At 36.7% G+C, this 60,948-nt stretch overlaps 1 protein-coding gene across 1 annotated transcript; it reads left to right on the plus strand.

Moving 5' to 3' along the window:
* The first annotated feature begins 5,178 nt into the window (after positions 1 to 5,178).
* Positions 5,179 to 52,430, plus strand: LOC104222618 (horcolin-like). Its single transcript, XM_070167312.1, has 6 exons — positions 5,179 to 5,283; positions 5,747 to 5,853; positions 30,731 to 30,949; positions 31,452 to 31,751; positions 32,663 to 32,728; positions 52,281 to 52,430. The coding sequence occupies exons 2-6, from the start codon at positions 5,809 to 5,811 to the stop codon at positions 52,428 to 52,430; spliced, it is 780 nt and encodes a 259-aa protein (XP_070023413.1). The 5' UTR covers positions 5,179 to 5,283; positions 5,747 to 5,808.
* Positions 52,431 to 60,948: the final 8,518 nt, after the last annotated feature.

Consider the following 60,948-nt stretch of genomic DNA (forward strand, 5'->3'; position numbering starts at 1 on the left):
AAAGTTAGTTTTCTCCCTTTACCAAATTGGTAAGAGAAGAACTGTAGCTCGAAAATATAGCTGGGAATTTCCTTGTGGTGGAAAACAATTTTCTTACCATGGAAATCATCTGTTCAGCTGAGGAACTGTGGAATTCAACAAAAACTGAATTAAATGGCTGCACCAAAAGTGTTGTGATTCTTGCAGCGGCAATTTGTAATGTTAATTAAACAATGGCCACAATCTGTTTGATAGATGTCTTAACTGAACTATTTGTGAATATTAAGTAGAAATGAGTTAATGAATGGTCCTGTTTCATCACATTAACTTATGGTAATTTGGTCAAACAAATTAAAATGGCAAGCATTTGTTGTTGTGTTTTTGTTTTTTCCTCATGTTCACCATTTTACTTGTATAAAAATTGACTAGATATCATCCGATTGTTCTTCTTACTAAATAACTAGATTATTGGTGTAGTTCCGAAGACGAGTAGAGTCAAAGGTATATTAGATTACAGGTCGTCTGTCTGGACAAGAGATAATTTTACCAATTGCTAAGGGGAAAATGCATAATTACCCCTGATGTGTAGCCGGATTTCTACCTGTGCCGGGGTCCTATTATCTTCCTAAACTATATTTAAGTGAAATTATTTGCACTCTTAAAGCGTACATGGCAGAGTGTGTGTATTTTACTCTCCTTGAGAGAGTGAGAAGCAAGAAAAAATAATTTCCAAATTTTTCTTTTTGCTTTTTTACATTTTTTTCCTTTTCCTTTGTCTTTTTCTTTTAAATCTTTATTTGTTTCTTCTCCACTTGCAAAAGTCATTGTCACTATCCGGAATTCTCACCTTCGGGATCGTGATGACGCCTAACATTTCACTTGCTAGACAAGCCAACGTTAGAACGATTTATCATTTTTCAACAGTTCAAATTAAATGATAAGAAAGAAGCTGAAATAACTGCAATAATCTAAAGTAAACTGCGGAAACCATATCAACTAAAATTTCTAATACAACTATGGACATGGTGTTACAAGTGTACGAGCTACTAGAATAGTACAAATAAAGGTCTGAACAAAACATAGAGCTGTCTGAGAGAAATTACACAGTAAATTAAATTAAAGGGACTTGAGGCTACGGAAGCCGAGCAGTTGTACCTCAATTATCCACACTGATAGCCAACCCGAGCGCACTAATGACCGCCACTGAGACCGACTCCAAAATTTGCACAAGAAGTGCAGAGTATAGTGACGAGACTAATGCGGGTTACTTACACTATAACTTGTACGTAGTATAAAATAAAGATAGGAAAGGAAAATACTGAACAAAATAAAGTAGTTAACTGAAGAAAATGGCTCAATCCTGAAAGAAAAACCAGTGAAGGCCAGAATTATACCAATCGTTAGAGTCTCATATGAAAATATTGAAAAACAACACAACACAATAAGGAAATAGAAACACACAGATTATTGTGGCGCACAACTCGATCCCACCACACAGCAAAATCGCCCCTTATTTCACTGTAATAATATCAAAAATAGTGTGTGTGTGTGTGTGTATATATATATATATATATAATATACCAGTATCAAATAATTAATGAGTACAATTAAATCAATAACTCAACTCACAAGAACCTTTACGATTAACGAATATGGAGATGAATAAGAAAGGAAACCTTGTACCAAATTGAGAATTCACCATATGTAATATGAAACGGTAAGACAAGTCCAGTAAATGACAATCAAAGAGTGCAGGTAAGTCAATTAACGCAAATAGTAGTGAGTCATGAAAGCATGGGAAGATCTAATATTTTTAACACGAGCACAATGATTAACAAGTGGCAAATAATGGCATGGGAGCATTTTAAACACATAACAGTTAAGGCATGGAAGGAAATAATTAAGGAAATGCGAAAAATCAGGGAAACAAGCAATCAGGAGCGTATAAGCACTCGTCACCTCGCATATACGCCGGCACATGAATTTCACATAGCACATAGGTCAAGGATTCCTAATTCCCTCAAATCAAGGTTAAACCCAACACTTACCTCACTCTGCAGTTAACTCAAAGATCTACTAGGGCCTTTCCTCTAGATTCCGCCTCCAAACTGCTCGTATCTAACCACAATTGAATCGATAGTGTCAAATATTGCTAAGTGAATCAATTATAATGCATAAATTTAAGATTTCCATACTTTTCCCAAAAAGTTAAAAAAAGTCAACTTCGGGCTCGCTTGGTCAAAACCAGAGGTTCGGACCAAAACCTATTTACCCAGTTCACCTCCGAGTCCAATTATGTAATTAGTTTTGGAATTCGACCTTAAATTGAGGTATAAACCCTAATTTGCAAAAATCCTTAATTCTTCCTAAATCCCTAGTTTTCTACCATGGAAGAGCAAAGATTAGGGCTAAAAATTAATGGATGATGTTAGAAATGCTAGAGAATGAGTTAAAGTGTACAAACCTATGAATTGTTATTGAGTTTTCCCTTTAAAATCGCCTCTAGGTCGTGCCCTAATGGCAAGTTTATGAAAAGTGGGTGAAAATTCACTTGCCGGCGACTTGTCTAACCATTCTTCTTCCTCTTTGTATCCTTTTTACACACAAATTAAACTCTCAAAAAGCTATATTCATAAGCAAATCAATATACACTCAAACTTGGGAAAAAGATTCATCATCGAAAAAATCTTCCCACACGGGGAAAAATGGAGGTATTAAAATTATAACTGAAAAAAACTTTCTTCTAACCTAGAAGGCACACTTATATTCATATTAATATCATCACTCACCTCCTAATTATAACATCCATCATCTTTACGCCACCCACAATCAGCAATTATAGCCACCATCCAAACATCTTCTACTATAATAGCCAATTAAAGACCTCAAGCCTAGCATAGCAGCAGAAAAAGAATAAGGCAGATTAGAGGATAAATAAATATGAGTGAATATTTGTTATTCCGGTTTGTTGGTGATAACTAGAGTAATGAAGAAGTGAAAATAGAATGGAAAAGGAAAAAAAGATTTTATTTTTTTATTTTTTGTAATGTAATCTAATGTGTCCAGCGAGCGTGGTTCACCGCGCAATGAAAAATTGGTTATGGTACTTTAAGAGTGAATTTATTTGACTTTAACATAGTTTAGGAGGATAATAGGACCCCTGCAAAGGTAGAGTATGTAGTTGGGAATCCAATGGGGATACTAAGATGATAATGAGTATTGGTGACTTCAGAAGTCAATGGATTGTATTTTGATCTTGGAATTGTCAGTTTCAAGCTCTAGCTATTTGATTCTGCTATCTGTTGGCTTTTCAAGTACTTCTTCAGCAAATTACTTCAACTTCTCACACAAATTTTTCTGAATCCCATGGCTTACTCACCCCGTAGAGGTGGATTCAAGATTTAAATTTTATAGGTTCAAATTTATAATTTTACTATAGTACAACAATAACAATATACCTAGTATTATCCCACATCGTAGGGTATGAGGAGGGTAGTGTGTACACAGACCTTACCGCCAGGGGCGGATGCAGTAAGGATGAAGCGGTGTCACGTGACAGCGCTTCGTCATTAATTTTTGTTAAATATATATATAAATAATCTGCAAAATACCATATAACGTAGAAAATGAATAAGTGTGACAACACTTTTCATCACACCTTTCTTGGCCAGTTGGTGTAACTCCTGATTTCCTTAACCAAGTTCGCGGGATCGAATATGGTTTATGTGGTTTTATTCTTCAATTCTTTGTGGAGGATTTAGACTGGGAAAAAAAAGGCAAGAGAATGTATCTCTTGTTACTTTTTCATTGTTTCATTCTTACTCTTTTTTTTTTAGAATTTCTTAAAATAGTTTTACTTTATGAGTGTACTCTATAAAAATATTCGGAGGTTCTCAAATATATATTTTAATTTATAATTCAGCTTAAATTCAATAGATTATTCTAAAGCATCTTCCAAACTTTCAAATCAAGTTCAGAATCTCAAAATTCATCTAATTTGGAAGAAAAGGTCAATAGGAGCAACATCGACAAATTGAATGAGTTAATTTAAATTCCTTAAAGGTTGACCCTGAAAAAAATTATTGGCACCTCAAAATATTATTCAAATAACCCTGATAAAATAAGAAGAGCATATCTTCAAAAATGCCTTTTCCAACCTCGAAATCACAATTTTTCTTAAAGAAATTTATGATAAATTTGTCGCTTTGATCTTCAAAAGTTTGTTAAGTATAATAGGATGGAGTATAGTTTAACCCAATTATGTGACTTTTGCTTCTATTGTTACTTGATTCAGGATGAATGCATTAATCAAGGAGAGGAGATGTATTTTAAGTATAAGGTTTACACCCGGGCGGATGCACCAAGGTTGAAGCAGTGTCGAAAATGTCATTTCTTATTTTTTTAAATGTGACACCGCTTACGAAAAATCTTGCGTACACCACTGCTTACCGCTACCTTTGTGAAGGTAGAGAGACTGTTTTCAGTAGACTCTCAGCTCAAGAAAACATAAGCACCACATTAATTAAAAGATAAAAGAGGAGGGACAACAACAAAAAGTCATGTAAAAGCAACATAAAAACAACGCGATAATAAGATGATCAAAATGATAGAAAACGACAGTTAGTCAAAGAAACCTACTACCAACAGAATGCGAGAGCGTGTACTTATTATTTATTGGGTTTAAATCTTATTATTTATACATATTTAATAACGTTTTAGGTAAAAACACAAGGTATGGGCAAAAGTTATTGATTCAGATGAACTCGTATCGTCAACACTGGATACGCCCCTACCCCCCACAAAAACATTATTTTATATAAATCGCATGAGATAGGAATCAAAATATATATGTTGCTTATATGCATATATATATATATATATATATATATATATATATATATATATATATATATATATATATATATATATATATATATGCTTTCAGAACTCACATTCATTGACTTTGCTTCCTTGTTGGAATAAGCATCTGAAATTTTTTCCGAATTACTTCTTTGAATAGTCTTCTTTGATATCAAGAACCGAGAGACGTGCAGATAACTATCACAATTGGTTAAGAAGAGTAGGATGATAATGGTATTAAAAAAGTAGTTCAGTAGTCAATGACTTGTATTTTAAATAATGTAGGAATTGTCAATCTCTAGCTATTTGATTCTTCCTTCTGTCGCTGGCCATTATTACTTCAACTTTTCTCGCAAATCTTTATGAATCCCATAGTTTATTTCTCAAACAAGAGGTTCTAATAGCAGCTTAATCTTGGTTTGCTGAACTTTAAGCGGCCAAAAGGTAAGAGGCATAAATTAAATGTACACAGGATTTGAACAAGAGGATTCGAATTACGGAATCTGCCATATTCCATTTAATTTACTGGGTTCGAAATATATTATTTGTAATTTTTTAGTATAGATCTTTTATTGCATATACAAAACTATTGGATATGAATTAACCCATAAGTTATGATCTACATTCGTCCCTAACATTGGTAACTTAAAAGTAGCTAGTAATGGTAAATGAGAAGGATTTGGGAGGAATAATGCGGTGATAGGTTTGTTTTCTTGAATATTCAGGTCTTGTATTTTCTTCTTTATCATATGAACTCCCTTTTTCTTTGGTAAATCAACTTTGTTGGATCAATATCTTGAAAATGACTTTTTATAAATCTGCAAAATTGTTTCCTGCTATGACTTTTTATGCTTCTTTCTTATATTTATTTCTCCTGTTAAAGTCTTGTGTACTTTTTATACATTAGGTCTTTTGAACTTGAAAGAAAAAAAGTGATTACTTTGGCATTAACCAGTGAAAATTACAATCATGGAAAGAGGAGAAAGAGACAAAGGGGAAGCAAACAACTTATCGGTATGTCATACAATATAGTTATAGACGATATATAATTATTTTTGTGTTCAAATTTCATGTTACACGTCACACATATGTTTTAATAGTATATTTACATCGTTTAAAAAAAATAATACTCTAGAAAATAGTATTTATAAAAGATCCAAGAGAAATGCAGTAGATGCATCCAACATATATATGCTGCAAATTAAATGACATGCTTTCGTCAAATTTAAAGCAGCATATTGCTTATAGTATAACTTCCATTATTAGTATTCTCGTAGAGAGATTCATAGTACTGCTTTAATTTACTCATGTTAGACTAAATATGCGTGGAAGGATGAAGATGAACTATAAATAGCGTAACAAAATTGACATGCACTTATATACGATGTACCCAAATTATTAAGTGGCTTGGTACACAATAATTAATTCTCAAAGAGAATTACAACCAATGATTAAAATACATGACAAACTAATAATTAACTAAGACAATAAAAACTGCTACATAGTGATAAAAAAGACGGCAAATAAGACAAGAAAGTGTATAAAAACTGCTACATAGTTATTTTGAATTGTGACTTTTTATTTTGTAAGTCTTAATAGTATTCTTTCTACTTTGATCAAAAAATTTATTCAGTAAAGGTTGTGAACTACTTCATAACGAACTCCACTGACTTTGATAGCAAAAGCTAATTCATAAGGTGAAAAGTTGTCAAGTTTTTATAAGCTTATATTCCTGAATAGATTTGCTGCTTTATGTTTGCCAAAATTGAGCATATTTGGTCTCTGTCTAAATATTTAAGAAATTCGTTAGATTTAGCGAAACTTTGATAAAAGAATATTTAAGAAAAATACTCCCTCGGGGTAGGGGCAATATCTGCGTACACTATACCCTCCTCAGACCCCACTAGTAGAATTATACTGGGTTGTTTTTGTTGTTGTTGTAAACATATATGTAGAACAACTAGGTGGTACACTATGGACCACCGTGCTTCACCTCTAGTTACATTGTGGACGACTGATGCTTCATAAAATGTATACAATATATACACGCCTAATGTTGCGGAAGCCAAATGTATATAGTGTGAATAAGTCACAACTACTATACCAAAATTATGACAGCCACCAAATAATAAATAAGACAATAAAGCAACAATAAAGGGAACACCAGAATTTACGAGGTTCGGCTAATTTTGCCTACTCCTCGGACACAACCAATATTTTATTTCACTCCAAAAATACAAGTGAAATAATACTAAAGAGAGAAGATACAAATGCCTTAAACAGATGAGAAGGCAAATGAGAGGTGTGTTTCAATCCTAAACATTAGGCCTTCTTTTATAGGGGAAAAATCCCTTCCAAACTTAACTCCCAACCAATGTGGGACTTTGGCATTTTGCCAAACTTCAACAAATCTCCACCTTGGCAAAATTCCACATTTTCAATTCTCTCTCAATAACAAATTTTGGTTGTGTCTTCATCTTCAATCTTCAGTGTTCAACAATGTTGATCAAATCCAAACAATGTTGAAACTTGACCGCAGTCACCACCTTTGTCAGCATATCAGCAGGATTCTCTGTAGTATGAATTTTCTTCACCGTGACTCCACCTTCTTCTATGATTTCTCGTACGAAATGATACCGAACATCAATGTGCTTCGTCCTTGCATGATAAACTTGGTTCTTCGCTAATTGAATAGCACTTTGACTATCACAAAAAATTGTGATACCTTTTTGTTCAACACCAAGCTCCTTTAGCAATCCTTGAAGCCAAATTGCCTCTTTCACAGCATCTGTAATAGCCATGTACTCTGCCTCTGTTGTAGACAAAGCAACTGTTGACTGCAAAGTAGACTTCCAACTAACTGGTGCCTTTGCAAAAGTAAACACATAACCAGTAGTTGATCTTCGTTTGTCCATATCACCCGCAAAATCTGAGTCACAATATCCAACTACAGACTGATTGTCTTCCTGCTCAAAAACTAACCCGACATCTACAGTATTATGAATATACCGTAGAATCCACTTCACAGCTTGCCAATGCTCCTTCCCTGGATTGTGCATATATCTGCTAATAACTCCAACAGCTTGTGAAATGTCAGGCCTTGTGCAAACCATTGCATACATCAAGCTACCAACAACATTTGCGTATGGTACCTTTGACATATACTCTCGTTCAGCTTCATCCATTGGCGACATAGTAGTACTTAGCTTAAAATGGGAAGCAAGTGGAGTACTAACTGGCTTAGTCTTGTCATCTATGCCAAAACGTTGAAGTACTCTCTTCAAATATTCCTTTTGAGATAAACAGAGTTTCTTTGAACGTCTATCTCTAATTATCTCCATGCCAAGAATTTTCTTTGCCTCACCCAAATCCTTCATCTCGAACTCCTTCTTCAGTTGAATCTTCAACTTATCAATTTCTTCCAAATTCTTGGAAGCTATCAACATATCATCAACATATAGGAGAAGATATACAAAGGAACCATCTTTAAGCTTGTGCAAATACACACAATGATCGTATTTGCTTCTCTTGTACCCTTGCCGCAACATAAACTCGTCAAATCGCTTGTACCATTGTCTAGAAGATTGTTTCAATCCGTACAACGATTTTTCAAGTTTGCACACCATATTTTCTTTTCCAGCAACTTTGAATCCTTCTGGCTGAGTCATGTAGATTTCCTCCTCCAAGTTTCCATGTAAAAACGCAGTTTTTACATCCATCTGAACTAGTTCCAAATCCAATTGTGCTACCAAAGACAACATAATTCTAATGGAGGAATGTTTTACAACTGGAGAAAACACTTCATTGTAATCAATTCCCTCCTTTTGAGCATATCCTTTGGCCACCAATCTTGCTTTGTAGCGAACATCTAATTGGTTAGGAAATCCTTCTTTCTTTGCAAATACCCATTTGCACCCAATTGCTTTCTTTCCCTTCGGGAGATTGGCCAATCTCCATGTATGATTCTGATGAAGGGACTGTATTTCATCATTCATGGCAATCCTCCACTTATCTTCTTCTGAACTTTGGACAGCGTCTTTATAAGTAGTAGGAACATCATCAGCTACAATTGAGGTTGCACAAGCAACCGTCTCTATGAGACGAACAGGTTTCGTTATTGTTCTTTTTGGCCTGCTGGTTGCTATTGATTCAAGTTGTTGTTGAGATTCCTGAGTTGGAATCTCCTCTACTGGCTCTCCTTCCAGAGGGTAATCTTCATTTGTTTCCTCCTCTGCTTCTTGTGTAGGAAAAATAAATTTTCCCTCAAACTCCACCTGCTTAGAAGCACCTTCATTTTGTTTGGTATCTTCTGTTACCTTATTTACCATAGCAAATTCATCAAAGGTAACATCTCTGCTGAACATTACTTTCTTTGTCATAGGACACCATAAGCGATATCCTTTGACTCCAGAAGTAATTCCCATAAAAATAGCCTTCTTTGCCCTTGGATCCAATTTTGACTCCGTCACATGATAATATGCAGTTGAGCCAAACACGTGCAAAGAGTTATAATCTACAGCAGGTTTTCCGTACCATTTTTCAAATGGTGTTTTGCCATCAATAGCAGCAGATGGTAGACGATTAATGAGGTGGCATGCATATGTAATTGCCTCAGCCCAAAATTCTTTGCCCAAGCCAGCATTGGACAACATACACCGTACCTTCTCCAGCAAGGTCCGGTTCATACGTTCTGCCACTCCATTCTGTTGTGGTGTATGTCTAACAGTGAAGTGTCGGATGATGCCATCATTTTCACAGACCTTATTGAAATGATCATTTTTGTATTCACCTCCATTGTCTGTGCGAATACACTTGATTCTCCTGCCTGTCTGATTCTCCACCATCATCTTCCATTTGAGAAAAATTCCCAACACTTCATCTTTGCTCTTCATTGTATACACCCATACTCTTCGGGAAAAATCATCAACAAAGGTTACAAAATAGTGCTTCCCACCCAATGAAGGTGTTTTGGAAGGACCCCAAACATCAGAGTGTACATAATCCAAAATGCCTTTAGTATTATGGATCGCTGTACCAAATTTAACCCTTGTCTGTTTCCCTTTAACACAATGCTCACAAAACTCCAAGTTGCAAGCCTTTACTCCTTTTAACAATCCTTGATCTGATAGAGTTTTCAAGGATTTTCCTCCAGCATGTCCCAAGCGCATGTGCCATAGCTTGGTTGCTTCTGCCTCTTTGTCGTCACTGGATGTTACTGTCGCTGTCCCAATAACTGTACTGCCACGATAGCGGTACATATTATTATTCTTCCGATTAGCCTTCATTACCACTAGTGCACCGGAGCATACTCTCATCACTCCATTTTCTGCAATGATTTTGAACCCTTTTGATTCTAGGGCTCCCACAGAGATGAGATTCTTCTTCAAATCCGGTACATATCGAACATCTATCAATGTTCTGATCATTCCATCATGGTTCCTTAATCGTATTGAACCAATGCCATATGAGGTAAGAGGGCTGTTATCCGCTGTGTGGATGACTCCATATTCTCCTTCTTGAAATTCCACGAACCAGTCCCTGTTGGGACACATATGATAGCTACAAGCCGAGTCCATCAACCATATGTCTGATGATGTTGATGACTCTGTTGTAACTAATGAGAAGTCTGAATCATCACAATCAGCTACATTTGAATCCATAATAGCCTTTCCATTGTTATGTTTGGCCTTATTCTTCAACTTCGGACAGTCTTTCTTCCAGTGCCCTTTTTCTCGACAAAAGGCACATTCATCTTTGCTGGGTCTGGATCTTGACTTGGATCTTCCCTTCTTTGTCCTCGTTTGATTTTGAGGACGACCCCTCACAAACAGTGCTTCTCCTTCTCCGCCCTTCTGTTTTTCTCGCTTTCTTTGTTCATAGCTGTACAAAGCTGAACAAACTTCTCTGAGAGAAATTTCGTCATTTCCATGGAGTAGAGTAGTTTCAAGGTGCTCGTACTCATCAGGAAGTGACGCCAACAACATTAAGGCCAAGTCACCATCATCATAAGTTGTATCCATATTTTGCAAATCTGTGACCAACTTATTGAAACTGGTGATATGTTCATTCATCGTGGTACCAGGAACATAGGTGAAGTGAAACAGTCTCTTCTTCATGTACAATTTATTTTGACTGTTTTTCTTCAAAAATTTATCCTCCAGTGCTTTCCATAATTTACTTGCAGAAGTTTCCTTTGTGTATGGATATTTCTGCTCTCTAGCAAGGTAGGATCGAATGGTACCGCAAGCAACACGGTTGATAATTCTCCAATCTTCTTCTCCAATAACATCTGGTTTCTTTTCTTCAATGGCCAGATCTAGCCCTTGTTGAAAAAGGACATCTAGAACCTCGCCTTGCCACATCCCAAAATGTCCGGACCCGTCAAAAATTTCTACCGCAAATTTCGCATTTGACACAATTCTTGTCATAAGCGAAGATGCCAATGATGACGTATTGTTGACACTTGATGTAGATTCTTCTTGTTTATTGTCTCCCATATTTGACACAAATATTATTTAATAGCTGACGACACAAATCAAGATTATTTCCTTTCTGATGTAGAAGATCAGACTAAGCTGCAACTACAGAGCATACTCAGACAGAACCTTGACTCAGTTACCAAGATAAATCTTTTCTGATGTGGAAGATCAGACTATGCTGCAACCACAGAGCATACTTAGACAGTACCTTGGCTCTGATACCAATTGTTGCGGAAGCCAAATGTATATAGTGTGAATAAGTCACAACTACTATACCAAAATTATGACAGCCACCAAATAATAAATAAGACAATAAAGCAACAATAAAGGGAACACCAGAATTTACGAGGTTCGGCTAATTTTGCCTACTCCTCGGACACAACCAATATTTTATTTCACTCCAAAAATACAAGTGAAATAATACTAAAGAGAGAAGATACAAATGCCTTAAACAGATGAGAAGGCAAATGAGAGGTGTGTTTCAATCCTAAACATTAGGCCTTCTTTTATAGGGGAAAAATCCCTTCCAAACTTAACTCCCAACCAATGTGGGACTTTGGCATTTTGCCAAACTTCAACACCTAATACTCTCCCTCAAGTTGGCACATGTGGATTACAAATGCCCAACTTGAATAAGAGAGAAACATATTACTGCCTCTGTTCCAGTTTATTTGAACCTATTTCCTTTTTGGTCTGTTCCAAAAAGAATGAACCCTTTCTAAATTTGGTAACAATTTAGCTTAAAGTTACAACTCTACCCTTAATGAGAAACTTTTATAACCACACAAATACTTTGGGCCCCATTTGAACTTGTTTAGGGCCACAAATTCCAAAAGTCTTCATTTTTTTCTTAAACTTTGTGCTCAGTCAAACAGATTCACGTAAATTGAAACGAATGAAGTAAGATTTTCCCAATGCCTTCTTAAAGAATCCACCAACTGCTCATGTGAAGACACAAAGCTAATACGAATGCATTCCTTTACTATGCACTTCAATATGTTTGGTTCTTTCATGAAAGGCTGAATTCTTGGATGTGTGCAATGCTGCTTGACTGTCACAAAGAAGACGAATAGGAAAATTGCAAGTCACTCCTTGAATAGACGAAATTCCATTAGCCATTTCAGCTCACAAATCGTCATCGCCATAGAATGATATTTGAATTCTACTGATGATCGAGACATGTTTTGTTGCTTTTTAAACTTCCAAAATATACGTGAGTCATCTAAAGAGACAAACCAATCTGTCAGTAAGCAATGAGTTAAAGGACAACATGTCCAACCAGAGTCGCACCATCCATAGACACGCAAATCACATTTACTAAAGGAAATGCCTTGTCCTTGATTCCCCTTCAAATGGAGTACAACCCGCGATGCTGCTTGCCAATGCTTTTCTTTCGGTCGTTGCATGAAGTGGGTTTAAACGTAATGGCGATAGGACAAATCTACCTGTGTGAAACAAAGATAGATGTGTCGTTGGAGGATTCTTTATTAAGGCATATTTATGTTAGCTCAAGGCATTGGTTCAAACATCTGAAGTAATTTCCAAGGCATATTTATGTTAGCTCAAGAAAATTCCATAGTAGTTTCTGGAAAACCCAAAAAATATTTTGTTGAAGATGTCAAAGTCCCACATCAGGAATTTGGCAATTTGGTTGAGATTTTTTTCCTATAAAAGGAGGCCTATGTTTAGGATTTAAATACGCCTTTTATTTGTCTTCTCATCTTCTTAAGGCATTTCACTTATATTTTCAGAGTGGAATAAAATGTTAGTTGTGTGTGAGGAAGCAGGCAAAATTGGCCGAACCTCGTAAATTTTGGTATTTTTTTTAATTGTTGTCTTATTGTCTTGTTTATTATTTAGTGGCTACAATAATGTTGGCATAGTAGTTGTACTTATTCACACTATATATGTTTGGCTTGCACAACAATTGGTATCAGAGCCAAGGTACTGTCTAAGTATGCTCTGTGGTTGCAGCATAGTCTGATCTTCCACGCCAGAAAAGATTTACTTTGATAACTGAGCTAAGGTATTGTCTGAGTATGCTCTATGGGTGTAGCGTAGTCTAATCTTCCACACCAGAAAGGAAATAATCTTGATTTGTGTTGTCAGCTATTAAATAATATTTGTCTCAAAAATGGGAGACAATAACAATAAAAATCTATATCAAGTGTCAATAATATGTCATCGTTGGCATCTTTGCTTATGACAGGAATTGTGTCAAATGCTAAATTTGTGGTAGAAATTTTTGATGGGTTAGGATATTTTGGGATGTGGAATGGCGAGGTTCTAGATGTTTCTTTTTCAACAAGGGCTAGATCTTGCCATTGAAGAAAAGATATCAGATGTTGTTGGAGAAGAACGGAAAATTATCAACCGTGTTGCTTGCGATACCATTCGATCCTACCTTGCTAGAAAGCAGAAATATCCATACACAAAGGAAACTTCTGCAAGTAAATTATGGAAAGAAGAGGAGGATAAATATTTGAAGAAAAATAGTCAAAATAAAATGTACATAAAGAAGATATTGTTTTGTTTCACCTATGTTTATGGTACCACAATGAATGAACATATCATCAGTTTTAATAAGTTGGTCACAGATTTGCAAAATATGGATGCAACCTAATGATGCTGACTTGGCCTTGATGTTGTTGGGGACACTTCCTGATGAGTACGGGCACCTTGAAACTACTCTACTCCATGAAAATGATAAAGTTTCTCTTAGAGAAGCTTGTTCGGCTTTGTACAGGTATGAACAAAGAAATGGAGAAAAACAGAAGGGCGGAGAAGGAGAAGCATTGGATGTGAGGGGTTGTCCTCAAAATCAAACGAGGACAAATAAGGGAAGATCCAAGTCAAGATCTAGACCCATCAAAGATGAATGTGCCTTTTGTCGAGAAAATGGGCACTAGAAGAAAGAATGTCCGAAATTGAAGAATTAGACCAAACATAACAATGGAAAGGCTATTATGGATTCAAATGTAGCTGATTGAGATGATTCAGACTTCTAATTAGTTATAACAGAGTCATCAACATCATTAGACATATGGTTGATGGACTCGGCATGTAGCTATAATATGTGTCCCAACAAGGACTGGTTCGTGAATTTTCAAGAAGGAGAATATATAGTCATCCACACAGAGGATAACATCCCTCTTACCTCATATGGCATTGGTTCAATATGATTAAGGAACTATAATGTAATGATTAGACCATTAATAGATGTTCGATATGTACCGGGTTTGAAGAAGAATCCCATCTTTGTGGGATCCCTAGGATCAAAAGAGTTAAAAATAATTGCAGAAAATGGAGTGATGAGAATATGCTCTAGTGCACTAGTGGTAATGAAGGCCAATAAGAAGAACAATAACACGTACCACTATCATGGTAGTATAGTTATTGGGACATCAATAGTGACATCCAGTGTCGACAAAGAGGCAGATGTGTTTGGGACATGCTGGAGGAAAATACTTGAAAACTCTATTAAATCTAGGATTGTTAAAATGAGTAAAAAACTTGTAACTTGGAGTTTTGCGAGCATTATGTCAAAGGGAAATAGACAAGGGTTACATTTGGTATAGCGATCCATAATAGTGAAGGCATTTGGTATCCTACCACTTATAATAAAGCAGTTCAGAGTTCAGAAGAAGATAAGTAGAGGATTGTCATGAATGATGAAATGAAGTCCCTTCATCAGAATCATATATATGGAATCGGCCAATCTCTCGAAGGACAAGAAAGCAATTAGGTGCAAATGGGTTTATGCAAAGAAGGAAAGATTTCCTAACCAAGTAGATGTTCACTACAAAGCAAGATTGGTGTCCAAAGGATATGCTCAAAGCAGGAAATTGATTATAATAAAGTGTTTTCTCTAGTTGTAAAACTTACTCCATTAGAATTATGTCGATTTTGGCAGCATAGTTGGATTTGGAACTAGTTTAGATGGATGTAAAAACTGCATTTTTACATGGAAACTTAGAGGAGGAAATTTATATGACTCAGAAAGAAGGATTCAAAGTTGTAGGAAAAGAAAATATGGTATGCAAATTTGAAAAATCATTGTATGGATTGAAACAATCTTCTAGACAATGGTACAAGTGATTTGACAAGTTTATGTTGCGGCAAGGGTACAAGAGAAGCAAAGATCATTTTGTGTTTTTGCTCAAGCTTAAAGATGGTTCCTTGTTATATCTTCTGATGATATGTTGATAGTTCCAAGAATTCGAAAGAAATTGATAAGTGGAAGATTCAACTAAAGAAGGAGTTCAATATGATGGACCTAGGTAAGGCAAAGAGAATTCTTAGCATTGAGATAATAAGAGATAGATTTTCAAAGAAACTCTGCTTATATCAGAAAGAATATTTAAAAAGATTACTACAATGTTTTGGCATAAATGAGAAGACTAAGACAGTTAGTACTCCACTTGCTCCCCAATTTAAGCTAAGTACTACTATGTCGCCAAAAGATGAAGCTGAACAAGAGTATATGTCAAGGATCTCATACACAAATGTTGTTGGTAGCCTGATGTATGCAATGGTCTGTACAAGACCTGACATTTCACAAGTTGTTGGAGTTATTAGCAGATATATGCATAATCCAGGAAAGGAGCATTGGCTAGCTGTGAAATGAATTCTACGGTATATTAATAATACTGTAGATGTTGGGTTAGTTTTTGAGTAGGAAGGCAATCGGTCTGTAGTTGGATATTGTGACCCAAATTTTGCGGGTGATCTGGACAAATGAAGATCAACTACTGGTTATGTGTTTACTTTTACAAAGGCACCTGTTAGTTGGAAGTCTACTTTGCAGTCAATAGTTGCTTTGCCTACAATAGAGAGAGTACATGGCTATTACAAAGGCTGTAAAGAAGCAATTTGGCTTCAGGGCTTGCTAAAAGAGCTTGATATTGGACAAAAAAGTATCACAATTTTTGTGATAGTCAAAGTGCTATTCAACTAGTGAAGAACCAAGTTTATCATGCAAGGACGAAGCACATTGATATTCGGTATCATTTCGTACGAGAAATCATAGAAGAATGTGGAGTCACGGTGAAAAAAATTGATACTACAGAGAATCCTGCTGATATGCTGACAAAAGTGGTGATTGTGGTCAAGTTTCAACATTGTTTGGATTTGATCAACATTGTTGAACACTAAAGATTGAAGATGAAGACACAACCAAAATTTCTTATTAAGAAAAAATTGAAGATGTGGAATTTTTCCAACGTGGTGATTTGTTGAAGATGTCAAGGTCCCACATAGGGAATTTGGCAATTTGGTTGGGAATATTTTCCTATAAAAGGAGGCCTAATGTTTAACATTTAAACACACATCTCATTTGCTTTCTCATCTTCTTAAGACATTTGTATCTTCTCTCTTTAGTATTATTTCACTTGTATTTTTGGAGTGGAATTTATTGGTTATGTCTGAGGAAGTAGGGAAAATACCGAACCTTGTAAATTTTCTGGTGTTCTTTTTATTATTGTCTTGTTGCCTTATTTATTATTTAGTGACTGCCATAATTTTAATATAGTAGTTATGATTCATTCTCACTATATACATTTGGCTTTCGCAACATATTTCAATGTACCTAAATACTTCATGTGAAAACATTCACTAAGATATATCATAAAATTGCGGACAACCTCAAGTCTATTGCCAGAAATAATAAAATCGTCGACATACATAAGGTCATTTATTCGCATTTCACTCCTTTGCTGAGTAAAAAGGGAGTAATCAGAATATGATTGTTAAATGTTCTAATCCATAATCTCCTAAAGTCGTTGATAGCTTAACAAACAAACAAACAGATTGGTGCTTGTTTCAACCCATAAATCGATTTTTTAAGTTTGCATTACTTCCCTGGACACGCAACCTGAAACCTGTTGCGGAAGCTAAATGTATATAGTATAAATGAGTCATAACTACTACACCAAAAATTATGGCAGCCACCAAATAATAAATAAGACAATAAAACAACAATAAAAGGAATACCAGAATTTACGAGATTCGGCCAATTTCGCCTACTTCCACGGACACAACCAATATTTTATTTCACTCCAAAATACAAGTGAAATAATATTAAAGAGAGAAAATACAAATGCCTTAAAAGGATAAGAAGGCAAATGAGAGGTGTATTTATATCCTAAACATTAGGCCTCCTTTTATTGGGAGCAATTCTCCCCCAAATACAAGTTTCCCACCGATGTGGGATGAAGACATATTCAACAAATCTCCACCTTGGCAAAATTCCACATCTTCAATTTTCTCTCAGTAACAAATTTTGGTTGTGTCTTCATCTTCATTCTTTAGTGTTCAACAATGTTGATCAAATCCAAATAATGTTGAAACTTGACCGCAGTCACCACTTTTGTCAGCATATCAGCAGGATTATTTGTAGTATGAATTTTCTTCACCATGACTCCACCTTCTTCTATGATTTCTCGTATGAAATGACACTGAACATCAATGTTCTTCGTCCTTGTATGATAAACTTGGTTCTTCGCTAATTGAATAACATTTTGACTATCACAAAAAATTGTGATACTTTTTTGTCCAATACCAAGCTCTTTTAGCAACCCCTGAAGCCAAATTGTCTCCTTCATAGCCTTTGTAATAGCCATGTACTCCGCCTTTATTGTAGGCAAAGCAACTATTGACTGCAAAGTAGACTTCCAACTAACAGATGCCTTTGTAAAAGTAAACACATAACCAGTAGTTGATCTTTGTTTATCCAGATCACCCGCAAAATTTGGGTCACAATATCCAACTACAGACCGATTGCCTTCCTACTAAAAAAACTAACCCAACATCTACAGTATTATCAATATACCGTAGAATCCATTTCACAGCTAGCCAATGCTCCTTTCCTGGATTATGCATATATCTGCTAATAACTCCAACAACTTGTGAAATGCCAGGTCTTATACAGACCATTGCATACATCAAGCTACCAACAACATTTGTATATGGTACCCTTGACATATACTCCTGTTTAGCTTCATCTTTTGGCGACATAGTAGTACTTAGCTTAAAATGGGGAGCAAGAGGAGTACTATCTGGCTTAGTCTTCTCATTTATGCCAAAACATTGTAGTACTCCTTTTAAATATTCTTTCTGATATAAGCAGAGTTTCTTTGAAAATCTATCTCTTATTATCTCAATGCCAAGAATTCTCTTTGCCTCACCTAGATCCATCATATTGAACTCCTTCTTTAGTTGAATCTTCAACTTATCACTTTCTTCCGAATTTTTGGAAGCTATCAACATATCATCAAAAGATATACAAAGGAACCATCTTTATGCTTGCGCAAATACACAAAATGATCGTATTTGCTTCTCTTGTACCCTTGCCGCAACATAAACTTGTCAAATCGTTTGTACCATTATCTAGAAGATTGTTTCAATCCGTATAATGATTTTTTCAAGTTTGCACACCATATTTTCCTTTCCAGCGACTTTGAATCCTTCTGGCTGAGTAATGTAGATTTCCTCCTCCAAGTTTTCATGTAAAAATGCAGTTTTTACATCCATCTGAACTAGTTCCAAATCCAACTATGCTGCCAAAATCGACATAATTCTAATAGAGGAATGTTTTATAACTGGAGAAAACACTTCATTGTAATCAATTCTCTCCTTTTGAGCATATGTTTTGGCCACCAATCTTGCTTTGTAGTGAACATCTTCTTGGTTAGGAAATCCTTCTTTCTTTGCAAATGCCCATTTGCACCCAATTGCTTTCTTTCTCTTCGTGAGATTGGCCAATCTCCATGTATGATTCTGATGAAGGGACTGTATTTTATCATTCATGGAAATCCTCCACTTATCTTCTTCTAAATTTTGGACTGCGTCTTTATAAGTGGTAGGAACATCATCAGATACAATTGAGGCGGCACATGCAACCGTCTCTATAAGACGAACATGTTTTGTTATTATCCTTTCTGGTCTGCTAGTTGCTATTGATTCAAGTTGTTGTCAAGGTTCTTGAGTTGGAATCTTTCTCTGTGCTGGCTCTTCTTCCGAAGGGTAATCTTCATTTGTTTCCTCTTCTGCTGTTTGTATAGGAAAAATAAATTTTCCCTCAAACTCCACCTACTTAGAAGCACCCTCATTTTGTTTGGTATCTTCTGTTACCTTATTTACCATAGCAGATTCATCAAAGGTAACATCCTTGCTGAATATTACTTTTTTGTCATAGGACACCATAAGCGATATCCTTTAGCTCCAAAAGTAATCCCCATGAAAATAGCATTCTTTGCCCTTGGATCCAATTTTGACAAAATCATATGATAATATGTAGTTGAGATAAACACGTACAAAGAGTCATAAACTACAACAGGCTTTCCATACCATTTTTCAAATGGTGTCTTGCCATCAATAGCAGCAGATGGTAAGCGATTAATTATGTGGCATGCATATGTAACTGCCTCAGCCCAAAAATTTTTGCCCAAGCTAGCATTGGACAACATACACCGTACCTTCTCTAGCAAGGTCTGGTTCATACGTTCTGCCACTCCATTTTGTTGTGGTGTATGTCTGACAGTGAAGTGTCGGATGATGCCATCATTTTCACAGACCTTATTAAAATAATCATTTTTGTATTCACCTCCATTGTTTGTGCGATATACTTGATCCTCCTGCCTGTTTGATTTTTCACCATCATTCACCATTTGAGAAAATTTTTTAACACATCATCTTTGCTTTTTATTGTATACATCTACACTCTTAGGGAAAACTCATCAACAAAGGTTACAAAATAGTGCTAACATAATCCAAAATACCTTTAGTATCAATGCTCACAAAACTCCAAGTTGCAAGCCTTTACTCCTTTTAACAATCCTTGCTCTGATAAAGTTTTCAAGGATTTTCCTCCAGCATGTCCCAAGCGCATGTGCCATAGCCTAGTTGCTTCTGCCTCTTTTTCGTCACTGGATGTTACTGTTATTATCCCATTAACTTTACTACCGCGATAACGGTACATGTTATTGTTCTTCCGATTGGCCTTCATTACAACTAGTGCACTGGAGCATACTCTTATCACTCTATTTTCTGCAATGATTTTGAACCCTTTTGATTCTAAGGCTCCCACAGAGATGATATTTTTCTTCAAACCCGGTACATATCGAACATATGTTAATGTACTGATCATTCTATCATGGTTCCTTCATCATATTGAATCAATGCTATATGAGACAAGAGGGTTGTTATCCGTTGTGTGGACGACTCCATATTCACCTTCTTGAAAATCCACGACCTAGTCCCATTGGGACACATATGATAGCTACAAGCCGAGTCCATCAACCATATGTCTGATAATGTTGATGGATCTGTTGTAACTAATGAGAATTCTTAATTATCACGATCAGTTACATTTGAATCCATAATGGTCTTTTCATTCTTATGTTTGGCCTTATTCTTCAACTTCGGACAGCCTTTCTTCCAGTGCCCCTTTTCTCGACAAAAGGCACATTTATCTTTGCAGGGTCTAGATCTTGACTTGGATCTTGCTTTCTTTGTCCTCGTTTGATTTTGAGGACGACCCCTCATAACCAGTGTTTCTCCTTTTCCGCCCTTTTATTTTTTCCCTTTCTTTGTTCATAGTTATACAAAGCCGAACAAACTTCTCTGAAAGAAATTTTGTCATTCCCATGGAGTAGAGTAGTTTGAAGGTGCTCGTACTCATCAGGAAGTGACCCCAACAACATCAAGGCCAAGTCAACATCATCAAAAGTTGCATCCATATTTTGCAAATCTGTGACCAACTTATTGAAACTGGTGATATGTTCATTCATCGTGGTACCAGGAACATAGGGGAAGCGAAACAGTCTCTTCTTCATATACAATTTATTTTGACTGTTTTTCTTTAAAAATTTATCCTCCAGTCCTTTACATAATTTACTTGCAGAAGTTTTCTTTGTGTATGGATATTTCTGCTCTCTAGAAAGGTAGGATTGAATGGTACCGCAAGCAACACAGTTGATAATTCTCCAATCTTCTTCTCCAATAACATTTGGTCTTTTTTCTTCAATGGCAAGATCTAACCCTTGTTGAAAAAGGACATCTAGAACCTCACCTTGCCACATCCCAAACGGTCCCGACCCGTCAAAAATTTCTACTGCAAATTTCACGTTTGACACAATTCTTGTCATAAGCGAAGATGCCAATGATGACGTATTATTAACATTTGATGTAGATTCTTCTTGTTTATTGTCTCCCATATTTGAAATAAATATTATTTAATATATGACGATACAAATCAATATTATTTCCTTTCTGGTGTGGAAGATCAGACTAAGCTGCAACCACAGAGCATACTCAGACAGAACGTTGACTTAATTACCAAGATAAATCTTTTCTGATATGGAAGATCATACTATGTTACAACCACAGAGTATACTTAGACAGTACCTTGGCTCTGATACCAACTGTTGCGGAAGCCAAATGTATATAGTGTGAATGAGTCACAACTACTATACCAAAAATTATGGCAGCCACGAAATAATAAATAAGACAATAAAACAACAATAAAAGGAACACCAGAATTTACGATGTTCGGCCAATTTCGCCTACTTCCTCGGACACAACCAATATTTTATTCCACTCCAAAATACAAGTGAAATAATACTAAAAAGATAAAATGCAAATGCCTTAAAAGGATAAGAAGACAAATGAGTGGTGTATTTTAAATCATAAAAATTAGGCCTTCTTTTATAGGGAGCAATTCTCCCCCAAATGCAAGTCTGTCACCGATGTGGGATGAAGACATATTCAACAAAACCCAGTAAGTAGTTTCATGTATATATCCTCCTGAAGATTCCCGTGCAGGAAGGTAATATGCATGTGCCGCTCCTAATTTTTCACCACTGCAATTGCCAAGAATGCTCGAACAATCACCATCTTTGCCACCGCAGCAAATGTTTTAGTATAGTCAATCCTTTATACCTGACGATTCCAAAATATTACTAGATGAGCTTTATTTTATCCAACCGTTCTATCTGAGTTGTAATTTATCTGGTAAACCTACCTACAATTCAGAGTTTTTTTTATTAGGAGGAAAATCTTCTATCGCCCATGTCCCATTATTCACCAATGCTTGTATTTCTTTCTTCATTGCCTCTCTACTTTTCATATTTCATGGTTTTGGAGGAAGTCCCTAGTTCATGTTGGGAATAAACCCCGTAAAAATAGTATTCACAGTATTAGTGATAAACGCAGAACACTAAGTTATGGTTAAATCAGCAAGAATAGAAATAAAGCAATAATGACACCAAGATTTTACGTAGAAACCCTTCTGAATAAGGGAAAAAACCACGGCCAAGAAGAGCAACTGAAATCACTATAGAGAGGAATTTTACACTGTGTAGTAACGAGTAAAAATACTCCTAAGACCACTACACCTTCAAAAGATATAAACACTCTTTTGCTTTTTCCACCCCACTACAATATCTCTCATACTCTATTTTTTTCACAAACTATTTTCTTATAGTTTATGGAATACCTTGCTCTCTCTTTTCTCTCTTTGTTGGTGTGTTAAAATGAGAGTTAAAGCTCTCCTTTTATAGCCAAAACCTCACTCTCTAAAGCCTACAATATTTGACAATTTGCACACCCTTTTCACAATTTCAACAAGGTGGGCTACCAAACCAAACCAAGTCAATAAAATTGGCTACCAAATCATACAAATTCAACAAGGTTGGCTACCAAACCAAATCAAATCAACAAAATTGGCTACCAAATCATTTGAATGAGATGGACACCATATCAATCTACCCCTCCATTCTCATTCATCTAAAGGAGGAAGCACTATTTTCTAGTTTGAGTGCATGCCGACGAGTTCTTTGCATAGCTCGAACTTGTCTCTTGGTACCACCTTGGTCAACATATCTGTATGATTTTCACTCATGCAAATCTTTTTGACTTGAAGTGATTCATTCTCCACTTGCTCACGAATCCAATGATATTTGACATCAATTTATTTTGTTCTTGCATGGTACTTGGAGTTTTTGCTCAGGTCTATTGCACTCTGACTGTCGCAATAGACAACATACTCCATCTGTCGCAATCTAAGTTCTTGAAGAAATCTCTTAAGCCATATCATCTCTTTGCCAGCTTCAGTAGCCGTAATATACTCCACTTCAATTGTAAATAGTGTGACACACTTCTGCAACTTCGACTGCTATGATTTAGCTCCCCCTGAAAAAGTAAACAAATATCCAGTTGTGGATTTTCTGTTATCAAGGTCACCTACTATATGAGAATCTGTATAGCCCTTCAAAATTGGATTTGATCCACCAAAACATAAGCATTCATGTGAGCTTCCTCTTAGATACTTGAGTATATACTTTACAGCTTCCCAATGCTCTTTTCCTGGATTTTCGAGAAATCTGCTAACAACACCGACTGTATGAGCAATATCTGGTCGAGTGCATGCCATTGCATACATCAAACTTCCGACGGCAGAGGAATAAGGAATCTTGGTCATTCTCTTTTTTTCCCCGTTGTTGTTAGACACATCTTCTTGCTCAACTTCAGATGACCAGGAAGGGGTGTGCGAACCAACTTAGCACTTTTCATATTGAAGCGCTCCAGTACACATTCTATTCTCCTGTGACAAGTAAAGCTTCCTTTCGTTTCTCGAACGAGTAATTCTCATGCCTAAAATCTGCTTAGCATGACCCAAGTCTTTCATTGCAAAAGACTTATTCAATTGTTTCTTCAACTTGTCAATCTTGGAAGTGTTCCTGCCCGCAATCAACATATCATCCACATATAGCAAGAGGATGATAAAATCGTCATCAGAAAATCTTTGTACAAACACACAATAATCTGAAGAAGTCTTCTTGTAGCCTTACTCCTCCATAACAGACTCATACTTCTTGTACCACCGTATGGGAGCTTGCTTCAATTTATATAGACTCTTCTTAAGTTTGCATACAAGATTTTCTTTACCTTTTGCCTTGAAGCCTCCAGGGTGTTCCATATAAATCTCATATTCTAAGTCACTGTGAAGAAAAGCAGCCTTCACATCCATCCGCTCAATCTCCAAATCAAGACTGGCAGTCAAACCAAGAACTATCCGAATGGAGGACATTTTCACGATAGGAGAAAATATTTCGTCAAATTCAATACCTTTCCTATGACCAAATCCCTTGACAACCAATCTAGATTTGTATTTGGGCTTCAAACTATGTTCTTCAGCTTTAACTTTGAACACCCACTTGTTCTTCAAAGCTCTCATGCCCTTAGGCAATTTCACCAACTCATAAGTATGGTTCTCATGCAGAGATTTCATCTCATCTTGCATGGCTTCAATCCATTGATCCTTGTGCTCATCTTCTATGGCCTCTACATAAGATTCGGGTTCTCCCTCATCAGTGAGTAATATATACTCATTGGGTAAATAACGGAAGGAAGGAGTACGAGGTATAGAAGACCTCCTGAGTGGAATATCTAACTCATCCACAGCTTCGTGAGTATGAGCATCTACCTCATCAACATTAGCATTTTTATCACCATCACCATCAATATGTTGACTTGGAATATAGTTCTGGGCATCACCATCGTCATTGAGCCCACCAACGCTATCCGCATTTGTATGAGGAACTTCATCAAGATTAATTTAACCTTTAGAACTTGGAGATTTTAGCTTCTCCGCTTTGTTAATATCTTCAATGGTTTGATCCTTCACAAAGATAACATCACGGCTTCTCATGACCTTCTTCTCAATTGGATCATATAGCCTGTAACTAAACTCATCAAGGCATAACCAATGAAGATGCACTACCTTGTCTTGGCAGTTAATTTTGACCTCTCATCTTTAGGCACATGTACAAAAACTTTGCAACCAAACACTTTCAAGTAGTCATAGGAAACATCCTTGCCATACCAAAATTTGTTTGGAACATCACTTTGCAAATTAACCGTAAGGTATAGATTAATAACATGTGCAGCGGTCAACAAAGCCTCACCCCAAAAGGAATTCGGCAACTTTGCTTCAGAAAGCAAACATCTGACTCTTTCCATCAAGGTCCTGTTTATCCTTTCTGCTAAACCATTAAGCTGAGGAGTCTTAGGAGGAGTCTTCTGGTGTCTGATACCCTGTTGCTTGCAGTATTCGTTAAACGGTCCACAATATTCACCGCTGTTATCAGTACGAATACACTTCAGCTTCTTTCCAGTTTCTCTTTCAACTGAAGCCTGAAACTGCTTAAAGACACCCAACACTTGGTCTTTAGTCTTCAAGATGTAGACCCAAAGTTTCCTTGAACAATCATCAATAAATGTAGCAAAATAAAGTGCACCACCCAAAGTTCTTGTCTTCATTGGACCACATAAATCTGAATGCTCTAACTCAAGCAACTCTGTCTTTCTTGAAGGAGGATGCGACTGGAAAGAAACTCTTTTTTGTTTTCCAACCAAGCAATGCTCACATTTTTCTAATTTTGCACTTTCAAAATTTGACAACAATTTCTTCTTGGACATAACATTTAGTCCTTTCTCACTAATGTGGATAAGCCTCTTATGCCATAACGTTGAAGAGTTATGGCTCTCAACGACATTCACCATATCAACACAGGTAGAGGCCGTAGTTTAGTATTGACCACAACGCTTTTCCCCACGAGCCACAATCATGGAGCCCTTAGTGAGCTTCCACTTTCCAGCACCATTGGTACTGACATATCCCTCATCATCCAAAACACCAACAGAGATCAAGTGCAAACGAACATCAGGTGCATGCTTTACATTGTTTAAAACTAGTTTAGTTCCAATACTAGTTTCCAAACAAATCGTTCCAATACCAGCCACCCTAGATACAGTCTCATTACCCAAACTCAAAGTTCCAAAGTCACCCTGAGTATAGGATGAGAAAAATTCCTTCCTTGATGTCACATGAGATGCGGCACCATTGTCCACAACCCAGCTTGACTCATCACAAGCAATATTTATAAGATCCGCATCAAGAACAGTAACAAGATCTTCTGTAGTGACGGTAGCCACATGATTGCCATCTTCTTTCTTTTCTTCCTTGTCTTTATTCTCCTTTTTCAAAATCCGGCAAAACTTCTTTGTGTGCCCTTTCTTCCCGTAATGATATCACTCAATATTTTTAAGTCTGCTTCTGGATTTGCTTCTATTATGTTCTCTATTTTGAGAACCCCGATTCTTGCTTCTCCCCCTAGAGTCAGTCACTAAGACATCTGATGAGGAGGAACCCTGAGATTTTCTTCCCATCTCTTCATTTAGAAGGCTGCTCTTGGCAAGATCCATAGATATCACACCATCTGGAGAAGAATTTGATAATGAAGTTCTAAGAATTTTCCAAGAATCTGGTAGGGAACCAAGTAAAAACAGGCCTTGAATTTCTTCATCAAATTTAATACCCATAGCAGATAACTGGTTCATGATCCTCTGAAAATTATTCAGATGATCTGTCATCGCGAAACCATCATGGTAATTTAAACCCAACATCTGCTTTATCAGAAATATCTTGTTGTTTCCAGTTTTTCGAGCATACAAACTTTCAAGGTGCTCCCATCGGGTTCGAGCATGTGTCTCCCCAGAAATATGGTTCAAAACATTATCGTCAACCCACTGTCTAATAAAGCCGCAAACCTGCCTGTGTAACAGATTCCACTCTTCATCTTATTTATTATCAGGATTTACAGTGGCGAATACAGGTTGATGAAAATTCTTGACAAAGAACAAATCTTCCATTTTGCCCTTCCAAATGGCATAGTTTGTGTCATTCAAAGTAACCATTCTACTAGTGTTGGCTTTCATCGTTTATCACAAATACAAATACTATTTATTATGAGACCAAAGTAATTCTTTTCTTATGTGGAAGTTCAGACTGGGCTGCAACCACAGAGCATACTCAGATAGAACCTTGGCTCTGATACCACTTGTTGGTAATAAACCCCGTAAAAATAGTATTCACGGTATTAGTGATAAACGCAGAACACTAAGTTATGGTTAAATCAGCAAGAATAGAAATGAAGCAATAATAACACCAAGATTTTACGTGGAAACCCTTCTGAATAAGGGAAAAAATCACGGCCAAGAAGAACAACTGAAATTACTATAGAGAGAAATTTTACACTGTATAGTAACGAGTAAAAATACTCCTAACACCACTACACCTTCAAAAGATATAAACACTCTTTTGCTTTTTCCACCCCATTACAATATCTCTCACACTCTATTTTTCTTCACAAACTATTTTCTTATAGTTTATGGAATACCTTGCTCTCTTTTTTCTCTCTTTGTTGGTGTGTTGAAATGAGTGTTAAAGCTCTCCTTTTATAGCCAAAACCTCACTCTCTAAAGCCTACAATATTTGACAATTTGCACACCCTTTTCACAATTTCAACAAGGTTGTTTACCAAACCAAACCAAGTCAATAAAATTGGCTACCAAATCATATAACTTCAACAAGATTGACTACCAAACTAAATCAAGTCAACAAAATTGACTACCAAATCATTGAGATGGACACCATATCAGTTGATACGCCGTAGTAATCGCTGCAAGAAAATTTCTTTGTTGTGCAGAAAATTTATCGCAGTTTACATAGTATGCTAAGGGATAGGGCATACCTGATATGATGTTGTGAAATAGATAAAGGCCAAAATAGAGTCAATATTTGGATCATATTAGTAACATAACCAGACAAATGGATTGGGCGTACACTGTGCTCGTAAGGGATTTTTCCATCCAAAGTTAAGAACGATGTTCGATTAATCAAATGACATGACGTCAAATACATTCCCCTAAAACTCTATAGGTAAATCACCTTTAAAATGCAAGGCCCGTGCTACATTCAATATGTGATGATGTTTTCTTTTCACTCTTCCATTCTAATGAGGATTTCTTGTACATGAAGTTTGATAATAACTCCGCACTCCAGAAAATATTTTTTTCATACGAGTAAGCTCTATTCCATTATCGGTCTTGAAATTTTAACTCTCTTATTGAATTGTCTCTCTATCATAGCAAACCATTTCGTCACAATTTGGCTACTTGACAAAGTTGTTCGGTAAAGTCCCCATAAATCAACAACAACAACAATAACAACTCAGTATAATTTCACAAGTGGGACCTGGGGAGGATAGTGTGTACGTAGACCTTACCCCTATCCTGAGATAGAGAGGCTATTTCCGATAGACCATCGGCATCCCTACCTCCAAGAACTCCCACGTTTCTTTTAGGGTGACTCGAACTCACAACCTCTTATTGGAAACGCTAGAAACTATAAAACTACTCAAAGGAAATTTTTCTCTCTTTTGTTTTGCCCGAGGACACACATCACAACTCTTACTCATAATGCTAAATTTTTTCTGAAAAGCTGCAACAAAAGTAAATTTAGTCTCTTGTAGAAAAGGATGTCCCATATGCTTGTACCAAAGATCCAACGAGTCAACACCACCTATTTTCAGAGCACACACCCTGACTTGTTCTAAAAATAGTAGAGTCCATCTCTTCGTTCACACACTCCAATCAACATCGAGGTGATACAATGTATAACACATAAAAGTTTAATGCGTAGGAAAATGAGTGATCCATCAATTGCAACATAGATATCAAATTGTATGTAAAGCCGGACACATAAAGAATATTTTTCAAAACCAAATTTCATACAAGTTTCGTTAAACCCTCGTTGGTGGCTACAACATTGCTTCCATCAAGCAAAGTAACAGGACATCTATATATTTTTCGCACATTATGCAATAATTTTAAACAACCTGTCATATGATTAGATGCCACGTGTCAATGATCCTTTATCATATTTCTTTTTGGTTCTAATGTGTTAATTTTTGAGGTTATGCCTCTTTTCCTCTCCCTAAATTGATCCTCTAACCTTTGAATCTTAGTGTTCAGTGGGCAATAAGGAAATATACAGATGAAAACGGAGAGACGCGACATAATTAAATGCTAAATTTAATAAGATAAAAAGTTGTAACATATTCCAAGAGGAAGATCATTATTGTTTTATGATATTTGTAAGTTCTATTAATAGACAGATATAATTTTTATAGATGAAAAATTTGTTTAAGTATTTGTCATATTTCTCCCTTTTATTTAGGAAAAATGCATAAGTGCCCCCTGACCTATACCCGGATTCCCAACTACACTTTTTCTTTGGGGGAATCCTATTACATCCCTAAACTTATTTTAAATGTAATTATTTGCACCCTAAAACTAGACAACCAAACTCTTGGCAAGTGGTGAGCTACACGCGCCCCCAAATGTATTTTTAGTACTTTTTTTTATTCTTTCTTCTTTTTTATCCTTTTTTCTTATTTCTTATTATTCTCATTTTTTTGGTTATTTCATTCTTTTTATTTTTGTTTCGGTCACCGACGGCATAAAATGGTGGTCGTCGGAATTTCACAAATACCATTTTTTTCCGGCGGAAGATTTTTATCCCGATCTAAGTGTGTTTTGTTTTATATATAAAATTTTTTCTTGAAAGTGTAATTTATGTGTGGGAGGAATAGTAAAAGAAATAAAAACGAATATAAGCTGAGAAAATTTTTTCCAGTTAAAATTTAAATATATCATTTTTTTCCGGCGTGGGAAGGTTTTCCGATGATGAATTTTTCCACAAATCTGAGTGTAAATGCTAATGAATAGATCTTTTTGAGAGTTTAATTTGTGCGTGAAATGAAAAATTGGAAGAAAAACGGTTAGACAAAGTTGCCGGTGAATGAGTATCCGCCGGAATTAGAGAAGAAACGAAAAAAAAGTAAAATAAAAAAGACAAAGAAAAAGGAAAAGGAAAAGGAAAAAAAAGTAAGAAAAAATGGTAAAAAATGATCTGAAAATTGTTTTTTCTTGCTTCTCACTCTCCATTGGGAGAGTGAAATACACACACTTCGTCACGTCGGCGTTTAGGGTGCAAATAATTCCATTTAAAATAAATTTAGGGGGTAATAAGATTCCTGCAAAGAAAAAGTGTGTAATTGAAAATCCGGGTATAAGTCAGGGGGTACTTATGCATTTTTTCTTTTAATTATGGACTAATTTATAAAATGATCATTCGGTAATTTGTTGAGACCGTGCAAAGGCGGATAAATTATGTTGTGATTATTTCCTTCTTTGCTTAATCACCTCTACTTCCTTTATTAACCTCATACTTACACATAAGCACAGATCCCTTATTATCTTCTAACTCCTTATATAGAAGAATGAATAACTTAAAAAAGAAAAAGGATGACTGTATCAGATGATCATAAGAAATATTAAGAGAAAGGGAAAATAACAAAAAATCAGAGTATATCGCCAACAATGGTAACTTGCCTTCTTTTCTTTCACATGACAGTCTAAATATTCGTTTTTTTCCCACTGCAAAATAATACTACCAATATAGGGATAAAATTTGATAATGGAACCATTGATTTATTATGTACGAGTAGGGAAATCAAGTGAGTTACGATCAAGCAGATTCAATATTGGTGGAGCCACGGGGAGGCACTGGTGGATCACAATGGAATTACATGCTGAAAAGTCCCATTAAAGAAATATTGATTGCTCATGAAAATTGTATAGACTCCATCATCTTCAGAACAGTTACTGAACAAGGCACTACCATGGAGTCAACAAAGTTTGGAGGTGATGGAGGTCGAAGAGACAAGGTAAGTCCAAAATATTGTGGTCGACATATTTATTTCTCATGATTATCATGTTCTTCTCAAATTAAATTTGAGTCATGTCATAGCAATGAGCTTAAATTATGTAAAAAAATATTTATTAAGAGAATTAAACCAGTAATAGCAGATTATTCTTTTATCTTACAACCTTCAAGTTACCTTATCATGCTCATGATATGAAAAATCACGTTATAGGTCAACTTAATATGATAGTGTGGCAACATTTTGCATTTCAATTTCAGTGTACACAATGTAAAATCTATAGTTATATAAACATCTTTCAAGTCAAAGATATGAATGCACTAGTTACTTCATATTTAAGTTTGCCTCTTCCTTTGCATTGAGAGGATACAACTAAGTGTCCAAATTTGCTTTAGGTCACAGATTTCGAATCCTAATATGACATTCTTGCACTTTTATGAATTCTTGTCAAAGTTCCCAAGCTCTGCTACTTATTTAACCGATATGTGATTTGTAATATTCTTAGGTTGTTATAGAAGCAACTCCTTTGGAATATTTAACAGACATCAAGGGGACAATTGGACTTTTTTGTGGCCATAAGGTTATAAAATCTCTATGTTTTATAACAAATGCAAAGAATTATGGACCATTTGGGTGTGAGGATGGTGGAACCCCATTTTCACTTGTGATGAAAGAAGGTGTAGCTATTGTGGGATTTCACGGGCGTTGTGGAGCGTACCTTGATGCTATTGGTGTTTATTTGAAGAAACTTGATCCTCCCACTTCAGCAAACGAACATATGATTGAAGACATTGAAATCCGTGACGTATGTTATTATTCCTCCTTTTCTTAATCACCTCTACTTCACTTTCTTCACTTTATACTTCAGCAAACAAACCTATACTTCACTTTCTTCACTTTATACTTCAGCAAACAAACCTATGATTGAAGATATTGAAATCCATGACGTCCATATTACTTTTTCTCTTAATATCATGACTTGGACAAATTTGTTTCTTGTTTGTTTATTTTATTTCATTCTGATTAATTGTGACTTTATATTAAACTCGGAAAAAGCCTAAAAATGCCATTCAACTTCCAGAAAATGGTCTAGTCATGCCATCCGTTAAAAAAATGCTCATTTCATGCCACTGCCGTTACACATTTGGCCTATCCATGCCATTATTGACTAACGGCAGTGGCATGGACGGGCAAAATAAAAATTGAGCCGTTAGTCAATAATGGCATAGGGGAGCCATATGTGTAACGGCAGTGGCATGGAATGAACATTTTTGTAACGGATGACATGTATAGGCCTTTTCTGAAAGTTGAGTGGTATTTTTAGGCCTTTTCCCGTATTAAATTTAATTTCCTTCCGAGGAAAGTCCTGTCACATTCCAGAAACGACAACATTAAAGACTTTAAAGAACACTAGAAATTGGTCAAAAAAGCAAGAACTGCGTACTCTCTGTTGCAGCATTCTAAAGCCATATATCTCAGATTTTTCATCTTCAACATCAAGTAAAAAGGCTTGTCATTTGGTCTCTAATAAATCAAGAAAAGTGTGTTTAATTTTGGTACTCAGATTGGGAAATATTCTTCAAAAAACACTTACTACTTTTTAAGCATGGCTATATCTGCAAAAATGTTTTCTGCTATATATTCTTCTTTCTTCATTTTCTTTAAATTCTTACTTCTTTCTCCTGGTAAAGTTTTATGTGTTGTTTTATTCATCAGATCATGGAAAGAGGAAAACAAATTGAAGGAGAAAGAGAGAAAGGGGAATTAGCAAACAGTTTTGAGGTATGTCATAGTTATTTTGTGCTAGTAGTGTTGGTTTGAGGTGTCTATCCTACGAAGGTTAAGAATAACTATTTCTAATAAACTTTTCACCTAACTGTCTAAATCCATATAAAACGATTAATTTAAAGAACTAATTGAAGATACATAAATTATTAAAAAATTTATTAAATATATATGAGCTACATTATAATAAATATTTTTATGTATACAATATTTTTAAAATATACATATATAATCTCGTGTTGGTTTGGTTTCGATTTGAATTTTAAGTTAAAGTTTTATACTTTAGTACCACACAAGAGGGTGGGGTGATTTCTGTGATGTTCAATTTTTTCGCGTGCACAGATTATAGAAGGACATGGTTCTTCTATGTGTTTCTTACACGACGGTTGCAGAATAGTAAATGCAAAATGTATATATAGAACATAAGTAATCTACGTGAAAAACACTTTGCTCAAAAGGTGAAAAAATCACGACCTACTTTCCAGTAAGATTTTTTCCAATACTCCACTAAATCATTGAGCCAAAACAGAGTTTACAGAACTCTTGTAAACCTAAGGATTACCTCTAACCCTTTGTGGCAACCAGCCTCGGGTTGTTGCAACAACTTCAAGTTAACTCTAACTTGAACAATACGCTCAAAGTATCTAGTACAAGTGTTTCTAGAGAAAGCTGAAAGGTACAACTCAAAAGCCCTACTACAATTGAACTACAATAAAAGACAACCACTTGGAGCTGTTTCTTCTATCTAGTTCATGTAGCTTCTGGTTCGCAAAACTTGAATCACACAGGAATTGCTTGCAAAATACCTTGCTATTTTTCTCTCAACTCTTGTTTAATTTCAGCATTTGTGTGTCACCCGTAAAAGAGAACATCCCAGAATATATAGTGTTAGTAGAATAGGATTAACTAGAGTTCTAATTCTATACTCTTCCCTCGTGGAAGAGTTCTGGTTATCTTCAACTTGTAACTCCTTCCTTATCTAGGATAGAGTTCTCTTCAAGTAATGAGTCATGCTCCTTATCAATTGTGCAACCTTTTCGTTCAGGAGATATTACATATAACTACTTATGCTTGTCCTCTTTATGTGCATGCCTTGTCCTTGAATATGCCCGTATCCTGTGTACACTGTGTATGGATCTGGTTCACACATGTGTTCCTTTGTCAATCAACAAAAAAAATTTACTCACGCCAACAAATTTCCCTTTTTGATGACAACAAACTTTGTGCTTTTCATAAGCATGAAACCTATTTCAACTCACCTCAACATTGACACAATATTAGAACACTTTCTATTTTAAAGTCACAAATCATCAAGAACCGGGTTTATTACGTTATAAAGATCACAGTCCAAAGTAAAAAGCATAACATATCTTCCCCACTTTAGTATCATCAAAAAGTTGCATAATTATGTTAGATAACCTTATTTTAGCAAATCTTACTCATGGCCATTTAGGTTACCTCAAATGTAATCACAGAATCACGTATCATTATCAATGTAAGGATATTAGGCACTTGAAGAATACCTTCATTCTTCTCCTTTGCCTTTGCAAGCTTAGTCTTGAAAGCATCCCTCTCAATTTCTACTTTAGCCAGCTTCTTCTTCAGCCTCTCAATCTCAACATTCTTAGCCCCACTATCCTGCTACAAGGCTATCACTTTGATGTACACATGTGTCACGCCCCGAACATGGTCCTGGACGTAACACAACACTCGGTGCCTGACTATTCGTGATCGAGCGAATCAACTAGCTCGCTGAATCAACCTGCGATATGATAATATACTAAATGCGGGAGATAACTAACACATGCTGATATATTGGAAGTCTGAATGATATAAATCAATGTGTAAAACCACTAATACAAGTCTGAAACATATATGCAGTCAATATTGCTTAACATGAAAAGTATGTGACTCTGTCTAACGATTACTCTAGTATATGAAACCTCTAATGAAGTACTGAAAACACTAATTGTCTGAAAATACTAAAAACTGTAAGCTAATTATAATTCCCCGAAAGAACTGGGGATCACCAAACAACTGGTACGAGAGTCATAGCACTGTAAATCGTCAACCTATAACTCATTAGCTGCATCGTGAGATATATGCCCCGGGAAAAAAGGACGATAGTACATTTGAATTGCACTGGTATGTAAAGCAACTGAATGAATGAACTGCAAATAATGAAACTAAAACTGAGTTGATAACTAAGAATTGATCATTCATAACTGAAATGATCACTATTGAGACTGAAACTAAAATGATAACTGATACTTGAAATGATAACTGATAACTCATAACTGAAATAATAAGTAATAACCGATAACTGAAATGATATAACTGAACTGAACAAAGGAAGTAAGGATATGAATACTCCATCTTCTGAATGATGAACAACTTGTTTATCTAAATATTAAACTCTAGCCTCGGGCCAAATATATATATATATATATATATATATATATATATATATGCACAAACTACAGCCTCAGGCACAAGTATACGTATACATATCTGTGCCTCAGGCCCATAATGCATAAAGCATAAACGGCGGTCTTAGGCCCAAATATGCATAAAGCATAAATTGCGGCCTCATGCCCAAATACATGTATTAAACATTCAGGGATTTAAAATCAGGAACTGAGAATCATACTGCAATACATGATACTGAAATAGTGAATCACACTAAGTTACATGATACTGGAATACTGAATCACATTGAGTTACATAATACTGGAATACTGAATAGGATTAGACTGAGACATGTATTCTTGAACTGATTATGAACACTAAAACTTCAATTGATTATGACATGTTGAGTAATCAATACTGAGACTCGGGGGAATCAAACCCAAATCTCTATATTGAATACGCACTGAGCTCACAACGTTCAGAATGAAAGTCATGAACGAGTTATGAAGCTAGAGAATAGAAGTTCTGCAACTATTCAAGGAAATAGGCTTAAATATATTTCGAGGCAATTAATAATGTTGTAAAAGAAACGTAGTGTAGGGAGAATCATTAACATTCCCAAACATAGAGAGTTAGCCGCATATACCTTGACTATGGTCCTTTAAGCATATCATAATGTTCGTCGCCTCTTTCAACAATAATCTATGTCAATATATATCAAGAGGAACCAATATTAGCACTAATGCTCATGTCTTAACCACTTAGGAATTTTATCAAACACCTTATGACGTAAAGCCTCAAAGCCCTTCGTAATTGGTCTTTTCATCACCAAGTTCTCATTTTACTACTTCTAGGTGATTCTACAATCCCAAATAGATGTAACTAACACCATTTCTTATAACCCAAATGTTTACAACAATCATGAGTCAAAAACCCAAAACCCTAGCATAGTTCATATGGTTCTATTTATAAAACCCATTTACTATTTTTCCAAAACTCATCAATTCATAGCTATAAATGGTTAGGGAGTTGAAACATTACCTCTTGATGTTCAACCATCTTAAATTCGAGTTCTAGGGTTTCTTTCTCAACAATGGTATCCCAATTAAATATATAATGATTTGAAGGACTTAACTATGTTAATAAGGTGTTGGGGAATTGACATCAACTTAGAATCAAAACTAGAATTTACCTTGGATAACTGAGGGACCTTGGGAAAGTTTGATTCTTGAGAGTTCTCCTTCCAGAGTAGGTTTTCATGTTTGGGGGTGTGAGGGATGAGTTATGGCCTTTAAATAGGAGAACATATCCCAAACTTGAAGAGGAACTAAACTTAACTCAGATAAGTAGCGCTGGCGCGAGGCACTATCAGGGGCGCCAAACTTACTATGCAAGGTGCCAAAACTATAGTGCCTTGCACTATTTGGGGTGATGAGGACGATATCGTGGACAATGCCTTGCTCTGTCTGTGGCGCTTAACTAACAGTGCCTTGCACTATCTGTGGAATTGAGGACGATGTCGTGGACAGTGCCTTGCACTGTCTGTGGCGCTGAACTTACAGTGCCTTGCACTGTCTGTGGCACTGAGGACGTACCTCCCATAAACTTAGTCGATTCTATGAAATTTTATGCACCTCACTCTCGGTATTGATTGTAAAACAATTGTTTCCATCCATACTCATCGCGATGGGGCTTCATATGTCTAAAAGATCACATTAATACTCATTTCACGCATCCACAACTAATCCGGATTTACGGTGTGTTACAACAGGCACCCTTTTGGATGAGCCAAGTTGTCATGACCCAAAATCCAACTAGCTCTGATGGTACCTAACTCAACCCTCTAGGTAAGCCAATTAATAACTATCTAATTCTAATGAAATTAATAAAAACTATCAAATAGAGAATTTAACAAATTCTTATACATTTTTCCAGAACTGGTAGTATAAATCATGAACTTCTAAGAATAGAGTTTACAAATCTGGTATGAAGTAAATACAACATCTGTTTGAAAAATACATAAAGAGAGATTTATGAATCTTAAGGCTATCATGAACAAGAGGCAGTTACAACAAGACCACAAATACATTTTCAAATCCATCTCCAACCGAATACAGCAACATCAACAGCCATCATCTGCACGCAAGGTACAAAAGTGTAATATGAGTACAACCCACCCCATGTATTCAATAAGTAACAAACATAATCTTAGGTTGAAAGTAGTGACGAGTTGGAAGAAAGGTCGGGCCCAACATACAATAACCAACAACTCAAAGCAAGTAATAAAAGAAGTAACTCAGAGATACAATACTCAGCTTTTTCATAGTTTCCCGAAAAATAGTTCTGCTTTTCAAGTATGTCAGTGAAAACCCAAATCCTTTACCGAATTGTCTAAAATATGAATAAGTTTGAAAATTATAAAAGCTTTCCCACAATAAATAAGATATTTCATTTTGTTTCCAAATAGCAAATGTGAAATACCTTTCTATATATACCCATATTTAAATATGTGTGAGAAGTCATGAATGACGTGATATCATACAACATGAGAAAAATGCATCTCTACGCATGTATGTCATGTGTGCATGTCAATGCCATGTATCTCAGAGATGAACTCATGTACTCACACTCTCAGAGTACTCAATCTCAGTGTCTCACCCTTTCTACTCATCATGCTCTATCACTCAGTATTGTATATGGCCAATCCGGCCTAGGGAAGATCCATCCCAAAATATATACATCAACTGACTAGTAGTCGCTCAGTACTGAGTAGGGCATAATCCAGCCCGTATGGAAGATCCATCCATAGGTATACAAATTCTTCGGATAAGATCCATGTCCAAGGAAGATTCATCCCCAATATAATTAACCGCGCTCACTGGGAATGTGTGCAGACTCCGAAATGACTCCTTCAACGCAAAGCTATCATAAATCAGTATTGTGGTATGCAGCTCGATTTCATATATGTGATCAATATAACATGTTGCGGTGTGTATCCCAATCCCATAATATCACTCACATTCATTCTTTCGGCCTCGCTCAGTCATTAATCTCTCCAGTCTCTATGGCTCGTAATGCCATAAAACTAGCCCAAAATGAGGATATGATATACCAATAAATGGTAATAGAGACTGGAATATGATATGCATATGAATCCATATGACTGAGTATATAATGCAATGAAAGCAGATAACTCAACAGCATAAATGACCTCAGCGGTCCCAATAGCATAATCATGTAGCCTAGACATGGTTTCTAACATGGGTCATAGCTCAATAGATCAAGTAGGTAAAATTTTTATAGTTACTGGTAACATCGGGCAGCTACACTGTACCACAGAAATAATGGAGTCACAATTCACACAGCGCACACCCACACGCCCATCGCCTAGTATGTGCGTCACCTTAACACTAATCACATACACATGTAATTTGGGGTTTAATACCTTCATCAGTAAGTTTAGAAGAGTTACTTACCTAAAATTGTGAAATACTTTATTCCAATAAGCCTTTTTCTCGTGAATTGGCCTCCAAACGACTCATATCCTATCACAATTAATTTGATTCAGTCAATACAAGTTATATGAATTAATTGCATATGAAAATTGCTGGTAAGGCCCACATCTCTGAACCTGACAAAAGTTATGAATATGAATGTCCATCCAACTACGAATCCAACCATACAAATTTCACCAAATTTCGACATCAACTCGACCCTCAAATCTTAAATTAAAGTCTTTGAAGATTTCTACCATTTCTAACCCAACCTTTACCCATTTGAATTTAATAATCTTCCCACAATCTTATTTGGTACATGTATGCAAAATTAATACTCTTACACACAAGAATCACACTCCTAAATAACCATCTTCTACCCAAATCCGAAATTAAAAATTAGGGTATGGAAACTTACCTCTTTGATGATGAACTTGAGGAATTTCTTGTTGGAGGCTTGGACAAGATTTTGATGAACAAAGTTCTTGGGTTTCTTCCTTTCTCTAGAATTGCTCACCACTCTCTCTCAAACATCAAAAACTCCCAAAAAATAAACCATAAACGAGTAAAATTAAATGGGGGTCAGGTAAAAAAAACCAGATTTGCACTGTCGCACTGCGTGAGGCGCCGCGGTAGTGAAAAATGTGTATGATAAATGTTTTTCAGAGTGTTCTGGAAATTCTCACATGCACACCTCTTGCGGCACCATGATAGTGTAAATTTCTGCGATCCTTCAGTAATAATATCGTCATAACATCTTCTAGAGAGTCCAAATGAAAAATGTTTTGAAGCATTAGAAACTAGACTCGAAGATCTTTTATTTGATAGATGGTGCATTACATAACTCTTTACATATATGAAGATATGCCCGTCGAAAGTTTGATCTTGTGCGTACTCATTTGGAACTTTAGTCTATCATGTAATTCTCTAATTTGACTTAGTGACTCTCCTTAGACCCCAAATTACTTACGGAAAAAGTCTAAAAATACCACTCAACTTTCAGAAATGGTTTATCCATGCCATCCATTAAAAAATTGCTATTTCCATGCCACTGCCATTAAACAAATGGATCATTCATGCCATTATTGACTAACAGCTCAATTTTTATTTGGCCTATCCATGCCACTTCCGTTAGTTAATAATGGCGTGGATGAGCCATTTCTTTAACGACAGTGGCATGAAATGAGCATTTTTTTAACGGATGGCATGGATAGACCATTTCTGAAAGTTGAGTGGCATTTTTAGGCCTTTTCCGAATTACTTACAATATGTCTCATGTACTTATTATCATACCCAATTGACATCCATAATATTAATACTCCTCATCTGCACACAAAATAATATATTTAGCGCACATCAACTTTCTTAATAGCTCTTAAGTACTTTGAAATTTTCCGAAGTCTTACATTCTCCCCTACTTAGGATCATTCGCTCTCGAACGAGAAGTAGAGTCCTCCCCTAAACACATAACATAACTATCTCTTATTTCGCACATCTCAATCTCCCGAATTTTTACTATCTCCCAAAATTTTCAGAAATTTCGGCAGAGTCTTATTTTTAATTGTGCCTATCTACTTGCCAGAGAATCACAAAAACCATACTAACAACATATCCACAATTAGACAAAGCATCACAATGCATATTAACAACACTAATTGCAATATTACAAGCATTATATTATCAAAATTGATACCTTGACATGAGTTGCTATAATCATAACAAATATAAAATATCTTCCGAGTTATAGTTTTTTGAATATAAAACCAAGTGAGAATATTTTCTTTTTGTAACACTTTTGTCCTTAGTCGAAAAGGGCTCCTCGACTCACAAACTTCGATATAACACATTCACGGAGGCAATCTCAACTCCTAGACTTATCTAACAAGGATGACAATTAAGTACCTCTCATAGGCCAATTATCCATTAACTTTACCTTCAGTAGTTTTCACCGGAATGATACATAAAAGATTTCCAACTACCTTCATTAGACATAGACACATAAAAACACAGAATACATGGAGGACAAAAATAAGGAGATATCATACTCATAGTTTAGCATATTCCCTTCAGGATTTCATAAAGCCTGATACAACTACACATACTTTACCCTTATTAAAAATTCACATAACATCCTCATGGAGAAAATATTGAGAATAACCCATTCTCTTTCTTCAACTCTAAATCTCTACGCCGAACACCCGAACTAAACCTTTGGCGACCTCCAACAATTACTCTTAGATATTCTAGTATAAAAAGGACCATAATCCTATATAAAATCATACAACATACTACATAACTCACATACTCACACCACCATTCCCGATCACAGTAACTACACAAAACCAACCAAGTACTAGTATTAAACTCCACATAACCGCATTCCAAAACCTTCATACACTACCGGTATTATTCTCCCACATATACAATAATCAAATTTGATAGTGCCCATTCTAGGTCCAAATGACCTTATATCACCAACACAACTATTTTAACTATTCCAGTGTAATTCCGCCCTTCCGACACAGAACATTATTTAAAACCAACTCATCAAATCCTATGAGAAGGCTATCTGTGTGTGCATGCACACAATATTTTTCAAATTGCCTGATAAGGGAATATCATAGCATGCAAAGGAAGAAAACAATTAATTCAATAAACGAGCGAGGAATCGCAAATCCCGCACGCTACACAGACAACTCATATGCTAACAATGGTACATGTATGGACAACTCACATGCCAATAATGTCAATATATTTGCATAGACAACTCGCATGCTAATAATAGAAGCCGCACGGATAAATCACATGCCAATAATATAATCTGCCAAATATAGTCTCAGGCCTCCAGTCCAAACATATCATATGGGAACATTTAAACATGTATACATGTATATGATGAGTGAGATAAGACTTTTATGTTCTTCGACTGGTATAAGTGACATGCTAAAGTGTAAGCATGTAAAAAGTGTGCTATCGTAGCTCAAATCGAAAATCATTCATCACTGAGGCATTTATCAAGTTCGTTCATGGATGTTAACCCCTATTTAGCCTCAAACACAACTCAAATAGCCCACACAATGTTACAATTATGAGAAAAATAATAGCTTAATGCTTAAAAGTCAATTTCAGGCTTATTATAGCCTAAACACAATCTGATATGGATAAATATCCCTCTAAAAGTCCTCAATGACTTAAACATAACACGTACTATTATCTATTTAACTTGGACATACCTTCATAGTCTATAGCCCCGAAATGATTTGCTTCTGAGAACTCCAATCCTTAAATTCATAGAATACATGAGCCACCGTAACTGATCCCAACTCCAACATTCGAATGACTAAAACATCCTTAATGCATGATTATCCTATTAGGAATATTCCATAATTCTTCCGTGCCACATAACAATAATTTGAAATCGGCATCCTATCAACCAGGTGAGTACAACAATACCAATGAATATATGTAAGTCAGAACACAATGCGCCTTCTGAAATGCACACCATTCTCGGTAATTACCGAGCAGTTATAACATTAATCTAAATATCTGAAGCAGACCATGTTATCCATATTTCATGACCTTCGCTCAAAACAGAACTAATACCTTGTACATGCAATTCTCAATCCCACATGACACACCACCTCTATTAGACCACCATATAAAAAGTACGAGAATTTCATATAAACTCTGAGTCACCTGTAGAATACATACTTGATTAGTTAGAAATATTGCACATGCTCTCTTCCAAGATGAAATCATAATACATAACACGTTCCTCACACCGATAGAAAACGTTCGGCTCAAACCATGGTAATAACCATCAAGAACACTTTGAAATCTGTTTGCACATAACCAAGCTATCAAAACTGAATTCCTCTAACTCAACCAAGACACGTAGGTTACCAAACCCAAGAATATTGCCACCAAAACATCTGTAGAGCATCACTGCATCATAATTACCAGCATAAATATCTCAACTGAGACACCCACTCTCAAAAGACCTTATGTGGACGTAACTGTTCTTTTACCTGTCTTATATTGGAATGTAGAATCCATAGTCATACTGAATTACTGCGAGTCCCAACATCATCAAATGCAAGCCCCAGAATCTATCCATACACAATCCCAAAATTTATATTTCAATTGCTACATATAATCATCGGACCCATTAGAACCTTCTCAAGAGTCACCCACTCTGCTTAATTCTAATTTGTGCTGGCCAAACGGGCAGAACGATATGTGCCCCATTAATATACAAACAAGTAACCTTGCTTTAACACTACCGATCAAATTGATTCTTCATGCTCACTACATTATTCACAAAAAATCTTAATCATTGCATGATTTTTCATATTTTCATAAGTGCATTATGTCTCGTACTATGGAAATTTCCCTACTTGAGTCATCCTCGATCTCAGCCCATGTGTCACGACCACAGTTTTCCCTCCGTAAACTATCATGACGGCACCTATTCTCTACGACTAGGTAAGCCTAACAATGCGGAAAATAACTAAACTTGCGAAATAACTAGTCAAAAGCCATAAATAACTAAAGGAAACAATATTTAAATGTCGTTGGGCATATACACACAACTTCTTAATAATTTGATACACTATCCCAGAACCCGAAAACTCACGGATCCACAAGATGAGATAAACACTACATAGCTCTAATCTCCAGAATGTCTAATAGGAACAGAAAGTACAGAAGGGCTAAATACTAAGTGCAGGAATAGAAAGAGACTTCTCGGTCTGTGGATGTGGCAGATGTACCTTGAAGTCTCTAGAGTAGTTGCATCCTCCAAGATGATAGACCTGAGTAGGGGTACCTGGATCTGCACATGAAAAACATGCACAGAAGAGGCATGAGTACACCACAACGGTACTTAGTAAGTGGCAAGCCTAACCTCGTTTGGGTACTGAGGTTAAATACAATACAAGGGTTAACAGTGTGAAATAAAACAGTATAAATAAGTGCAACAATAATAAATGACATAGAATTGACAAAACAACCACAACTAGAACAGAGACAAAACAAGCCACGGAAAGAAATACAGTTCAACACGTAGATAACAATCGGGGCACCTTCCAAGATACCGTCCTGTAGTGCCAATTACAACTATCCAATGGATCTCCCAGGATACCATCCCGTAGTCCGTCGTATATATATGTCCGAAGGATCTCCCGGGATCTACCGGAATCCCGTTTCGTAGTCCCAAAAGTAAATAGCTAGTACTGGGGAAATCTACCGGGTGTATTCCCGTAGTTCCACATAACTGCAGGGGGATCTACCGGGAATCTAACCGATAGTCCCAAAGTAATTGTGCAGGGGGATCTACTGGGAATGTAACCCGTAGTCCCAAAGTAAACAGACAAGGGGGGAGCTACCGGAATCCCACATCCGTAGTCCCAAAATAAATATACAACAGCAGCAGGAAGATATATAGAAATGGCACAAATTTCATATTAAGGCAATAAGTGATTCTAGCCTAGCATGCTGCACAGAATTCAAGTAAGGCAGGTTGAATCAAATAAAGCAATTAAATCACTTAGACATACTTTCCTAAGCTAACAACAGGCTTAATAGTGCAAGAAATAGAAACAGGAAAGGAAACATACTAGTAATTACTTAAAGAAAACCGGATTTCCAACAATTAGCACAAGTAAGCACTTGTCACCTCACGTACAAGACATTTCAATTACCAAATATACCAATCCTAAGGGGAAAGTCCCCACACAAGGTTAGACAAGCCACTTACCTCGATGCCACGAACTCGATTCATGATTCAACTATAGCTTTACCCCTTGATTCCACCACCAATTCGTTCGTATCTAGTCACACGTTACTTAATTACATCAATAAACGCTAAATGAATCAACCACAATGCATGAAAATGGGTTTTCTAAAGTTTTACCCAAAAAGTCAAAAATCGCCCCCAGACCCACATGGTCAAAACCCGAGGTTCGAACCAAAACCCGATTATCCGTTCCCCCACGAACCCAAATATATAATTTGTTTTGAAATCGGAGCTCAAATCAAGGTCAAAATTCTCAATTTTTGAAAAACCTAGGTTCTACCCAAAACACCCAATTTTCCCCGTAAAAATCAATTATTTTAAGTTGAAATTATGTTAAAAGATGTTAATGATTGAAGAAAACTAGTTAAAAATCACTTACAATTGATTTTGAAGAATAGTTGTTCTTGGAAAATCGCCCAAAGGAGTTTGTGTTTTGAAAAGATGTGAAAAATGGGTTTAAAATCGTCTAAGTATAAAGTTGCAGGTTGCAGGTATGGGAATTGCGAACAGGGGTTTGGAATTGCGAACCCCGACCTCTGCTAACTTGGTAATTGTGAAACAGGGTTCGTAAAAGCGAACCCTTCAGGAAAGCTGGACCTTCGCATTTGCGAACAGTTTGTCGCATTTGCAACTTGGGAATTGCGAAGACAGGGTCGCATTTGTGACCCAAGGTTGAACAGGGGAATTTTGCATTTGCGATCAAAGTATCGCATTTGCGAGCAAGACGGGCCTGGGCTGGTTTCGCATTTGCGATCCAGCCTTCACATTTGTGAGCTCGCATTTGCAAGTGCGAAGCCTGCAAGCCTGGGCACACTAGCTAAAATCTGCAACTGTCTAAGTCTAAAAATCCACCCCGTGGCCTATCCAAAACTCACCCGAGCACTCGAGGCTCCAAACCAAATATACACACGACCTCAAAAACATATCACAGACTTATTCGTGTAATCAAATCACCAAAATAATATCATCAACATCAAATTAAATCTCAAAATCAATGAATTCCTCAAAACTTCTTTAAACATCAAATTTTGCATTTACAGTCCGAATCACATCAAACGAATTTCGTTTCTTACCAAACATCACAGAATTATCTTAAATCATATATAAGACATGCACCGGGCACCAGAACCAAAATACGGGCCCGATACCAACACGTTCTAATCAAAATCCATTTCCAAACCTTATGAACAATTTCAGAAAATAATTTTCTTCAAAAATTCATTTCTCGGGCTTGGGACCTAGGAATTCGATTCCGGGCACACGCCCAAGTCCCATATTTTTCGACGGACCCTATGGGACCGTCAAATCATGGGTCCCGGTCCTTTTACCCAAAACATTGACCGAAGTCAAATTAATTCATTTTATAGTCAAAATTTATCATTTTCACAGATTTTCAAATTTAGGCTTTCCGGCTATGCGCCCGGATTGCGCACCCAAATTGAGGTGATGCTAAAAGAGGTTTTAACGCCTCAAAATGCAGAATTTATTTTGAAAACAAGTGACGACCTTTTGGGTCATCACACCATGCAGTCATGACTGCTCCACAAGTATGTCTCGGACCAAAACCTAAATATAACCTATAACCATAAAATCAATTTTTTCAATAGCATTCTCCCCTAATAGCTGAAAGCCATAGATCAAAATATTTAATAATTTACAATACCCATATTCAATAACTGCCATAACACTGTAGTGCAATTTAACTAAATTCTTCACAAGCTCATGCAATAAAAACCCTGTAGTACTTCAATTCATTTTCTAAGATCGTCTTCATTCTTGTGATAGCCAAGTCAACTTTCTCAACTAATTTAAATTCAAATCTTGACACAATTTAATTTGTCCCACAATTTAACCACGTGATAGATGATTCAAAACACTCATAACTCAAGACTATACATCAAATCAAATCTCAAGCAAACTCATTTCATCACAATCAAACCATCTCAACACATCCCGTTGTTGCCACATACTCGTCATATAGCCATTCGACCGCTCATCGAGGCATATATTTTAACTCATAAGGACACTATCAGGCACATAAGTCCAATGCACAAGTTTTCACAACTCAAACTACCGAGCCTAAGTTGCGGTCTACACCTGGCCCCAAGTCATCCAGACTAGCCCAACACAAAAACATAGAAAACACATCTCGTACCTCGTTTATAGAACCACACACTATCGATGCACAACTAAAACCAAGTGTTCACATACGCATATGAGTGAGTGGAAGAAATTCAAAGAGGTACGCTTCAAGATGAATCAATGTCGCACAATAGGGAAAGAAGGATGGAACGTTTTATCCTAAATGTCCTGTAGCCTCTCGAAGATAATTATGGACATCATCATACCGATTTGCAAGACTCTACTAGACACTTGGTCATGACTCGTGAGACCTATATACCCTAGGGCTTTGATACCAGTGCGACCAAAAATCCAACTAGTTGTGATGTAACCTAACCCAACCTGATAGGTAAGCCAATCAACAACTATTCAATTCTAATGAAATTAATAAAAATAATCGAATAGAGAAGTTAACTAAATCATATACTTCCCAAGAACTGGTGTTACAAATCATTAGCTTTTGACAATAGAGTTTACAAAGCTGGTATGAAGTAAATAAAACATCTGTTTGAAAAGTACATAAATAGAGTTTTATGAAACTCAGGCTACCATTAATAAGAGGCAGCTACAATCGAAATACATGTATATCTTCAAAAGCTCTCATTGAACACAACAACATCAGTATCCATCATCTGCAAGCAAGGTGCAGAAGTATAGTATGAGTACAATCGACCCCATGTACTCAATAGGTAACAAACCTAACCTTAGGTTGAAATAGTGATGAGCTGAAACAAAGGTCAGGCTCAAGATTCGATAGCCAACAACAATTCATAACAATGCAAAGCAAGTAATAAAAGAAGTAACTCAGAGATAAAATACTCATCTTTTTCATAGTTTCCCAAAAAATATTTCCGTTTTTCAAGTATGTTAGTGAAAACCCAAATCCTTTTCTAAAATCGTCGAAACTATGAAAAAGTTAGAAAACTATGAATTTTTTTCTAAAAAATCCTTCCCACAATAAATAAAATGTTTCATTTTCTTTCCAAATAGCAAATATGAAATACCTTTCTATTGCCATATATCAATATGTGTGACAAGTGATGAATGATGTGATATCGTACAACAAGAGAAAAAATGCATCTATATGCATGGATGTCATGTTTTCATGTCAATGTCATATATCTCATAGATGAACTCATATACTCACACTCTCAGAGTACTCAATCTCATTGTCTCACACTTTCTGCACATCATGCTCAATCACTCAGCGTTGTATATGGCCAATCCGGCCTAGAAAAAATCCATCCCGGAATATATATATATATATATATATATATATATATATATATATATATATATATATATATATATATATATATATATATCAACTGAATAATAGTCGCTTAGTACTTAGTAGGGCCCAATTTAACCTGTGGGGAAGATCCATCCCAGGTGTATAAATACTTCTGACAAGATCCATGTCCAGGGAAGATCCATCCCCCAATATAATTAACCGTGCTCACTAGGTATGTGTGCAGACTCCAAAGGGACTCCTTCAGCCCAAAACTATCATAAATTAGTATAATTGTTGCGGCATGCAGCCTGCTCCCATATATGTAATCAATATAACATGATGTGGCGTGTAGCCTGATCCCATAATATCACTCACAATCATTCCCTCGGCCTCATTCAGCCATCAATCTCTCCAGTCTCTCTGGCTCATAATGCCATGAAACTAGCCCAATATGAGGATATGATATGCCAATGAATGGTAATAGAGACTGAGATATGATATGCATATGAATGCGTATGACTGAGTATATAACGTAATGAAAGAAGATAACTCAACACCAGAAATAACCTCAGTGGGTCCCAACAGAATAAGTATGTATTCTAGATATGGTTTCTAACATGGTTCACAACTCAGTAGTTCAAGTAGGAAGAAATTTTGTGGTTACACATAAGATGATCAGACACTACACAGTACCACAGGAATAACATAGTCACAATTCACATGGTGCACGCCCACACGCCCGTCACCTAGCATGTGCATCACTTCAACAAAAATCACCTAACACGTAATTCGGGGGTTCACACCCTCAATACTAAGTTTAGAAGAGTTACTTATCTCAAAACATAATACTATTTATTCCAATAAGCCATTTTCATGCAAATCAGCCTCTGAACGACTAGTATCTAATCAAAATTAGTTTGATTCAGTCAATACAAATTATAAAAATTAATTCCATATGAAACGTTTCCCAACAAAATCCGAAATTACACCCAAATATTATCAGTGGGGCCCATATCTTGGCACCCGACAAAGTTATGGAAAACGAATGCCTATCCTACCACGAATCCAATCATACAAATTTCACCAAATTCCGATATCAACTCATCCCTCGAATCTTCAGTTAAAGTCTTTGAAGATTTCTACCATTTTCACCCAACCTTTACCTATTTGAATTCAAAAATCTTCCCTTAACCTTATTGGTACACGTATGTAAATTTAATACTCTTACACCCAATAATTACACTCCCAATTAACCATCTTCCACCCAAATATGAAATTAAAAACTAATGTATGGAAACTTACCTTTTTGAAGAACTTGAGGGATTTCTTGTTGGATTTCAAGGCTTGGACAAGATTTTGATGAATAAATCTTTGAGTTTCTTCCTCTATCTAGAATTGTTCTCCCCTCTATCTAATACATCAGAAACTCTTAAACAATGAGCCCCAAACGAGTTAAATGAAATGGGGGTCGGGTTAAAAAAATCCAGATTTGCACTACTGTGCCACGTGGTGTGGCGCGGTAGTAAAAAATGTATCTGGAAAACATTTTTTGAAGTATTCTCGAAATTTCCACAGGCGCACCGCATAGGACGCCACAGTAGTGTACGTTTCTACTAGCATTTGGTAATTTGGTCATAACATTTTGCAGGAGTGTCCAAATGACAAACCATTTGAAGCGTTAGAAACTAGACTCGAAAACATTTTTAAAACATCTCATCTGATATATTGTGCATCACATAACTTCTTACATATATGTAGATATGCCTGTCCAAAGTTTGGCCTTGTGGGTGCTCATTTGGAACTTTAGTCTATCATGTAATTTTCCAACTTGACTTAGACTTAGGCCTCTATTTAGACCCCAAATCACATATAATATGCCTCGTACACTTATTATCATATCTAATTGATATCCATAATATTAATAGTCCTCGTCTGCACAAAAAATAATATAATTAGCGCACATCAACTTTCTTAATAACTCTTAACTACTTTGAAACTTTTTGGGGTGTTACACAGGTTCTTTGGGAACATCATGGACTTCATAGTCATATGAAGTCAAGGTGTTGGCTCTAAAGTAATTTTTGCTTGTGCTAACATTCCATTTCTTGAGGGGAACCTTGAAGTGAGCAAGCACAACTGTGAGAATGAACACATAGGGTATGGCATAAGTTTTGTTTCCAGTGAGTATGGCATAAGTTTTAGCTTCTTGTAATTATTGTACCCTTCAGTAGGTACTCTTAGAATTTCTCCCAATTCCTTGGCATCAAAGCTCACAGTCACCCCGTTCACTACACTGGTTACCCTGTCACTCTTGATCTCACAATTAACCATGAACTTCACAATTTCTTCTTAAGCTAGTTTTCCTTCCATCTAAAGGACCATATCCTTCCATCCATGAAATTCTAGCTTCTCTAGTAGGATCACCATTCCGTCCTCCTCCATGTCCTTGAGGAGTCAACCCTTGAAAATTATTGTTTTTCCAAACTTTCCCATTTCTTCTTCACTATCTTCTTTCACTACTTTCACATTCCTTGTTTTCCTGGAAGACCTAGTTCTTTTTGCCAATGTAGTAGGCTCTATATTAGCAATTTTGAAGGGGTCTTCTTTTTAGAAGTTATTATTTACTTCACTTTTGGACTCACAACCTTCATCTCATCTACCTCGTCTTCATCGTGAAGGACAAGGTCCATCTCCTCAATCTCAATTTCTTCAACCGATTCACTCACTTTCTTCTTTACATTTATAACAACTTTTCTTTTACTCTCTTCTAGGGCCTTTTCAAGTTCAGCCTCACTCTGCTTCCTCTAACTCCTTGTAACTCTTCCTCTTGTAGGAGGAGTCTCCACAGGTATAGAAGAGGCAGTCTTTCTCTTCTTATATGCCCTAACAATTCCAGGGATTTAAACTCCCGAAATTTTCTTCTTATTTGGATTGTAGCTATCAGACACCCTTTTTAGTAAATTTTTGAGGGTTCCTTCACATATAGAACAAGTTCTTGGAACCTCTTCCTCAACTTAACAATCCCCGAAGTTGCAAATGCATCTCCAGATGAACTACCTCCTTCTTCTCTCCAACTTTCTTCCTCATCAACAACTTATTCACTCCAGAACACCATTACATCTGTTTCTTTGGTCAACCCAATAAGAGTAGGTGAAAATTCAACCACTCATTCGTTTCTCTTTCCCCTTACATATCCTTGAACGCCCTCACTCTCTTTTTGTTTTTCCTTTTTGTTTTACCACCAATTTCACCAGACTCAGTAGTCGCTACCCAAATAACAGTACCAACAAGAACAAAGGTTACCTATTATGTTTCATACGAAACAAGTTCTTCCCCCTCAGTTGCTGAACTTAGATGCAATATTTACCCCAGAGGTTACCTTTTCTGTTTCATACGAAACAAGTTCTTCCCCCTCAGTTGCAGACTTGAAAGATTCTTCCGATTTTTGGGGTTTGTCTACTTGACTTGCTTTTAATTGCTCATTTAATTTCATGGATAGTTCACACCTAGCCAATGTCTTACAAGCAAGAATTTTTAATCATACTTTCTTGGAGGTAGGGGTGGTTTAAGGTGTGGGTGGTGATTCTTTGGGTGGTGAAGAAGGGTTTTTAGAAGGGTTAGCCATTGATGTGAGTGGAAGAGATGTGTGTGTAGAAGATATGAGAGAAGATAGAGAGAATTATTTTACGTCTTCCAAGATTAGAAGTGAAGAAATGGTTAAAGGCAAATCAATTTAAAGAGGGAGAGTTCGAGTGGGTAACATTTGCTTTTTGATGTTTAAGGGTCTAATCAAACTGGGAAAGTTAGTTTGAATGGATGTTGGACTTTTCCCTAGAATTTAGGTAATTATGGTATGTGAGACTCCTTTTTGTGAGACTGGTTCATTTGTAACAGATAGACTTGAGGGAGACTGAGATTGAATGGGACTCTCTTTATATCATGATCCAAATACAATTATTTCAAAATATGCGGAGCAGAGAGTATATACAATGTAATTTTGATGAACCATATTCTTCACTGAGAATTTTCTTGTCTATGTATGAATTTTCCAAGAAACTAACGATAATATCATTAGAGATTAATGTGATATTTTAGCACGTGAAAAAAAAGTATACTGATAAAAGTATGAGACGGAGCAAAATCTAATCTAATTATTTACAAAATTCACAAATTATCTAACCAATTATTGAGTAAGAACCGGTTCCTTTTAGGTGATCTTAATCATCCATAATTGTCACAATCCAGAATTTCCACCTTTGGAACTGTGATAGTGCCAAATATTTCACTTGCTGGGCAAGCCAATCGTATGCCATTTTAAACAATTCAAGTAATAAAAACCCATTTAAATTGAAAAAATAAAATGATTGCACAAAGGTAAAATAACCAAAAATATCTAAGTACAACCCCGCACCTGGAGTCAAAAGTGTACGAGCTACTAGAAGTTCTACAAACAGAGTCTGAAGTAAATACAATTGTTTCGAATGAAATGAACAGTGCATGATGAAAGAGGAAGGTGACTTCAAGGTCTGCGAACACCAGAAGATCTACCTCAAGTCTCCAAATGTGATAATCAGAGTTGATGCACCTCATGTACCACTGGTACCCGTACCAAATTCAGCTCAAGAAGTGCGGAGTGTAGTATGAGTACAACCGACCTAATGTACTCCGTAAGTGCCGAGCCTAATCCTGACGAGGTAGTGACGAGGCTATGATGGGACACACATGTAATTAAACTTGTACAAATGTAGATATATATTAACATAGCAACAAATAGAGAGTAAATGCATACGATTCAGAGGAGACATGCAAAGGAGGGAAAGATATGATAAGTACAACAGTAATGACGACACAAATCAATCAAATAAATCATCAACCAATGAAAACGAATAAACATAATGAATAAAGATGGAACGACAATACCATAGTGCTTTTACTCTTAAACTCACCATGAAACGATAATAATAGCATGACATCGCCCTTCGTGCTTTTACTCTCAACCTCACCAAGAAACGATAAATATGGCACGACATCACCCTTCGTGCTTTTACTCTCCTCCTCTCTGTGTATTAATTAATAAATGAAGCAACAAATGGAAAGACATCACCTACGTGCTTTAACACTCTCCCTGACCATGTAGTAATGAATATAATATAAACATTCAAAAGATAGATAATTCAAGAATAAACCTTACGTCAATAATGGTTCCAAGACACCAAACCTCAACTTCCTAAAATACTCAACCATAACAATTAATTCCTAAAAATGGAAAGAACTATCAAGCAACCAATAATCTAGTCTAAGCATGAGTGTCATAATTAAGTAAGGTAATAAATCATAAGGAAACAAGTAACAACAACACATTTTCATCACCTTACATATACATTGTACTCACACATTTAAACACATAGCAAATAGGTAAACAAGTCCTAATCCTTCAAGTCAAGGTTAATCAGGATACTTACCTTACTCCGCAATCAACTTATAGCTCTACCAGAGCCTTTCCTCTAGAATCTACCTCTAAAAAATTGTATCTAACCAAACCAATTCGATAACGTCAAATAATGCAAAGGGAATCAATTACAATACATAATGTTAGGAGTTTTACCATTTTCCCAAAAAGTCATAAAACGTCAACCCATGCTCGCTAGGTCAAAACCTAAGATTCGGACCAAAACCCATTTACTCATTAATACCCCCCCATCCCCGATCCCGATTATGTATTTTGTTTCAAAATCCAACCCCAAATTGATATCTAACTCTCGAATTTGCCAAAAAAAAAACCCAGCTCTCCCCAAGTTCCTAGTTTTCTACCATGAAAGGACAAAGATTAAATCTAAAAATTAATGGGTGATGTTAGAATGGAAGAAAATGAGTTAAAGTATGCCAATCTTTGAATAGATGATGAATTTTCTCTTCCAAATCGCCTCTAGGCTAAGCTCCAATAGAAAGATGGTGAAAATGGATGTTTTTGAAGCGTTTAAATGACTGGGCAGTAGGTGTTCATCGCATTCGCGAAGGTCACTAGCCAGTTGGCTTATGCAATCATGAATTACTTTATGTGTTTGTGTAGGATTAGCCACCCAAGCCTTCGCGTTCGCAATCCTGAGCTTGCATTTGGGTAGACTAAGCCCATTTCCCAGCCCTTGCCTATCTAACACTATGCGTTCGTGATTGAGTGGTTGCGTTCGTGAAGAGCAGACCCCCCACCGCTCTACGTTTGCGACCAAGGTCTCGCATTCGTCATGAATGAAATCCTCCCTAGTCCCAGATTCCCCTTAGCGATCGCGAAACACATGACACCAGATACTAACATAACCTAAAAACTAGAATTTTTCCTTAAGTTCAAAACACACTTAGCCTATTTGAAACTCACCCGAGCCATCGGGGTTCCAAAACAAATATGCACTCAATTCCAAAATTATTATATGAACTCGCTTGCATGATCAAAATACCAAAATAACACTTAGAAATACGAATCAATCACTCAAATGGATGAAATTTTTAATAAAACTTAAAAAAATTCATTTTAACAACCGGACGTCCGAATCACATCAATGGAACTCCATTTTGCACCAAAATTTAAAGAAAAGTCTTAAATAGTCATGAATGTATACCAAGTTCGAGAATCAAAATCTCGACCAGGTAGCAACTAAGTCAAATTTTGGTCAAACTTGAATTTTATTTAAATCTTTAAACTTATAAAATTTCAACAAATTATGATATGTCTAGCTAGGGATCTCCGAATTCAATTTTCGTCATCTGTCCAAGTCCCAAATCACAATAAAGACCCACCATGACCGTAAAAATATAGATCCGAGTTCGTTTGCTCAAAGCGTTGACGAAAGTCAACTCAAAATTAGTTTATAAGGCATGGTTTCACATTTTAATCACTATTTCACATAAAAACCTTCCCGAAAAAAGGAACGGTCTGTACACGCAAATTGAGGAAGGCTAAAATAAATTATTTGAGGTTTCAAAACACAGAATTATGGGTTAGAGCTCTAGATAACCTATCGGGTCATCACATTCTTTACCTCTAAAACAAACGTGCATTCTCAAACGGACACAGAAAAGTACCTAGACAATTGAAATGGTGTGGACATCTACTCTGCATGTCCAACTCGGACTCCCAAGTGGCCTCAATCAGCTGACCTTTCCACTACACTAAAACTGAAGCATAGGTGATAAATCTTAATAGTCGGTCCTACCAGGATAGAATAACTATCGACACCTCCTCTTAATTCAAATCATTGTCTAACTGGACTGAAATGAAATCTAACACACGGGACAGATCATTGTGATACTTCCGGATCATAGACAATGGCACACCAGATAGACTGTTGATAAACTAGGTGTCCATTCGAGCTTGTGGGCCACCTCACCCACTCTCTGAAGAATTTTAAAGTGTATCATATACCTAGGGCTCAACTTTCCCTTTTTTCCGAACCACATCACACCTTTCATGGGTGAAATCCAGAGCAATGCCCACTTTTCAACCATGAATGCAACGTCACAAACTCTACGGTCGGCATAACTCTTCTACCTAGACTCAGTTGTGCGAATTCGATCTTGAATAATCTTGAGCTTGTCCAAGGCATCCTGTACCAAATCTGTACCCAACAACCGAGTCTCCCCCGGCTCAAACTATCCAACTAGCAAACGAACGCCTTCCATATAATCCCTCATAAGAGCCATCTGAATGCTCGACTGCCAGCTGTTATTATAGGCAAACTCCACAAGCAGAAAGAACTGATCCCAAGAACCCCTGGAATCCATAGCATAAGCGCAAAGCATGTCCTCCAATATCTGAATAGTGTTGTCGGACTATCCATCCATCTAGAATGAAATGTTGTACTCAACTCAATTTGCATGGGCAACTCACTCTGTATTGCCCTCTAGAAGTGCGAGGTTAACTATATATCGCGATCATAAATGATAGACATAGGCACACCATGAAGACGGATGATCTTGAAGATGTAGGTCTCATCCAGCCACTCTAAAGAATAGGCACTTGCCACATTAATGTAATGTGCTGACTTGGTCAGCCTTTTCACAATGACTCATACAACATCAAACTTTCTCCGCTTATGTGGGAGTCCAATAACAAAATCCATAGTGATACTCTCCCACTTCCACTCAAGAATCTTTAACTTCTGAATCGACCCACCAGGTTTCTAATGCTCGTACATTAATTATTGACAATTTAGACACCAAGCAACATATGAAACTATATCTTTTATCTTTGTCTACCAATAATGTTGTCACAAGTCCTGATACATCTTGGTTGTACTCGGATAAATAGAATATAGGGACCTGTGGGCCTCTTCAAGAATCAAATCACGAGGCACATCCACATCAGGGATACAAATTCAGCTTTTCATCTTCAATACCCCAACATCTACAATAGTAACGTGCTTGGCACAACCGTGCCGCAATGTGCCATTAAGGACAAGTAAATAAGAATCATCACACTGGCGTTCTCTGATGCGCTCATACAAGGAGGATAGAGCGACTGTGCAAGCTAGAACACGTGTGGGGTCTGAAACATCTAACCTCATGAACTTATTGGTCAAAGGCTAAACATCTACTGCAAGAGGTCTCTCACCAACTGGGATATATGCAAGACTTCCCATACTCATTGCCTTTCTACTCAAGGCATCGGCCACAACATTGGCCTATCCATAGTGATACAAAATGGTGATATCATAGTGTTTCAACGGTTCCAACCACCTACCCTTACTCAAGTAGAGATTCTTTTGCTTGAAATAATGTTGTAGACTCTGATGATCCATGAACATATCGCACGATACATATTATAGATAATGCTTCTAAATCTTTAATGCATGAACAGTGGTTGCCAACACTAAGTCATGAACATGGTAGTTCTTGTCACGAACCTTCAACGGTTGTGACTCATATGCGATTACCCTGCCATACTATATCAATACAGCATCGAGCCCAATACAAGATGCATCATAATACACCGTGTAAGATTACGAACCTGTGGGCAACACTTATACTAGTGTCGTAGTCAAAGCAGTCTTGAGCTTTTGAAAGCTTAACTTACACTCATTCGATCATCTGAATTGGTCACCCTTCTAGGTCAATCTGGTCAATGGGGTTGGTATATACGAAAACCCCTTCACGAATTGGCGGTAATAACCTGCTAAACCCAATAAACTCCAAATCTCTATAGCTAATATGGGTCTAGGCCAGTTCTGAACAAACTCAAACTTTTTAGGATCCATCTTTATGCCCTCTACCAATACAATGTACCACAAAAAGGCAACTGAGTCTAACCAAAACTCACACTTTGAAAACTTGGCATATTACTGGCTATCTCTCCGAGTCTGAAGTACCATCTGAAGATGCTACTCATGCTCCTCTCAACTGCGGGAGTAGATCAAGATATCATTAATAAATACAATCTCAAAGGAATATAAATAGGGCTTAAACACATGATTCATCAAATCCATAAATGCAGCCGGGGCATTGGATGCCCTAATCTTCAATTGATGAAAGCCATACCTCAAATCAATCTTCAAAAACACATGACACCCTGAAGCTTATCAAATATGTCATCAATCCTTGTCAATGGATACTTGTTCTTGATGGTGACTTTGTTCAACTTCCTATAATCTATGCACTTCCTCATCGATCCATATTTCATATTCATAAACAACACAGTCGCACCCCAGGGTGAGACACTATGTCTAACGAAGCCCTTATGCAACAAGTCCTGCAACTACTCATTCAATTCTTTTAAGTGTAGCGAGGCTATACAGTATGGAGGAACAGAAATAGGCTGAGTGCCCGGAGCCAAATCAATACAAAAGTCAATATCTCTATTGGGTGGCATCACCTACAGATCTATATGAAACACCTCTAGAAACTCACCAACAAGTGGTACTGAATTCATGGAGGGAACCTGTTGGTAGAATGGCCAAGAGTCCCCTTCCACTATAATCGAGGCAACCTTAATAAGGCTAAGGTCACTATCTTGGCATACCAATCAAATATAACATGATAAGGTCGTAGCCAATCCATACCCAAGATGACATCAAAATACACCATATCAAGAAGTAAGGATCTACGCTAGTCTCAAGGCTCCCAATATAAACCATATTCAATCGATAGACTCGATCTACAATAGTATAATATCCCACAAGTGTGGACGCATACACGGGAGTACCTAAAGAATTACGAGGCAAGACTAGATATTAAGCAAAATAGGATGACACATAGGAATAAGTAGAGCCCTAATCAAATAGAATTGAAGCATCTCTATAGAAAGGTGGAACAATACTAATTATAACACCGTCAGATGACTCATCCTCGGGCATAGCTAGGAAAGCATAAAATTGGGGTTGGCCCCCACCACTCTGAACTATCTCTCTAGGATGGGCCCTACCTGACTTGCCTCTACCTCTAACATCTTGACCTCCACCTCTAACTGCCTGGCCCATACCTCTAGCTAGCTGAGCAGGCGATGGAGCACCCAGTGTCGAACCATGCCACAAAAACATAGTTGATGCACTCTTCCTAATACCCATAGACAAAATCTAGCAATGTGCCTCAGATCGCCACAAGTATAATAGGCCATCGAGTGTTGTGACTGCTAACCTTGGAACTGGCCTTATCAACCTAGGTGACCACCTTGATAACAATGGAAAGGAGGTGCACTATAGGAGCTAGTGGTGTACTATAGGCTAGCTAGTCGGGATGAGAGACATTAGGGCCGCGACTTCCTGAAGCATTATGAGATGCTTGGAGCACTAATTAAAACAGTCTGGGAAGACGACCTCTACCAAAAGCAACCACCTCTAGACGAGGCACCACTGAACCCACCGAAATAAGGATGCCTCTTATCAGACACCTGCCCCCTCTCCTGAGCAAGAGCCATCTCGATCCGCCTAGGAACATTTGCAACCGTTTAGAAGGAAATATCACTCACGATCTCCTTGGTTATTCTGCAGCTTGATTGTGTTAGTGAGTTCCTAAGTAAATATACTTGCCCTCTCTCATTCGGTAGGAAGTAAGATAAGAGCATGATGAGCTAGATCCACAAAATGGGTCTCTTACTGAGTAAGTGTCATACTGCCTTGATGGAGATGCTCATACAATATGTGGTAATCCTCCCTTAGTGTGACATAGAGAAAAATCTCTAGAAATAGTTTTGAGAACCGATGCCAAGTTAGCGAAGGCGAACCTACTAGTGTGGTCAACATATAATCTCTGCACCACCTCTTCATAGAACCATTCATCTGAAACACAGCAAAATCTACTCCATTGGTCTCATCTATACCCATGTTCAACAACACCTCATAACAACGGTCAGGAGAGTCTTATGGGTCCTCAAAGGGTGCACCACTGAGGTGAACTGGAAAGAGCTTAGTAAATTTGTCCGATCTCAATAAAGCCTTAGAATACATGGCGGGCCTATCACTAGCATGTTCCACAACAACCGGCTAAACTACCCCAACTAACGGCGTGCTGGAGTTTGATATAGGGGGCCATCTACTCTGGAGTGTGAGTATCGGGAGTTTGTGCTCCTGCCCTAGCCTAAGAGATGGTGGGTGCTACCAAAAATATACCGACCTGGGCTACACTCTCCATAAGGTCTACAAATTGGACTAGAGCATCCAGAAGCACTAGAGTGGCGGTCAACCCCTGCGGGACCTGAGCTGGTCTAACAGGTATGGTATGAGGTGGAACATCCTCATCAAACTCTACCTGAGGCTCCACTGCTAGTGTTGGTGGTCGAGCTCTAGGCTGAGCTCTGCCTCTGCCTCGTCCTCTGGCGCAACCTCAACCTCGACCTCTACACTTAGTAGGAGCTGCCACTAGGGGCTTCGGCTATTATCCAGTAGTATATGCATTACGTGTTCTCGCCATCTGGGAGAGAACAATAATAGAGGAGTTCAATCATCAATGATCGCATGATAGAGAGGAATATAAGTGATATTGTTCCTAAACTCTATAGATTATGGAAGATAAGTATAGAAGTTTCCGTACCATTCCTCCAGACTATACTAAGCCTGCTTATGACTCGTGAGACCTAGGCAACATAGTGTTCTAATAACAACTTGTCATGACACGAAATTTCCTCCTTCGGGACCGTGATGGCGCCTAACATTTCACTTGATAATCAAGCAAGCATTGAGCAACTAGAATTGCTACAAATAAAGTCTGAAATAAATACAATTATTTCGAATGAAATGAACATTACACGAGGAAGGATGAAATGGTCTTCATGATTTGCAAATACCAGCAGAGCTACCTTGAGTCTCTAAATGTTATATTCTGAGCTGATGCACCTCACGTACAACTGGTACATATACCAAAATTTGCACAAAAAGTATAGAGTGTAGTGTGAGTACAAGCGACCCAATGTACCCTTGTAAGCGCCGAGCCCAACCTCGATGAGGTAGTGACGAGGCTATGATAGGACACTTACATAATTAAAATTGTAATATATGTATATATATATATATATATATATATATATATATATATATATATATATATATATATATATATATATATATATATATATAGAGAGAGAGAGAGAGAGAGAGTAACAAATAGAGAGTTAATGCATATGATTGGGAGGGAACATGCGAAAGGGAAAAAAATATGATAGCTACAATAGGAATGACGACATAAATCAGTCAAATAAATCATCAACCAATAAAAATGGATAAACATAATGAATAAAGACGGAATGACATCACCCATCGTGCTTTTACTCTGAACCTCAACATGAAACGATAATAATGGCACGACATCGCCCTTCATGCTTTTACTCTCAACTTCACCATGAAACTATTAATATGGAACTACATCACCCTTCGTGCTTTTACTATCTTCATCACTATGTATTAATCAATAAATGAAGCAATAAACTGTATGAAAATTTGGAAGATAGATAATGCAAGAATAAACCATACATCAATAATGGTTCCAAGAAGCCAAACCTCAAATTTCAAAAATATTCAACCATCACAATTAATTCATAAATACAGAAAGAACGATCAAGTAAGTAATAATCTAATCTAAGCGTGAATGTCATAATTAAGGAAGGAAATAAATCACAAGGAAACAAGTCTTACCCGTATGCTTTAACCAAACAATAACACATAAATACTCGTCACCTCATATA

Source organism: Nicotiana sylvestris, chromosome 2 (assembly GCF_000393655.2).
Source record: "Nicotiana sylvestris chromosome 2, ASM39365v2, whole genome shotgun sequence".
NCBI lineage: Eukaryota > Viridiplantae > Streptophyta > Magnoliopsida > Solanales > Solanaceae > Nicotiana > Nicotiana sylvestris.

What these genes read in the sequence shown, in the direction of transcription:
- LOC104222618 (XM_070167312.1), top strand. Translation starts at nt 5,809, where the DNA reads ATGGAAAGAGGAGAAAGAGACAAAGGGGAAGCAAACAACTTATCG. An exon ending in GGGAAGCAAACAACTTATCG is followed by an intron (nt 5,854 to 30,730) that starts GTATGTCATACA and finishes ATGTACGAGTAG; the next exon opens with GGAAATCAAGTGAGTTACGA. An exon ending in AATTAGCAAACAGTTTTGAG is followed by an intron (nt 32,729 to 52,280) that starts GTATGTCATAGT and finishes TGAAATGAACAG; the next exon opens with TGCATGATGAAAGAGGAAGG.